The 72,089-nt window shown below is 35.0% G+C and overlaps 1 protein-coding gene and 1 long non-coding RNA gene across 4 annotated transcripts in view; both read left to right on the top strand.

Annotated features, from left to right (window-relative positions):
* The window catches only part of LOC136042189 (protein big brother-like), a 76,448-nt gene extending 73,565 nt beyond the window's left edge, over positions 1-2,883 (top strand). Inside the window, exon 6 of the mRNA XM_065727120.1 lies at positions 2,643-2,883. Coding sequence (XP_065583192.1) covers positions 2,643-2,687 — 45 coding nt within the window. The 3' untranslated portion in view covers positions 2,688-2,883. The remainder of the gene's footprint in view (positions 1-2,642) is intronic.
* A 17,517-nt stretch (positions 2,884-20,400) lies between these two features.
* On the top strand, positions 20,401-52,612 carry LOC136042182 (uncharacterized). Of its 3 annotated transcripts, XR_010621194.1 has the most exons (4): positions 27,728-27,815; positions 37,804-37,975; positions 45,329-45,549; positions 49,718-52,612. It is a non-coding gene; the product is annotated as an uncharacterized LOC136042182 (long non-coding RNA). The 3 variants fall into 3 exon arrangements; XR_010621193.1 differs by lacking the exons at positions 27,728-27,815; positions 49,718-52,612 and adding an exon at positions 20,401-20,559 and having other exon boundaries at positions 45,329-46,892; XR_010621192.1 differs by lacking the exon at positions 49,718-52,612 and having other exon boundaries at positions 45,329-46,892.
* Positions 52,613-72,089: the final 19,477 nt, after the last annotated feature.

The raw sequence follows: 72,089 nt of genomic DNA, 5'->3' as shown, positions 1-72,089 counted from the left end.
ACTTATGTTTTTATTTAATCCACAGGAAAAAGCTGATTCTTTCTACGTATTAATGTAAAAAAAAACTTTCTGAAAAAAAGTTTTTCAATGAAGCACTAGGCCTAGAATTTATGATTATAATTTATTATTAATATATAGATTTATATATAGATTATATATAGATTTATGGTGGTAGTAGCCAATTTTTTGTTTGTAGTGATTTTTTGTTTGTTTTGAGCTTGATTTGCATATTCACTTTGTTTTACTCGTTTTAAGATTTATTTATCAATTCGTGTTAGTACCTATCGTATTTTTGTTTGCTATGATAATTGTTTAATTTTTGTTCGTTCTGGGTTTCATTTATTCTTGAAAGTCATTTTGGGTTTGAATTATTACAGGAATTTACTTCTGCTGATCCTACGTTTAAAATAAGCCGGAGTGCTAGATCAGCCGAAGAAATGCTAATCTAAGTTTCAAGTTTGTTAACATACCTCATTTCAGATTTTTTTTTTTCAACATCAAAGTTTCATCAAACTTATCAAAACTAGTATTAAAGTAATAAAGTATCCAAGTAAAAAAAAAAGTATTAAATTACCAAACTAGCAATAAGCAACTGGCATAACTTACATCCCTTGCCCTATAAATTAACGTTGCCCTATAAGTCTGTAAATCAAAGTATCAAAGTAACAATAAGAATCTTGCATAAGTTGTAGCCCTTGTTGTGGGGCCTGGAGGCGTCTCAGCCCCAGAACCACAGTTATTTGGCCTTTGGACTGTTTTGAACAAAATGTTTATCTCAAAACTTTTACTGAAGAATTTGGGGGGAAAGGGAGTAAGGGGGCTGGTTACGCTCCGATCACTTTCGACTATTTAGAAGGACACTAAAACTTTAGAATTCCAATCGAATGAGCACCCTGTAAAGTTTATACGACCACCCCTTCCATAAAAAAATTATATCTTAACCATGGGCAACTATGATAACTTATAGCCTGGATCCATAGTTATTTAACATTAAGACTATTTTGAACGAAATGGCTATCTCAAAGTATAAATTAGATACATTTTGGGAAAAGAGGGCATGGGGGTATATTTGCCCTCCGGTCATCACGACCACTCTTTCAACAAGAACCATACATACACCCGTTTATAATTTACAACTCTTGTCCCTGGGCTCTGGGGGACTGGTTCAACCCCGGAGAGATTGTTTTATGCTCTTTTGACAATTTTGAACAAAATGGCTATCGCAAAATTTCGGTCAGATGCATTTGGGGGAAAAAGAGCAGAGGGGGGGCTACTTGCCCTCTAATCCCTTTTGACTCTTAAAAAGGGAACTAGAACCTTCAATTTCCAATCAAATGAGCCTTCTCCAAAGTTTACATGACTGTCCTTCCAAAAAACTTTATATGCCCTCGGGTGATAGCTTACAGTCGTAACCCCGAGGCTTTAGGGGGTAGTGTCGGCCAGGAATTCATTGTTATATGATCTTTGGACTATATAGGCAACTCTATAGAGTTGCCTATATTAAAGTCCTTAAGGCTTCAATTTCCTACTATTTTTTCCCACATACATTTCATATGGAAAGGTGGATCGTATAAACTTTGGAAGGGGTCTGTTCGATTGAAATTCAGAAGCTCTATGCCCTTTCTAAGATCAAATGTAATCAGAGGGCAACTAATCCCTTCCCCTGACCCCCATTTCTTCAAACGCATTAAATAAAAATTTTGAGATAACTATTTTGTTGAAAATGGGCCAAAGATCAGATAACAAAAAACTCCAAGGTTGACACTGCTCCGAGAGGCCAGGAACAAGTGTTGTGACTTATTCCCCGGGCACATAAGGGTCCTTAAGGAAGAGATGGTCGTATAAACTTTGGAGGAGCCTGATTTAATTGGAAATCAAATTGAAAGGGGGAATCTTTAGTGAGGATGGAATTATCCAGGGGAGGGGAGGTTTTGTGTAAGAGGAACTCCACGGAAGGTTGTTTCCGGAGTTAGAGAATTTTCCACAGAGGGGGAGCGAGATTTCAAGGCATTATTTGAAAAATAATTAGAAATTAGATGATTTTTTTAGTTTTTTTCAACCGAAAGTAAGGAGAAACATTAAATTATTCCATATATGAGGGAAGCTTCTTTTCTATAACAACTTGATCTATACGTTAAAGCATGACTTTTTTTCACCATTCTTAAGAACGGCTCCTGAAAAAGTATAGCCGTTTAAATAGAATCAATTTAAAAAAAAACTTTCCATAAAACAAATTTATCAAAGAAAAGTAAAGAGGTCCATTAAACCAAAATTAGCAGAAATAAAATCAAATAATCTTCCCAGCGTAAAACTGCCGCAAATAACCATCAATAAATAAATGAAACCAAAAACAAAACAGAAATTGAAAATTTGTTTTTGCACAGTAAGGTTTTATTTTATTAGATAAATGTCTTATGTTTGAAAAGTATACCGTTCAGAGTACATATATAAGATTTCTTTTTACATAAGCGTTCAAAAGAGCTTTTATTTCTCAAGAATATTTTGGGAAGAGTTTAGTGAATTTTGCTTTTTATCTGTGATGTCAGCCGAAATTCGCTTGCTAGGTTTGTCACTTGGTCATTTTCAGAAGTTTGGTCCTTTTTTATGCATGCCACCAAGCTCATTGTTTTTATCTCTTCCAGGCACGTAAGAAGATGCATGAAATGGCACATCATTTAGCCCACTGAACTGTTTCCTCCGCTTCCTACATACGTATGCCGTTTTGAAGCCATTATAGTTTGCAAGTGGGCGAACTAGTCAGCCGCACGATGGGAGGACAAGCACGAAGTGAATAAGTTATTGTCGTTTCTGTCGTAAAAAAGAGTGTCGTGTTTCTCTGTTTTGATTATATTGTATGTTAAAATAAACTGTTTTCTTTCATTAGACTTTTCTCCGAAAATCTTATTATTTCAAGCAGTCATCGTATAAAAATCCTTTGAAAAATTTACACTTAAAAAGAACAGAAATTACTCCCCATATGAGAGGGCTCGTCCCCTCGTCAATACCTCGCTCTTTAGGCAAAAATTTTTTAGAACTTTAAAAAAAAACTACTTTTCCTAATTAAACGGTCTTTATGTTTCAGAAATCGTTCTTAAAGAATTGGACAGAAAGTTAAACTTTAGCGTAAAGAGCGAGGTATTAAAGAAAAAGCGACCCCTCTCATATAGGAGAAAAATTTTGTTCTTTCTAAGTTTTTAAAGTTAATCGTCAGTTTCCCTTGGAAAAACTTGTCTTTCCATCTTGTTTATTCTGATTGTTTTTTAAATAATGCCGGGAGATTTGGTTCCTTTCCATGGAAAATTCCTTCCCTCCACGGAAAATTCCCCCAAGTGAAATTCTTCTTGCATAGGATACCAACCTCACCGGAAAATCCCCCCGGACAATTTCTCCCTCGGAAAAGTGCCACTCCCCCACGGAAGAATTCTTTAGACAATTCCAACACCACTGAAATTTTCTGAGAAGATCTCCGCATGTAAAATTTTGTCGGTAAAGACAAATAAAAGGAATTTCGTATAGGAATTCTGGTAAATTCCTTCAGGGTAAAATTTCAGTAAAGCTATATATTAACGAAGTATATACTTTCACCAACACCCCTAATCTGCAAGTATATGTACCCAGAATTGCATTTTATATTTTGCAAGTATACCCAGAATTTAACATTAATTTGCGTCGCAAATGAACTTTACCTCAGCCCTTAAATATATCCAAATTAGGGTATATACTTGCACATTAGGGGGGTGGGGGTGAATTTTATTTACAACACATTTGAATATTATGTTTGGATTCAGGATGGAATTCTGGGCATATATTCGCATGTTAGGGGGGATTAACTTCGTTAGCATATAGGTTAAAATCCCCCCTCCCCCCAGAAACAATGTATGTGTACTTCCCAATAACAATTACAACACGTAATTAATGGGCGAATTTACCTTTTTATCTCTTACAGACACGTAAGAAGATGCATGAAATGGCGCATGATTTAGCCCATTTAACTGTTTCCTCCGCTATCTAGTATACGTAATTCGTTACGAAGCCATTATAGTTTGCAAATTGCTTAAATAGTCAGCGGCACGATTGGAGGACAAGTGCGAGATGATTTACGTTATTGTCTTTTTTTGTCGTACATAAAGAGTTTCGTATTTCTCTGTTTTGATTATATTGTATGTTAAAATAAATGTTTTCTTTCATTATACTTTTCTCCTAAAAACTTATTATTTGAAGCAGACACTGTATAGAAATCCTTAAAAAAGTTATAAGGTTGTGATTTACATGGGGGGCAATGGTAGAGTCTCTTGTGCCCAGGGCAAAATCTTGATTAGCTATGGTTTACATGACGGGGGAGAAGCAATGGCAGTGACTGTTCTGGCCTCCTACGGGGTAAAATCTTGACTAGCACTCCCTCCCACGTTCCCTTGAAATGTCTCCCCTAAAACCAGCTCTAGACAATGGCTAGTCTATGGTTTTATGATATTTCGTTATGGCCTCTTAAAAAAAAAAATACTTGTCTTCTGTTTTCCCTCCAAAAGGGCTAAAACAGCCCATTTATCAATTGCCAAGTCCTTCCAGAAGAATGACGAGTGATGACAAGGGCGAAAGAAATTGCGTTGTTGTCATTTCTATCGTACCAAAATGTTGTATTTCTTTGTTTTAATCATCATAGGCAGCGCAATAGTGGTGCCTAACCTAAAAGGACTAGTGACTCTTTTTAATAGTCGAAAGTGGCTGAGCAGCAACCAGCTCCCCCCCCCCATACCCATCATTTCCCAGCACATCAAATCAAAATTTTGAGATAGCCGTTTTGTTCGCTATAGTTGAAAGGTCAATAAGTTATGTCTTTGAGGATGGCAACCCCCCCCCAGCCCTTAGGGTAAGGGTTGTAAGTTATGTCCTGGGGGCATATAAGGCTTTTATAGAAAGGGTGATCGTATAAACTCCGGAGGGGCTCATTAGATTGGTAATCAGAAGTTCTAGCACCCTTTTCAAGAGTCAAAGTGATCGGAGGCATCAAGACATACTTTACGCCCATCAACTCCCCAAGTCCATCCAATCAAATGTTGAGATAGCTATTTTGTTGAGCATAGTTAAAAGGTCCGTAATAATACTACTACCGTAACTACTATTACAACTATACCTAAAGGTATTAAGGTAAAATTGTCAAGGAATTTTGAGAGGGCAGGGTAAACTGAGTCACAGCACACCGTTTGTATGCAGGTTGTCAAAAGGGTGTAACAGCAATATCTTGGGAGCAGTTTGATGTGCGAAGTTGAAACTAGCTGTGCTTGTTGTGAGGGATGTTGAACTAACCAAAAGACAAAATTTGTATCCTAATGCTACTACTTCTACTAATACTACTACTATTGTTACTATTATTACTACCTCTATTACTACTACTGCCACTAAAGCTGGATATTGGGCACGTCATCCCCCTACAATTATGTAATTGGTCAATTATACTTTATTGCTTGAAAACTAAACCAAATCGCATTGTGTTTATATTGGCCAATAAGACACCACAGCAATATATCGAGAATAACTGGGGGGATTAAGTTGAAATTTTCGGGCTACTACTGTTGCTACTTCTGCTCTTACAATTTAAATAAATAAAAAGATTGTAAGTGTAACAAGGTTGTCAAAGAGCATTGATGGAATCTTTGGGAATGATATTAAGTTTTATTTTTGCAGGTCAATTTCAGGAGGTATAAAATCAAACTAAAAAACACTGTTTGGGTCAGGATAAAAAATTTTGAAAAGAGTTGCTCCAACATAAAAATAGCAAGCCAAACAATGGATTCTTATAGAAAAAAAAAGGTAAAATATTTTTTTTCATAAAAATAGACTACCAAACAGTTCGTGGTAACAAACTGTAGTAAGGAGTAACCCAGCTCAATAGTAACCGAAATTCTAAAATACAGAATTTTGATACCAATATATACACCAAAAGAATCACATTTTTATGCTGATTTTAAATATATAAGTATTATGAGGTTTAATCTCACCCATCAAAAGTTACGAGCCTGAGAAAATTTGCCTTATTTTTGAAAAAAGGAGGAAACACCTCCTAAAAGTCATAGAATCTTAATGAAAATTACATCACCATATTCAGCGTATTGAAGAACTCTACTGTAGAGGTTTCAAGCTCTTATCTGGGAAAATGTGGAATTTTGCATTTTTCACCAGAAGAAAGGTCACGGATACATGTTTATTTGTTGTTCATTTTTTTCCAGGGGTGATCGTATCGACCCAGTGGTCCTAAAATGTCACCAAAGGGCTCATTCTAACGGAAATTAAAAAAGTTCTAGGGCCCTTTTAAGTGACAAAAATATAGGAGGACAACTGGGCCCCCTCTCGCGCTCATTTTTCCCAAAGTCACCGGATCAAAACTTTAGGATAGACATTTGGTTGAACACGGTCAAAAACCAAATAAATATGTCTTTGGTGACGACTTGATCTCCCAGAGTCCCCAGGGGAAGGGCTGCAAGTTATGAACTTTGCCCATTGCTTCCATATGGTATTGGTTATTGACGAATTATATTGACGTTTTCAGGGGGTATTTATTCTGGTGCTGGGGGGGGGGGGTTACGTGAGAGGATTTTTCCACGAAGTAATTTATCATGGGGGAAGAGAATTTCCATGAAGGGGGTGCTGAATTTTCCAGCATTATTTTAAACAACAATGAGAAATTAAATTAAGAAAACTAGTTTTTTCAACTGGAAGTAAGGAGCAACATTAAAACTTAAAACGAACAGAAATTATTACCGCTCTTTACGCTAAAGTATTTTTAGTAATTTCTAAAGAGCTATTTATTCTAATTAAATGGCCTTTGTGATTAAGGGGTCATTTTTAAAGAATTGTAACAAAATTCGAACTTTAGCCTAAGGAGCGAGGTATTGACGAGGGAGCGAACCCCCTCGTATACGTAATAAAATTATACGAATATAGAAGATCATTACGTTAGTTAATTCGTAAGTTACATATATTTATTACTGCTAAAAACATTCGTAAATTGAGGAGATAGTCCCTTTCACATACGGAATAATTTCTGTTCGTTTTAATTTTCAATGTCGCTCCTTACTTTCAGTTAAAAAACTTGTTTTTTATTATTTAATGTCAATAAAAAACGAACAAAAACTTTCCATAAACCAAGTTTATCAAAGGAAAGTAAAGAGCTCAATTAAGCAAAAATTTCCCCAAAGATATCCAATCAAAATTTGGATACAGCAATTTCGTTCATTGTAGTTGAAGGGTCAATCAATTATGTCGGAGGAAGAAACTCTGCCCCCACAGCTCGGACAAGATTTGTAAGTTATGCTCCAGGGGCATATAAGGTTTTTACAGAAAGGGTGGTCGCATATACTTTGGAGGGGAATCATTGGATTGCTAATCAGAATTTCTAATGTCCTTTTTATGAGTCAAAGTGACCAAGGCGTAGCCGCCCCCCCCCCATCACACACACACATGTCGTGTTTACCCGAAATACATCCAATAGAAAATTTAAGACAGTCATTTTATTCAAAATACACCAAAAATCATATAACAAGGCTTTTGGAGTTAATACAAACCACCGAGGCAAGGATTTTAAGTTATGCCACGGGGCATTTAAGGTTTTTATGGAAGGGATGGTTTTCTAACTTTAGAAGAGGCTCATTGGGCTGAAAATCGGAAGTTCTGGTTCCTTTTTAAGTGTCAAAAGTGGTGGAGGGCATTTAGCCCCCCCCCCTTCCCCAAGGATCCTCCTTTTGCCAAACACATCTTTTTGAAATTATGAGACATCAATTTTGTTCAAAATAGTCCAAAGAACATATAAAAATGCCTCTAGGGCTACAACAGATACCAGTGCTCTGGAGATGGGGTTGTAAGTCATGCGCTGGGGGCATATAAGGTTTTTATGGAATGGGAGGTCACATAAACTTCAGGTGAAGCAAATTTGGTTTGAAATTGGAAGTTATAGTGCCCTTTTTAAGAGTCAAAGTTGACTCTTTAGAGACCTTTCTAAGAGACCTTGGAATCAATGATGACTCCACAATCGTCATTTCCCTTAACACCTCCAATCAAAAGTTGGAGATAACAATTTTGTTCATCATAGTTGAAGGGTACGGAAATTATGTCTGTGAGGAAGATACCCCCCCCCCTAATGGCTCTGAGCAAAATGGTTGCGAGTTATGCCCTGGGGATATATAAGGCTCCTATAGAAAGATTGGTCGTATATGCTTTGGAGGGGACTCAAAGGATTGGTAATAAGAAGTTCCAGTGCCCTTTATAAGAGTCAAAGTGATCAGGGCGCAGCTAACATATCCCTCCCCACACAAAAACACCGCGTTTTCCCGAGATTTATCCAATAGATATTTTGAGACAGTCCTTTTATTTAAAATAGTCCAAAAATCATATAAAAAGCCTTTTGGGGTTGGTACGATCCACCAGAGCCTAAGGGCGAGGGTCCCAAGCTATGCCTCGGGGGCATTTAAGGTTCTTATGGAAGGGATGGTTGTATAAGCCTTAGAGTTGGCTCATTGGGTTGAAATTGGAAGTTCTAATTCCCTTTTAAGAATCAATAGTGACTGAGGTCAACTAGCCCTCCCCCCAACTACCTTTCTTTTCATCAAATACATCTGATTGAAATTGTGCGATTGCAATTTTTTTTAAATAGTTTATAGAACATATAAGAATGCCACCAGGGTTGGTATAACCCTGAAGAGCCCTGGGGCAAGGGCTTCAAGCTATGCCCTTGGGGTATATAAGTTTTTTATGGAACGGGTGTTTTATTAAATTCAAATAGGTCTCATTTATTTTAAATTGGAAGTTATAGTGCCCTTTGTAATCATTAAAGCGATTTGGGAATCCCCCACCATTACGCCCGTCATTTCCCAGCACAAGCATCCAAGCAAAGTATTGATACATAAATTTTTTCAGCTTTGTTGAAAGGTTTAGTAATCATGCACTTGGGGATGTCAACCCCCCCCCCTCCTGCTGAGGCCTCAGGACAAGGGCTGTTAGTTATGCAATTTGTTCATTGATTACATGTATTATATTTCATTGAGAAAAGGTATGCAGGTTTCAATTCCATTTTTCCAAAATACGAAGGACATTAAGATGAGTCTTTCAGGGAATGTTGAGGGGGGGGGGTGTTGAACTAAATCATAATATGTTATGTGTATATGGGTTTTCAAAAGAGTGTAACTCAGAAATGACAGAGTAAATTAATTTGGGATTTTCAGGAGGAGATAAGGGAGGTGTTCAACCCACCAAAGAGGCAATATTTGCACGCTACTACTACTAAAACTACTGCTGCTTCTACTGCTACCACAAGAGTTGTTACTGCTACCACTATTATCACTACTACTCCTGTAGTGAGTACTACTAAGACTGAGAATATTAAAAAAAATATATCTGAGGAAACGTTGAGGGGAAAGTTTAACTATATCAAAACGTACTATCTGTATACAGATAACAGATAAGGGCGTATCACCAATATTTTTGGAACGCCTTATCCTATCAAGGGGAAGCTTCAGGGGCATCATGAGTGGGATGTTCAGTTGACCAAAAGGCAAAATTTACCTGCTACTAATGTTATTAATGCTGCTGCTACTACCGTTACTACTAATAATTATACACTATTACTGCTACTACTGTTCCTACTACTACCGCTACTACTATGATGCTAGTACTATTGAGGCTACACGTATGTAGGTAAAAATTTGACAGGATAGTGGGGGAGAATTTGAACTAAATCAAAACACAATACGCATTCAGATTGTCAAAAGGGCGTATCTCAAGAGTCGATTTGGGTATTAAGTTGAAACTTTTGGAATATACTTAAATGTTGTTGCCATCAACCGGTCTTTAAATACTAAAAGAGACATTGAATCTGTATGGAACTAAACTGAAACACACTATGTCCACACAGGTTTTTAAGAGGACGTATAAATTTCTTTCAGGCAAATGGCTAGAGAACATAATATTGGGACCGTTTAAGGGGAGTCTCAATTAAAAATAAATAAATATATGTATATAGGTTTTCAAAAGGGCTTACAAGCAAAATCATCGACAGTGCCGTTCTATAATAGCAATATATGTCGTTGAAACTTTGAAAGAAGCTATTTGACTCAGGATTAAAGGTTCCAGTGCCCTTTTTAAGAGTAATAAGAGACAGGAGGGCAAGCAGCCCTCTTCTCGAGCCTGTTTATTTCCCAAGCAAATGCAAAGCAAATTTTGAGACAGCCGTTTTGTTCAGCAGAATAGAACAGTCTAGCAGCTATGTCTCTAGCAATTTTGGGTTCAACCCCCCGAAAATTAAGTAATCGCCCATTATGCTTTAAAACTGAATGTCACTTTACAACTAACTCAAAAAGCACTGTGTGTACGTTTACCGATAAGAAACCTCAGCAATATCAAACAGTTCGTGTTAACGAACTGTAGTAAGGAGCTAGTACTACTGCTAATAACTCACTGCAGCACCAAGCCGCCTAAGGCCCACACAGATGCGCACACTCCTCCTCCAGCCTAATCTATTCAAGGCTTCCCTCTTTACACCCTCCCAGGAAGTTCCCATTTCCTTTAAATCTTTATTTATGACATCCTCCTAACCCAGACGAGGACGACCTGGTTTCCGTGTAGCCTCAGGTGATTGGCTAAAAAGGACAATCTTCGGCAATCTGTCAACCTTCATCCGCAGAACGTGGTCTAGTCATCTCAAACTTTTTTTCATTGTAGTCCTAGAAAGCGGGATTAAACCACATTTTTCGTAAAACCTACTGTTTGAAATACGGTCAGTCAGTCAGTTACCCAGAACAATCTGTAGGCAATTTCTCTGGAAAACATCTAGTAAATTTTCGTCCGCTTTTCGGAGCGCCCATGCTTTAGAGCCATATTTGACCACTGTCATCACCGTAGCTTCCAATATTCTAATCTTGGCTTGCAGACTTATATTCCTATTCTTCCAAACTTTTTCAATGGCGAAAAAAACACCCTGAGCCTTGGCTATTCTACTTTTAACATCTTCACTGCTCCCACCGTCTTTACTAATAATGCTACCAAGGTAAGTGAGGCTGCCCACCTGATCAATCTTTTGGTTACCCAACGTCACCTTTTCATCTTCACTTATCCCTGTTCCTTAGTGACATAGTCATCTTAACATTAATTTTCAAACCTATTCTAGCACCCTGAACTCGCAAAACCTCTAAAATTTCGACCCGGCTCAATAGTAATCGAAAGTAGAAAAAACAATAGAATCTTGATACTAATAGATATATTAAGAGAATTGGATTTATATACTGATTTGAAATATATAAGTTTCATCAAATTTAGTCTTGCCCATCAAAAGATACGAGCCTGAGAAAATTTGCCTTATTTTGAAAAATAGGGGAAACACCCCTTAAAAGTCATGCAATCTTAACGAAAATCACACCATCTCATTCAGCGTATCAGAGAACCTTTGTTTTTTTTTGTACTTTTTCCAGAGGTGATCGTATCGACCCAGTGGTCCCTTAATGTCACGGGAGGGATCATTATAACCGAGATTAACAGTTCTAGTATCCATTTTAAGTGACCAAAAAATTGGAGGGCACCTAGGCCCCATCCCAAGCTCTTTTTTTCTCAAAGTCAACGGGTCAAAATTTTGAGGTATCCATTTTCTTTAGCATAATCGAAAAAAATAATAACTCTGTCTTTGTGGATAACTCAGTCCCCCACAGTCCCTGGGGGAGGGGCTGCAAGCTACAAACTTTGACCAGTGTTTACATAAAGTAATGGTTATTGGGAAGTGTACAAATGCTTTCAGGGGAATTTTTTGGGTTGGAGGGTTGAGGGGAGGGAGTTACGTGGAAGGATCTTTCCTTTGAGGAATTTGTCATGTGAGAAGAGAAATCTCACAAAAAGGGACAGGACTTTCTAGCATTATTAAAAAAAAACAATGAAAAAATAAATAACGAAAAGTTTTTTCAACTGAAAGTAAGGAGCAGGAATAAAACTTAAAATGAACAGAAATTATTACGCATATGAGAAGTTCATCTCCTCCCAGATATCTTGCTATTTACACTAAAGTACTTTTAGTAATTTCAACTATTTATCCTACGGCCTTTGTGATTCTGGGGTTATTGTTAAAGAATTGGGAAAAAATTTAAGCTTTAGTGTAAAGAGCGAGGTATTAACAAGGGGGCAAACCCCCTCATATACGTAATAGAAATATACGAATATAGAAGTTCGTTATGTAAGTTGATTCGTAAGGTACGTGTATTTTTTATTAATAAAAACGTTCATAAGAAATTAAAAGTTCTAGTTGCCTTTTTAAGTAAACAAAAAATTGGAGGGCAACTAGGCCTCCTCCCGCACCCCTTTTTTCTCAAAATTATCTGATGAAGATTAAGAGAAATCCATTTAGCCAAAAAGCTATATGCAAACTTTGTTTTCAGACATTTCGTGGTAACGAACTGTGGTAGCCTAAGGAGTAACCCGGCTCAATAGTAACCGAAACTCTAAAAAACCGAATTTTGATACCAATTGTTACGTCAAAAAAATCTTATTTTTGTGCTCATTTTAAATATATAAGTTCCATCAAGTTTAGTCTTACACATCAGACGTTACGAGCCTGAGAAAAGTTGCCTTATTTTAGAAAATAGGGGAATATATCTCCTAAAAGTCATAGAATCTTGACAAAAACCACACTATCAGATTCAGCGTACGAGAGAGCCCTACTGTAGAAGTTTCAAGCTCTTATCTACAAAAATGTGGAATTTTGTATATTTTGCCAGAAGACAAATGCGTGTTTATTTGGTTTTTTTTTTGCTTTTTCCCGAGGGTTGATCGTATCAACCCAGTAGTCCTAGAATGTTGCGAGAGGGTTTATTCTAACGGAAATTAAAAGTTCTAGTGCCCTAAGTTCTAGTTCTAATTTTGTTTTAATTATTCGTGTGCGATGACCCAAAACCAAAGATGCATTAATTTAATTACAAAAAATAATCACAATTTGTCTTTTGATTACTTGTTAGTTTTAGTTTTACGATTATTTAATATTAGTTTCTAAATGAACTGTAGTGGTTGTTTCAATAAATTGTTTGTTTAACGAACATGGCAAAACATTCTTCCGCCATACAGTACTACCATCAAAAATAGCTTCAGGGCCCTCCTACAACATTTATAGCATTACAGCACAATCCATTTGGACATCTATTATAGACTTTTTGTCTGTACTTAAGATTTTACGCTACGTTATATAGTCTTGCGGAGCACATTTTGTCCGTAATGTAAGCAGTGCGGAGTAAACTCGAGCTCAGCATAGATTTTTACGTTCTGTCACTCTATGTTATATTATGGAAATGTCAACAGTCAGAAGTCAATAAAATGAATTTCTGCTTGAGAAACTGATGACTTTTGAAAAAAAAAATTAACAAAATTTTCTTAAAAATCCTTTTACGCTTGAAAGTAGCTTGTCCCAACTAAAACGTCAGCACTTTCCGAGAACAAAACTATTTGTATTCACCATCTTTACCGACCAAAGAAACATTTACGCTTGTACAATTTCACGTGGACTGTGGAGCTCTTCACGAACAATTTTATAATTTTACGTGTCACGAACTTTTTCATTATTATCTATATCTTTTCCTGTAGACCTAATCATGTTTTAGATAATTCTCAAAATCTTCTGCGCATCAATCTCTAACTCTCTACTTCTCCCTAAGTGTGGCTCCATTCCTATTTTTGACTGGAACAAGTCCATATTGACTATTCCCTCTCAATTAATTAACAGGCCAGTAATTAACAGGCTAAATCGTCTAGATTTTCAGCAATTGTATCCATGGCCTCCAGCTCACAACTCATTAATTCACATTTTAATGGCTTCTCAACTTTCTTTACATTCCTCTTATTTTCGTATGATTTGCCACGCAAATAATTATAGTACAGGCCCCTCCTCTTCTCTATTAAACATAAAAAAAAGTTAATCTCTTATTTAACCCAAGACACCATCATTGATTTCCCAAACCATTTTCCTAAAATTATTCTATCCATCTTCGACGTTGTCAAATTTTAAACTGTCCAGTTTAATATTCAACGGTTCCAGGAAAGTTTCTTTCAAATTCTCATCCTGGAGTCTACCAACGTCATAACTTACCGAAAGGTAGTTACTACTACTAATACAACTAACAACTCATCGCAGCACCAAGCCACCTGAGGCCAACACAGCTGCGCACATTCCTCTTCTATCCTAACCTATTCAAAGCCTCCCCCTTTACACCCTGCAAGGAAGTTCCAATTTCCCTAAAAAGTTTCTTTCAAAACCCTCCCACCTGAGACCTTATTATTATGTAATCCTTTAAGTACTGTCACTAATTTTCAAAACAAATCTTCCTTTGTATCCAAGTTATCACAAACTTTTTTATTTTCCTCTTTATCTTTTCCTGCAACTTTATCCCGGTTTAGCGTATTCTCAAAATGTTCTGCCCATCTCTCTTAGACCCTTTGCTTATCACTAATCGCGGCCCCGTTCCTATCTAACTAGGACAAGTCCAGGTTAATTACTTCTTCTCAGTTCATTAACATACCAATATAATATTTTACCATTATGCCGTCTAGTTGCATCTTCACAGATCCTCGGTAATTTTATCCATGGTGTCCGCTTCACACTTTATTCGTTAAAATTTTTAATATTTTCTCCACTTTCTTTATATTCCTTTTATTTTCATACGATCAATTACTCAGATGATCCTTCCTCAAGCCCCTTCTCCCCTTTATTAAACATAAAGCTTTTCCACCTAGCTGCGTTCTTAACTTTCTTCCTCAAGACACCATCAGGAACTTCATAAATTATTTTCCTAAAATTATTCCATCCATATTCTACATTCTTAAATTTTAAACTCTCAAGTTTAGTATTCAACTGTTCCTAGACTGTTCTTAGAACTCTACCAGCATTCAGTTTTGCTATAAAATATTAGCTATCTTACTATTTTGTGGATATCATGCTAACTTATGGGCCATTTTATAACCAAATGTTATATTGGTTAGAAGTGGATTGTTATACGTACGAAATTGCAGCAGCCTGTGGCTATTACTGTTTTCTTTTTACTACACCGAATTTACCTAGGCTGGGATACTATCTATCCCTATTTCTACTGACCTGGACATTAACATTTACTAATAAAAATACCATATTTCTACCCAAGATCCCATTTTTTGTTCCTGTAGCCTTAAGTAAAATTTGCCTGAGTCACTACTATCCCCGTCAGTACGTTCTACAGGCATCAATCAAAGTATGAATCATACTATTATGATTGATACCTTGCACTTTTTAGTAATAAAATGAGTCACTAGTATTCTATTAGTAATACCTAAATAAGACTTGGCAGCTTCCTTAATTCATTGGGAGCTCTACTGCATGCTTATGCAACCCAACCATCCTTCCTGAGTAAATAAATCCTATATCATCCAATTTCATGTTCTTACCCCTGGGATATTAGTTTCTGAAATTCTTAATAAGTCCAATTCAAAGCGTCTGAATTCGTCAGTCAATAAGTCAATACGATAGTCATTTTTTAAAGTCGTACCATTCCAAGTTGCAATTTTCATACTCTTTAAATTATTGAGGTTTTTAGGGCCTCGGGAAAAGTAATTGGCCCAGGGCCTTTGCAGGACGGGGACTAACATATTTTCACAATTCTACGCGAAGCACTTTAGCCTTCTCTGAGCTGGACAGCAAGACTTCCATACAGTGTCATCAATTAAAGGTTGCGGATGTACTTCCTCGCCCCTTAAATTTCTGGTCCCCCTCCCCTAGATTTTGATAAATATTTTCGGGGGTGTTTTCATTTAAAATACCTTTTTGGTATTTTCATTGAAAAAAAAACAAGAAACTTACCCCTCCCCCTCTAAATTATGAAAATAAATTTGCCCCCTCTCCCTTATATTATTTTGAATTGATGCAATTGCTTTCATATTGAGTGTAATAGAAACTAAAACCTCCTAGTGTCACCTACAGTGCCGTTTTGCGGTACCACTGAGTGCAGTTTTACACAGCGGAACGGGAAAAATCCAAAACAAGCTTATTTTCAGTTTACTAAAATTTAGATTTCTATCAATGGTCCAAGGCTCTAAATCGTATTTTCATTAAGCAAGCAGATTATTTTGTTTAAAAAAAAAAAAAACAACAAATGAATTACGTTATTCGTGGATTCACTATAACGCGATAGTAGTAAATCAGTGGTGTGATATTATGTAATAGTAGAATTTAGCCATAGAGATGAAAGCGTATTTCTTCCGTTCACTTTTGGTAGTTTTGGCACAAGATTCCTTTTTGGAAATTCCTTTTTGGACACTTTAATGACGAAACAATGATGCCAATTGACTCCCCATCCTATACTTTTTTCCATACATAATATCTGCTGTAGTGACAATTACAAAATTTCAAGACAGTTTCAGAAAGGGGGGGATAAAGCCATCCCCCATCAAATCCTGGGTTCCCAGGGACTTTTTATTCAACTTAACAAACATGGCCCCATCCAAGGAGGGTTACCGGGTTTGAACCCCCCCCTTCTCTAAAAAAATGGCTCGTAAAAATGTATTTTATTTTTAGCTACATTTTTTGAGGTTTGTGGAAAATGCCCCCGAAAAAAATACACTCTCCCCAACTGAAATCCTGGATACGCCCTTCTTATCAAATAATATGTTTTATATCAAATTATCAAATTTGTCGAAAAGCATTTGTCCCCTCCTTCCATCTATTTTATATACGCATTGAAATAATAATTGAGAAAATATATACCAAAAAAGTAACATTATTAATTAGCTCTTTCCAAACAACAAAAAGTCTGTTTTATATTATTTTCCGGTATTTACGTTGATTAAACAAAATAGCTGCTTAACGATCCACTAAAATATTCACCGCGAGCTCCCAAGCGTCAAAAATAGCTATAGTTTCCTACAATTATTAGATACCCAACTGAGACCTCCATTACTAACCTTCCGTTTAAATTACCTTTAATAATCGTTCATTGTCCCCGTGCAAAAGACAAAATAACGTTTTTTGAATATAAAATATCCTTTTGAATTTCTACTTTGACTCCCTGGGTCGAAAAAATTGGGGAAAATGCATAAGCCATACATCACAGTATGTGACAGGACGAGGGGCATACAGCCCGTGATTTGAAAAGACCTGTCATCAGATGCGAGAAACTTAGCAGGGGTCATTTAGATAATAATAATACAAGTCAAGGGGCTTTTTGACACCCATTTTGACATCTATTTTCTGAAACAGGACTTTTGTCAAAATTCTGTCGACCGTTGAAAATGCGATCTGAGCAATTTAAGTGCCTTGCTTTGAAAACCTGTTGATATTTGATATATTTACACTACCTTCTTCAATGGAATTCGATTGTAATTGATATGATAGAATTCCCTCTCAGTTTATGTAAGTAGTCAACTGAAAGAAATTGCCGGAAAAAAGATTAGCCTACCATCTGCATCAGTAGCTGTGAAACTATTTATTTTGGTGGCAAACCTATAGAATTAAAAAAAAATTACCTCTCCTCACAACCATGAGCAAAAACAGCAACTGAGTCATACCTTTACTATACCATATCCTAAGGGGTATAGAAGAAATGGATGATAAAATAGAAATTTCAATATGTGATATACTTACATTGCCATGCTTCAGGGATGGAACCAGGGGAGCGGGGGACCACGGGACCACAAGATTTGTTTGGCAGCCTCGTTTGTTTTCTTTTGCTCTTTTATAATAAACTTGTCAATTCGGTCAATTATTGGCACCCTTGTCACATTTCCCCCCACCCTCCAAGATTTTTCTCTAGATCTGTCTTTGCCATCCTTTAAGGGATTTAGAATTTTATCACAGTTTATGTAAGTATTCAACAGAAAGAAATTGCCCGAATAAAAAGTTTAGCCTGGTATTTGCATCAGTGGTTGTAAAGCCTTTTATTTCCGCGGCTTACCTAAAGAATTAAAAAAAATTGTGGCACACCCAGCCAAAAATTGAGCCCTGCTTGGCTTAGGGACTTCATGCTGTAAGTAGAAGAACTCAATTGCAAAATAGCAAGCTTATTTAATCATCAGTGGACCTAAAATTGAATTTCAAAGGTTAAAATTGAATTAACTACAGATAAGGGTATATGCAAATTTGCCTGGAATGGTATTTGCAAAAAAGACAAAAAATCTGAATGTCTGCATGTTTGAAAAAGTTTTAATATTGAGGGTGAAATGTAAGAACCCTGACTGCCAACTCTTACACCAGAAAGTATGAAGTAAGTTTGGACGTGGTCGTTGCTTTGATTGTGACCGGACTTATTTGAATAGTGGTTATAACGCATTCAAAGAACTTTTTAATAGTACCGAAAAGAATTTTCGTCAACCGTCAAGCTCTCTCCCATGTATTATCACTATGAACATTGATCAGCCAAAAACGAAGTTCGCCAAACCAGCCCTCAAAAGCAACAAGAATCCAAATTATCAACGGCACCGAATAAACCCATTCAGAAGACCTCCATGTTACGTTCCAGCTTCCTCTAATTTGAATTACCGAATCAGTCTATCTCCTCAATCCCGTTATTTGCGTTAAATGAACCCAAGAATCTACAACAAGTATCCAACAGCAAGTCAAGAAACCCTGGCGTGATACATCGCTCCCCCTCCTACTCATTTCCCCGAATCCTTCTTGCGATTGTATGGTCACTGGTAAATATACGGATGGTCTACAAATTAGTCAAACAGTTCGTGGTAGCGAGCTGTAGTAAGGAGCGACCCAGCTCAATAGTAATCAAAACTCTAACAAACAGAATTTTGATGCCAATAGCTACATTAAAAGAATTTCATTTCAATGCTGATTTTAAATATATAAGTTTAATCAAGTTTAGTCTTACCCATCAAAAGTTACGAGCCTGAGAAAATTTGCCTCATTTTAGAAAATAGGGGGAAACACCCCCTAAAAGTCGTCAATTCTTAACGAAAATCACAATATCAGATTCAGCGTATTATAGAACCCTACTATAGAAGTTTCAAGCTCCTATCAACAAAAAATTTGGAATTTTGTATTTTTTGCCAGAGGACAGATCACGGATGCGTGTTTCTATGTTGTTTTTTTTTTTTTTCACAGGGGTGATCTTATCCACCTAGTGGTCCTAGAATGTTGCAAGAGAGCTCATTTTAACAGAAATTAAAAGTTCTAATGCCCTTTTTAAGTGACCAAAAAATTGGAGGGCTCCTAGGCCCCCTCCCATGCTCATTTTTTCCAAAAGTCACCGAATCAAAATTCTGAGATTGCAGCGTGGTTCTCCGCTGTGCAAAGTGAATTTGCTATAGCCACGCCCCTAGGATACAGTGTTTTTTCACTGAGAACAAGCTCGATTGAATAGGATTTCAGATTTGCATTTGATGAAAGCGGGCCCTAGTAATAACTGGTTTTATTACAAAACGGGGCCCTTGCGAGTAAGTTTCACTCGATGATATTTTAGTATATTAGATAGGCAACGCGGCATTATTGTCAGAAATTAGTAATGGCAGTGACAAAAGAGCATTTTGACCGGAGGATGGACGAAATGCTACAGTTAATTTCTCAGTTACAGACTGAAAATAAACTACTCAGAGCAGAAAATAAATTGCTCAAGACTGAGCTCGTCCAAGTGAAGACTTCTACTTTACGAACAGAACTATATACAAGAAAAAATAATATCATTATACACGGAATTGAAGCGCCGCAAGGCTCAGACAATCTTCGGCAGACTGTAGCCTCATTTTTTGAGGCTAAGCTTGGAATATCCAACGCTAACCGAATACGTATGAGTGCCATTTATCGTATTTCAAAGAAATCTAGTCGACCAGAACCAGAGAGTGTTCTGAGCCTCCGAAGTGGGACACAGCGAAAAAAGGTTGTAGAGCCTATTTTTGTAAGCCTAGATGGCTTTGACCGGTCGATGATCATGAAGGAGTGTGGAAAACTTAAGAAGAAGGGGTTCAGTATATCGACGGACCTACCAGCGGAGCTTGGTAAAAGAAGAAAGGAACTTTTGTCATTAGGGTATAAGCTAAAAACATCTACTGAGAAACTTGCAGAAACTCGTCTTGTCCAACGAGGCGTCAGAATGTGGTTGGATGTTAAAAAGTCTAAAAATTCACAGTGGGCGAAATATCTAGATGAATCCTTTGACCCAGTTAAAGTGCCAACTATCCAACCCGAGGAATTAGACTCAGTCATAATTGTGTGTGTTCCTTTCATTCATAAGTTTTGTCGGTATAAGTTGATTGCCAATTGATTAGATTTTTTATGTTGATTTTCCCCCATCCTTGCCACGGTCGGATGTTGATTAAGTTCTTGAACATTCCTTAATTTGTCTATATATTTTATATTTTTTCTCCTTTATATGTAGTTGTCATTACAAGTTGATTGCCGCTTGCTTACATTTTCTGTCTAAAATGTGTATGTCAGTGCTTTTTTTTTATTAATGTTATTCCGTTTTCTTTGTTTTGTTTTTCTCTTTCAGAGTTCAAAAAAAGTTCCTACGGGTGTGTGTATTTCTCATGGCTTTTGCTTCACTTCGAGATATGGCCTTGTCCCCTGGAAACTACTAGGTAAGTAATGAGTTCCTATCCTTCATCCCGGGGGCTAATCACTTCGTCATTGCCAAAAAATTATAACCGGTTAAAAAAGTTAGAGAATTCTTTTTTGGATTAAGAGAAAATTTTTGATGAAAAAATAAGCAATGAAGATGATTTGCCGTTATTTAGTGAAAGTAATTATCCTAGAAGTAAATATGTTGATTTAATAGATTTAACCAAGGGGCACTCTGAATCTCAGTTCTCTGTGCTTTAACTTAACTGTCAAGGATTATGTTCGTCGTTTATGGAAATAACTTCAATGTGCCACCAACTGCAACCCAACATAATTGGATTATGTGAGACATTCCTTACAGGACAAACGGATAGCCTCCTAGATATCTCAGGCTATAAATCAAATTTTCTACATAGAAAAGAAGCTCGCAGAGGAGGGTTGGCTATTTATGCGAGGAATGAATATGCTGTGCATATTAACAATCAACTGAGCCGGAATGTTGAAGGCATTTTTGAATTACTTTTCCTTGAGCTATATGGGCCTTCTAAGAAAAAGATATTGATCGGAGAAATATATCGCTCACCCTCTGGTTCTGTTTCTGCTTTTATGGATATACTAACTCAGATTTTACAGCTGATAGGAAACCAGAACCAAGATGTGATCATCATGGGTGATTTTAGCATTAATCTAGCCTTTCCTCTACGAAATGGCTCAGTGGATCTTCTCAGTGGTCTAATCTTTACCCTTCAATTACAATTCCAACCAGAGTAACAGAAAGTACACACTCACTGATTGACAACATTTTTTCTACATTATGTCCGGCGAAGGTATCAGTCATCACCAGCGACACATCTGATCATTTTCCTATACACACTGTCTTCAACACGGCGAGGATGCCAACTCCACTCGTAAGAACTAACCAGGGTCTACAAGTAATTAATCTTAAAGAGGAGAATCTTAAACTGTTAAATGATGAGTTAAAAAAGTTTCTTAGGACAGTGTCCTAGCAAATGAAGATGTGAACGAAGGTTTTGAAATTTTCCACAATGCGTTTGTAGCTGCATATAAAGCATGCTGTTTTAAAGAGAAACCAAGAAACCGTGGAAGAAAAAATACCCCAATATGTCCATGGGTTACCGAAAGCTTACTCATATGCATAAATAAGAAAAATAAATTATGGGCAAATTACAGAAACCACCCAAACCGAAAAAACCTAGAGAGATATGAGACGTATAAGAAATGCCTTCATGCAGTTCTGAGGAAAGCAAAAAAAATTTATGTGAATAATAAAATATCTGAAAGTGGGAAGGATTAACGAAAAGTCTGGAAGGTCATTAATTCGGTTTTGCGACCAAATGATAAGAAAGCAGAATTGCCTTCAAGACTTTATGTCAAGGGGGAGGCTGTTACGGAACCCACTCAGGTTGCAAAAGAACTCAGTACATTTTTCGCAAGGATAGGAGGAATTACATCTAATTCTGCAAAAAGTCCCCACAAACCCTACAAGCATTACCTTGGCTCAGCATGCACCAAATCAATGGCAATAATTCCTGTGACATCAACTGAAGTAGAGCTAATTGTGAAGACCTTGAAAGGCACATCAGCATCTGGATTTGACCGGATACACACGAAAGCCCTGAAAGCAGTCCTCCCTTCTATCCTAGAGCCATTAACTTATTTGATAAACCTGTCTCTAAGAAGTGGTATTTTTCCTTCGATACTAAAAAAAGCAAGAATAATCCCTCTGCATAAAGGTGGCCCTCATGACGATCCATCAAACTTCCGACCCATATCCATATTATCTGTTTTTTCAAAAGTTTTTGAAAAACCCTTATAAAGACTACTTTACCAGTTTCTCGAAAAAAAAGGATTTATTAATAGTCGTCAGTTCGGCTTCAGACCTGGTCATTCAACAGAAGATGCTCTGGCATCCTTAAGCTTATTCATCAACAGAGCACTTGACTCAGGTCTTCTGCCAGCTGCTATATTGATTGACATCAAGAAAGCATTTGACAGCATGGATCATACAATCTTACTGGGAAAGCTGCAACATATTGGAGTGAGAGGGATAGCCCTTCAATGGTTTGAATCTTACCTTCAAAATAGGTGCATCTACATTGGTGATGACCCAAGAAACGACACTACTGTGAAATTTGGGGTGCCTCAAGGATCAATCCTCGGTCGTCTTTTGTTTTTAGTCCATGTAAATGACTTAACTCGTATCCTTAATCCGAATCATGACGACCAAAAATGCTGTAACCTATGCTTTGATCAAACATCTGAGGACATTACTAACGAGCAAGATGAACTTATAGCATTCGCTGACGACACTACAATTACCTGCTGCGGACTTGATATGCCTTCATTCCAGCGGAAGCTTGAAAACATCATAGAAGAGACCTATCTGTGGATGGATGCCAACAAACTTGTCATCAATGTAGAAAAATCTTGCATCCTGCTATTTTCTAGGGTAGGAACCCTTCACCCAGAAATAACAGGAATTGTGACGTCTCGTGGAAAGGTTCAACGACCAGTAAATGGATGTGCAAAATATTTAGGAGTAATAATAGATGAAAACCTTTCTTTCCTTCCTCACATCCATGCTGTAGAATTAAAGCTTTCAAGGAATCTGGGTATCATGAAGAAACTGAAGCAAACATTCCCACGTAAAACCCTTACCCTTCTCTACAATGCACTCATTAGACCCCACTTAGAGTATTGCGCAATAGTATGGCAATCAACATTCAAATCCCATCTGAAAAAATTGGATTCCATCCACAAGAATGCCTTGAAGATCATCAAACACACAGAAGATTATCTCTCGCTGAAATCGCTGTTTGAGCTTTCCTGCTTGGTTTTTGCTTTCAGATTCCTCTCCGGCTTGCTTCCACCGCCTTTTAGGAATATATTCAGTTTGGTATCCGAACAGCGTCTTCCAACTACAAGACTATCTGCACAGATCCATATTCGAAATACGCCAACAGTGAGGTCGGATTTTTCGCCTGACATCGTCTGTGCTAAGGCTTACAATACCCTACCGCTTGAACTGAGAGATAGGAGCTCCCTTGGTTCTTTCAAAAAGAGAATAAAAAATTATCTTGTTTTGAATTAGTTTAATTTGAATAAAGAATCTAATTAGAAAAGTGATTTTAGCTATTATTGAGTTTTTTGTGGGGGTTGGAGTGGTTTGCTCCTGGACGAAGAGGTGGGGACTTGTAAGGATGTTTTTTTGGTAGGGGCCATGGTTGTATCGAGAAGTGGAGGGAGAGCCATAGTGCGTATTTATTTTTGAGGTGATATGGGACTCATGCAGTTTTTACAGCATGCAGTTTTTGCATAGAGACGAGAGATTAAGTATGTTATGACTGTTATAATTTTTTTTTTAATAAACCCGAATGAACTGAACTGAACTGAAATTGAAAAAAACGATGAAAAAATAAATATGAAAAAGAATTTTTAACTGAAAGTAAGGAGCAGTATTAAAACTGAAAACGAACACAAATTATTACGCATATGAGGGGTTTACTTCCTCCTAATACCTAGCTCTTTACGCTAAAATAGTGACGAAGACCACACTGCCTTTCCATAACAAACTACAAGGTGCCTTTCCACAACGTAGAAACAATAGGGAAAATCTTTTCAAGACAGTGGAAATCAGTTCTGTGAATATTTCGGCCCTATGTCCAAGGGCCGTGTTCAGCACAATACGAGAACAAGAGAGAAAATATATATATATAAATAAACTTACATTAAATTTAAGAATTAAAACTAAATAATGTTATTTAAAAACTTTTAAAAAAAAAACAGCTCTAGCATCCTTACTTCAACGAAGTTCAACCAGGACTGACAAAAAGAATGAAGTGAGAATATAAACTCATTCAAACTAAAGAGAACAAATTAAAGACAAACTAAAGAGAAAGGGGCTGTTCCCTCCTCAATGCCCCGCTCTTTACGCTAAAGTCTTTTACTGTTTTAAAAAGCAGAGTTGAGAGAAAGAGTCACATTTTAGCGCAAAGAGCGGAGCGTTTTAGCTTTCATTTATTTATTGATAGAAATTTAAATTCGTTTTAATTTTGAATTAAATTGAAAAATAATTGTTTTTTCTACTGAAATTAAGGAGCAACATTAAAACTTAAAACGAACAGAAATTATTCCGTACTTGAGACGGACTGCCCCTTTCAATACCCTTCTTTACGCTAAAGTTTTCAAAGAACTTTTATAAAAGGTTCCGATTCTAACAACACTGCCCTTGGGTATCAAACAGTTCATCGTAGTCGTAACGAACTGTAGTAAGGAGCGACCCGGCTCAATACTAACCGAAACTCTAAACAATGGAATTTTGATACCAATAGTTACATCAAAAGAATCGCATTTTAATGCTGATTTTAAATATACAAGTTTCATCAAGATCAGTTATACCCATCAAAAGTTATGAGCCTGAGAAAATTTGCCTCATTTTAGAAAATAGGGGAAAACGCCCCCTAAAAGTCATACAATCTTAACGAAAATCACACCATCAGATTCACCGTATCAGAGAACCTTATTGTAGAAGTTTCAAGCTCCTATCTACAAAAATGTGGAATTTCGCATTTTTTGCCAGAAGACAGATCACGGATGCGTGTTTATGTGTTTGTTTTTTTGTTGTTTTTTTTCCCAGGGGTGATCTTCCTGCGAGAGGGATCACTCTAAGGGAAATTAAACGTTCTAGTGCCCTATTTAAGTGACCAAAAAGTTGGAGGGTACCTAGGCCCCCTCCCACGCTCATTCTTTCCCCAAAGTCACTAGATCAAAATTCTGAGATAGGCATTTTATTCATCATAGACGAAAAACCTAATAACTACGTCTTTAGGGACGACTTACTTCCCCGCAGTCCCCGTGGGAGGGGCTGCAAGTTGAAAACTTTGACCTGTGTTTACATATAGTAATGGTTACTGGGAAGTGTACAGACGTTTTCAGGGGGGGTTTGGCTTAGGGGGGAGAGTTGGGGGGTTAAGTGGAAGGATATGTCCATGGAGAGACTTCTCATGGGGGAAGAGAATTTCAATGAAGGGGGCGCAGGATTTTCTAGCTTTATTTGAAAAAACAATGAAAAAATAAATATGAAAAGTTTTTCTACTGAAAGTAAGGAGCAGCATTAAAACTTTAAACGAACAAAAATTGTTACGCATATGAGAGGTTTACCTCCTCGTTATACCTCACTCTTTACGCTAAAGTATTTTTGGTAATTTCAACTATTTATTCTATGGCCTTTGTGATTCAGAGGTCATTCTTAAGGAATTGGGACACAATCTAAGCTTTAGTGTAAAGAGTGAGGTATCGACGAGGGTTGAATCCCCTCATATACGCAATAAAAACATACGAATATAGAAGTTTGTTACGTAAGTTAATTCGTAAGTTACGTATATTTTTTTACCAATGAAAGCGTTTGTAAAAAATTAAAAGTCTTAGTTGTTTTTTTAAGTAATCAAAAACTTGGTGGGCAACTAGCCCTCCTCCTTCGCTTCTTTTTTCTCAAAATCTTCCGATTAATTGCAATTAATTAATATGCAAATTTTTGTTTCAGTTATTTATGTGCGGAGAGCCAAGATCAAAACATACATTAATTCAAAAATGTCCAGAAATTAAATAAAAAAAAACAAGTTTTTGTAACGGAAAGTAAGGAGCGACATTAAAACTTAAAACGAACAGAAATTACTCCGTATATGAAAGGGGGTTTTCCTCCTCAACGCCCCGCTCTTTACGCTAACGTTTTTAATTGTTTAAAAAAGTAGAATTGTGGCCAAGATTCAAACTTTAGCGTAAAGAGCGAGGCGTCGAGGAGGGGACAACCCATTTCATATACGGAGTAATTTCTGTTCGTTTTAAGTTTTAATGTCACTCCTTACTTTCCGTTACAAAAACTTGTTTTTTTTATTTAATCAGGAAAAGGATTGAGATAAAAGGTCGAAGTTTAGTGGAAAGAGCAAGGTATTGAGGAGGGGACAGCCCAATTCATGCACAAAATAATTCTTGTTAGTCTTAAGATTTAATTTCGCTCCTTACTTTCAGTAGGAAAAAACTCGTTTTTTAAATTTAATTTCTGATCTTTTTTCAAATAAACTCAAGAAATCGCCCTCCTCCTTGGAAAATCTTCCACCAAAAAAATCCCTCCATGGAAAGTTTCTCCCATCAAAAATCCTTCTGCCGGGAAATTACCCCCAGACAATTCCATCCTCGCTGCGAAATCCTCCGAGGGAATTTCTTGCTCACGATTCTGCCTGAAAAAATACTCAAATACTCCTTAGCACACTTTCATTTGAAGAAAGGCTTATTTCTGGTGCACCGTGCAACACGCAGCGCTTCTTTGTGCCATTATTAACACACATCTTGCCACACATGGTGGACTTTACGCAAGACCTGGCCCATTTCCGCCACGTGGGCCAGGTGCCACTGGATCTAAGAAATTTTTATTTAAAAGTAACAGCTCCTAGCGGGTCTTTTTCATTTTTCTCTTACTGTCATTACGTACTTTTAGTTTCGGATAGTCAAACAACCGACTTTCAATTTTAAATTACTCTACATCAAGCAGCCTATACCCGTGAATAATTAGATAAAAGCTCATTGAGGCGTTAAATAATTGGAGCCCAGATTATTAGTAACAAAATTAATAAAGCACCATCAAACAAACTACAAAGGGAGTACTTCCTGAATATCATGAGAACCGTACAAAAAGGTCACAAGTTCAAAATAATCTTTCATTTTTCATAACAACTACGCTGAAAGCATGAATGGTAAAAAGGCATCTTTTCAATTCTACCGAAACGGTTAGTTCCGGGTTATTATTCTCATTAGGTGTAATTACAATGGAGGGGTGAATTGGTTTCGAGACGCCCTCAATGTTTAGATGAATGAGCTAAAATGTGTTATATTTTTTAGAAAAATGTCATCCAAAAATGGTGATCTGTGTCAGTCACCTGATTGTGCTGTTTTTGTAATCTTATCTGGTGGAATAATTTGCATTATCAAACAACTGAACTTAGGGTGTTTTCTTTCGACTTGAAAGCCCCATAGAAAAGAAATAAAACACCAGCAACTGAATAGATTCTAGATAACAAAAAGGGACGTTAGTTTGGAAGGTAGCACTATTATTTAAAACCAATTTAGTTTCAAGTTGGATATTGAATGGAGTATAATATTTTTAATTATTTAGCGGTGGTTCTTGATGTTGCTGACAAAGTGCGATTTATTGCTGACTTTAGGTGATGTGAAGATCGGTTGTCTTCGTGTGAGCATTCGCGTGAGCAGTACTTCTTTTATTATTTTTGTCTAGGCCTAGTTGAGTATCCTGCAAACAGTTAACAGGCCTCTGGGCCCTTTGGGATTTTCTTTGGAATTGTAGAATTTTCTATATTTATTGAATAAAAGAACTTTAAATGCTTTTGAATTTTTAAATCTAGAAAAAACTTTGAATTTTTTTTTTCTCTCTCTCTCTTTCATATAGAGACCCAAAACGCAGCACAGGTGAAAGACTAACTTAAGAGGTTATTACTATTACTATTTACACCAGGGAACCGAGCTTTGTTTGGTGTAAAGAAAAACAGTTTTTTTAGTATCTCAATTATATTTTCAATCTGCAAAACTTTTTGGGTATTTACACCGAAAAACTATTCTATACAATACACAAGCAATTTAATCTGTAATGGGCTTTTTCAAATATATAACACAGGCACTTGTCTTCAGCAAAATTTATTATAATCAGTTCAAGTACGTATTTGTGATATTATTTATATGAAATTAGAAAAAAAAACTAGTTTCTTCAACTGAAAGTAAGGAGCAACTAATGGGCATATGAAAACATGTGGGCTATATGTATATATAGCCTGTAACAGGGATGAACCCAAGCAGAAAGCCTAAGGAAGGATACCCGTCTCCCCCATATATCCTAAATTCTCTGATTTAAGAATTGGATTCCCGATTTTTTTTTTTTTTTTTTTTTTTTTTTTTTTTTTTAGCGAGTACAGATTCGTTTGACTTTCCACTTAAGCAGGTCAAACAAATAGATTTCATTTTCAATGTCCTTGGTACTTTAAAAATTCCCTGAAGAGACAAGTAGAAAATGACTTTTTTTATGTTTATTCCTCATTTATGTCCACTATTTAGATTTAATTGTTTTCCCACATGACTGGTTTTGCATTCTTCACACAACCTCAAATAAAAGTTCATATGGCGATAAGTGTCCTTTTATTAGACAGTGAAAAACAGATACATAAAATTCCATACATTTTGACTGTATATATAAGTGGTCATCTTCAGCAGATAAACCACAATATTACAATTAAAACAAACTATATTTATACAAAACAAATAATTACTTCCCGGTCACAGATAATTTCTGGTTCATTGATTGAGAGGGGTCACTAACAAGGTTTATCCAAAGTCTTGAGTTCTTTAATATTGCCTAAATATAAGCTGAAGCTTTAATGAGGGGGGTAAAAACGTCTTCTTCTTGCAATTGCGAAAAAAATGTTCCTGAATTTACAGTTAAACATTTGCAAAAATACCTACACACATCCTCATATCCCTTTACTTTGTCCAAGGCCGTATTCAGGACATTTGCTTGGGGACAGGGGAGGGTACCAGAAGAATTTTCATTCAGACTTAATCAAAGAGTGAAGAAGAAGGGCTTTAACTCCCAAGGATTTTATTAAATGGTCATAAATAATATTTTTTCCCTACATTCTTAAGACCATTTTACGAGTCGGAAGAACATTTTTAGAAAACAATTGTTATACGCATTTCACGACCAATTTACCAGTTAATAAAACATTTGGGAGGGGGAGAAAACAGGGTATCCCCCCTAATATTTATGCGTCCGTCATCTTACCCTATTACAGATAGTAGCTTAAACAAAAAACGATGAACAGGACCAGTGGTGCAATTACAGATTTCAACTGAAGTGTATTCTATCAGGTAGAAATGTAGCTAGGGGGTAACTGACCCTCTTGGGTAGCATTTATGGTATTTACTTACTATCATAACTTAACTTTACGTTCAATTTTAAGGGGTTTTCAAGAGGGTAGTGAGTTTCCTCAAGGGCAACTATCCGCAAAATTTTTCCCCGTGAGAGGAATTACGTTCTATTAAAATTACACTAAATGCTCCAGTTTACTTTTAGACGACATTTTGCAACAAAATCAGGAATTATTTCCCTTAGAATGGGCATTTGTGAAACATTCTTGTGAGGTATTTTTTATTGACAAAATTATAAAAAAATACAAGTAAATAAAAATTTCAAAAGCAAAATTTCATATTTTTAAAACAATGTTTTTAAGTTCCCGACCAAATGTCTGCTTAAGCCTCAAAGTTAATCATCATTGAATTCCTTGGACATGGAACCCCCTTTAATTATTTCCTTTTTCGACTTCCATTCTACTCCTTTCCATCTCCCCTTCAACGATTTCCATCTCCTAAAAATTTAGGAAAATATTGCATCGTACCTCTTTTCCAGATGATGGTACTATATCAATGACAAAGTCTCTCTACTCCATATTCGTAATTAGATTGAAGGAGTCTTTTGAAAAGAATTGTTCCTACAAAACAGGAAACGTATTATTAAATAAAATTAGAAGTTCTTAGCTTTTACCTCTTAAACACGTTTTGTCCAGCCCCAATATAGGGAGTCCCATCTGTCTTAATTGCACATAATTATACACTTGTACTATCCTTGGTTTTGAAGTGGATAATTTTAGTGTCCTCAAAAAGTAAATACTGATAAGTTGATTATTCCAAAATACCACTATTACTTAGATGGTAAAGGATTTAATTATATATTATGTAATTGCAATCATGAGCAAAAAGAAGATGCTACCAGGAATGAACGCAGGAGAAAAGGGCTTTGAGGCCCCCCTCTCCGAAATACTGAACTCTCTTGAATTTCTGGACATATACTCAAATTATCAAATAAAATTGGTCTTTATCACTATTGCCACCCCCTCATGAATTTTTTACCCTTGACCACGTCCCCAAAAAAATCCCGGGTACGGGCCTAGATGCTTCGTTAAGTTAAAATAGATGCAAATTGTTTTTGAATGAAAGTAAAGAGCAATTTTGAAACTTAAAACGAACAGAAACTGTTCTTTATATAATAGAAGCTGCCAGCCCTTTAGCCCCCCCCCCATTTCTGTGTGAAAGTCTGACAAGTGCTTCGCTGAAGGCGATTTGGAACGGAATAGATTTAGCTTGATCTGTAATTGCAGGCTTATAATATTGTAAAAAAATGACTTTCAAGAACATCAAAAACAAGAATAACAATAGGGAGTTCTGTTTGTAAGACATTGAAAATCTAATTATAACGAATATTTCGGCCCTATGTCCAAGGGCTGTCCTCTGCAATACATAAATATATAAGATATAAATATAAATATATATAAATATATATATATATATATATATATATATATATATATATATATATATATATATATATATAATATATATCTATATATAAATATATAGAAGAAAAACTTACAACAACATACGACCAATAAAACAAAAATAACAATTGAAAAAGAAAGTTAAAACAGTCCCAGCATCCTTACTTCACCGGAGTTTCACCAGGACTGATAAATAAAGTGAGTTGAAACAAGGCAATCCATTGAAATGAAAGAAGAATAACTAAAAACAAGTTTTTAGTGCTAATCTTCCTTTTTATGGCAGCTAACCTCAAAGGCCTATTTGTGAATGGCTCTGTGTTAGTATCTATTGGTTGTTTTTGATGTTTGTGAGGGAAAGGCAGTGTGGTCTTCGTTGCTATTTAATTGACTTTCAAATTTGTTTGTATTAAAGCGTTTTTCTTAAAGCAACAAGAGCTCATATGGCACTTGTGACGAGGCAAGAAGAGCTAAGAGCCAAGAGATCATACGGTATGAGCTCTACCAAAATTCTATGAATCAATAGATTGTTTTAAAAGGAAATAAGAGGCTTAATGCCGGTCAGGATTTAAAATAAGAGCTCTGAGTCACGATGTCCTTCTAAATATCAAAATTCATTAAGATCCGATCACATACTAGTATGTTATAAATAACTAATTTTTTATAATTTTTCCTCTTCCTTTAGCCCCCCAGATGGTTGAATATGGGAAAACCACTTTATCAAGTCAATTTTCGCAGCTCCCTGACACGCCTACCAATTTTCATCGTCCTAGCACGTCCAGAAGCACCAAACTCGCCAAATCACTGAGCCCCCCCCAACTCCCCCAAAGAGAGCGAATCCAGCACAATTACGTCAATCACGTATCAAGGACATTTGCTTATTCTATCCACCAACCTTCATCCCGATTCCTCCACTCCAAGTGTTTTCAAAGATTTCCCCCTCCAACTCCCCCCAATGTCAAAAGATCTGGTTGGGATTTCAAATAAGAGCTCTGAGAGCTCTGAGACATGAATTCCTTCTAAATATGAAGTTTCATTAAGATCCGATCACCTATTCGTGAAATAAAAATACCCCAATTTTCACGTTTTCCAAGAATTCCGGTTTCCCCCTCCAACTCCCCCCAATGTCACAGGATCTAAAAATTAATTTAAAATTAAAATTAAGAAAAAGTGAAATTAAAATTTAGAATTAGAGCTTTAAAACGCAAGACCCTTCTAAATATCAAATTTCATTAAGATCTGGTCACCCTTTCGTAAGTTACAAATACCTCAATTTTCAAAATTATCCCCCCCCCACCCAACCCCACCGAAAAGAGCAGATCCGGTCCGGTTATGCCAGTCACGTGTCTTAGATAGGTTTTTATTCTTCCCATCCAATTTCATCCTGATCTCACCGCTTTAAGTATTTTCTAAGATTTTCGGTTCCCCTCAACTGCCCCCCCCCCCCCCAATTACGCTGGATCCGGTTCAGATTTAAAATAAGAGATCTGACTCACGAGGTCCTTCTAAATATGAAGTTTCATGAAAATTCGATCACTCCTTCGTAAGTTAAAATACGTCATTTTTTCCAATTTTTCAGAATTAACTCCCCCTCCTCCCCCCCAATCGAGCGGATCCGTTCCAATTATGTAAATCAGGTATCTAAGACTTCTCCTTATTTTTCCTACCAAGTTTCATCCCGATCCCTCCAATCTAAGCGTTTTCCATGATTTTAGGTTCCCCCACCCCAAACTCCCCCCAATGTCACAAGATCTGGTCGGGACTTGAAATGAGAGCTTTGAGACACGATATCCTTCTAAATATCAAATTTCATTGAGATCCGATCACCCGTTCGTAAGTTAAAAATAACTCATTTTTTCTAATTTTCAGAATTACCCCCCCCCCCTCCAACTAGCCCAAAGAGAGCAGCTCCGTTCCGGTTATGTCAATCATGTATCTAGGACTTGTGATTTTTTTCCCACCAAGTCTCATCCCGATCCCTCCACTGTTTTCCAAGTTTTAGGTTTCCCCTCCCAACTCTCCCCCTCCCAATGTCACCAAATCTGTTCGGGATTTAAAATAAGAGCTCTGAGACACGATATCCTTCTAAATATCAAATTTCATTGAGATCCGATCACCCGTTCGTAAATTAATAATACCTAATTCAATTTTTCAGAATTAACCTCCCCCCCCCCAACTACCCCAAAGAGAGCAGGTCCGTTCCGGTTATGTCAATAATGTATCTAGGACTTGCGCTTATTTTTTCCACCAAGTTTCGTCCCGATCCCTCCACTCTAAGTGTTTTCCAAGATTTTAGGTTTCCCCCTCCCTACTCCAACCCCCTCCCCCAATGTCACCAGATCTGTTCGGGATTTAAAATAAGAGCTCTGAGACACGATGTCCTTCTAAATATCAAATTTCATTGAGATCCGATCACCCGTTCGTAAGTTAAAAATACCCCATTTTTTCTAATTTTTCAGAATTAACCCTCAAATACTCCTTAGCACACTTTCATTTGAAGAAAGGCTTATTTCTGGTGCACCGTGCAACACGCAGCGCTTCTTTGTGCCATTATTAACACACATCTTGCCACACATGGTGGACATGGTGGACCCCCCCCCCCCCAATTACGCTGGATCCGGTTGAGATTTAAAATAAGAGATCTGAGTCACGAGGTCCTTCTAAATATGAAGTTTCATGAAAATTCGATCACTCCTTCGTAAGTTAAAATACGTCATTTTTTCTAATTTTTTAGAATTAACTCCAGCTCCCCCCCCCCAATCGAGCGGATCCGTTCCAATTATGTAAATCAGGTATCTAAGACTTCTCCTTATTTTTCCTACCAAGTTTCATCCCGATCCCTCCAATCTAAGCGTTTTCCATGATTTTAGGTTCCCCCACCCCAAACTCCCCCCAATGTCACCAGATCTGGTCGGGACTTAAAATGAGAGCTTTGAGACGCGATATCCTTCTAAATATCAAATTTCATTGAGATCCGATCACCCGTTCGTAAGTTAAAAATAACTCATTTTTTCTAATTTTTCAGAATTACCCCCCCCCCCCCTCCAACTAGCTCAAAGAGAGCAGCTCCGTTCCGGCTATGTCAATCATGTATCTAGGACTTGTGCTTATTTTTTCCACCAAGTCTCATCCCGATCCCTCCACTGTTTTCCAAGTTTTAGGTTCCCCCTCCCAACTCTCCCCCTCCCAATGTCACCAGATCTGTTCGGGATTTAAAATAAGAGCTCTGATACACGATATCCTTCTAAATATCAAATTTCATTGAGATCCGCTCACCCGTTCGTAAATTAATAATACCTCATTCAATTTTTCAGAATTAACCTCTCCCCCAACTACCCCAAAGAGAGCAGGTCCGTTCCGGTTATGTCAATCATGTATCTAGGACTTGCGCTTATTTTTTCCACCAAGTTTCGTCCCGATCCCTCCACTCTAAGTGTTTTCCAAGATTTTAGGTTTCCCACTCCCTACTCCAACCCCCTCCCCCAATGTCACCAGATCTGTTCGGGATTTAAAATAAGAGCTCTGAGACACGATGTCCTTCTAAATATCAAATTTCATTGAGATCCGATCACCTGTTCGTAAGTTAAAAATACCCAATTTTTTCTAATTTTTCAGAATTAACCCCCCCCCCAACTACCCCAAAGAGAGCTTATTTTTACACCAAGTTTCTATCCCGATCCCTCCGCTCTAAGTGTTTTCCAAGATTTTAGGTTTCCCCCCAACTCCCCCCCAATGTCACCAGGTCCGGTCGGGATTTAAAATAACAGCTCTGAGACACGATATTCTTCCAAACATCAAATTTCATTAAGATCTGATCAACCGTTCGTAAGTTAAAAATACTTCAATTTTTCTATACATTCCGAATTAACGGGCCCTCACTCCCCCCCAGATGGTCAAATTGGGAAAACGACTATTTCTAATTTAATCTGGTCCGGTCTCTGATACGCCTGCCAAATTTCATGGTCCTAGCTTACCTGGAAGTGCCTAAAATAGCAAAACCGGGACCGACAGACCGACAGAATTTGCGATTGCTATGTGTCACTTGTTTAATACCAAGTACCATAAAAACTGCTATATAAGGATATTCATTTTTTGAAAGCCCTGTGATGAAAATTTCAATCACTTTGCTCTTGTGCCTGGGATTATTTTTGTAGTATTGAGATTAAATAAAAAATAAACTTTGTCGTAAAAGGTAGAGGTTTTGGGGGGTAATGGGAACTTCCCTAATTTATAGAATATTTTATGTTTGTTTTTTAATGTTATTGTCTTGTTTAAATGTTATTTGCTTTAAATATCTTTACTTTAATTTGAAAAAAATTCTTTTTCCACTTAATTTCTGTTAAATAATAATTTTTTTTATTCAGGGCAAAAGTAAATACAATGCAAATACAAAGACTAAAAGACGGATTTACTGCATTAATGAAATATATTGAAGGCAGCAATCTGAATCAATTTAAAAAAGGTGTGAGTTTGTTACAGTTTTTTAGGATATTTTACTAGCGAGAAAGAATACTCATTCTTTGTTAGTCTGTAACCTATAGTGATAGTTTCAGGATTAAAAATGACTGGATTTGAGAAACAAAACATCAAAAGGAATCTAGTGACTTTGGAAAAATGTTTGGTTCTAGATGATGATTCTCAAGAATTATCTCTTCAAAGGAAAATATTTTCTCAAAGAATGTTTAACGTTATAATGAGAAATAATTCTCCTTCTTTCGACTATTGTACAAAACCTTTACGTCGCGGCCCAGATACATTTGCCCAATTTACTGACATATTAATCGAAACAAAACAAAAGGATATAGTGGATTTACTTTTGAGCAATAGCTAGAAAATTCGTTTAAAACGGTCATTTTGCAAAACAATAACAAATAAGCCGACATTTAAAAAAAAATCCTGTCTGAACAGGTAAGCAAGTGACGTCACTCGATTATTTCTCCTGCTAGAGGACATTCCTTTTATTGATCACAAGTTAGTTTCTTTTTGGAAGTGAGACAATGAGGCTGGTCATCGTGTGAGAATTGTACTATTCTATCTTTTTTTTATTTAGTCACCAGCTGATGACTATAGCGAAAATTGTAGATTATGCTATCTATTTAAATTGCATAGAGGATATGCAGTGCAAATGAAAGACTATAATTCCTTTCATGTGACTCTCACAATAGTGGTTTCATATGCTTCAATCGTCACTATGATAAATGTGGTCAATGGGAAAATACTTACTCTGGTATAATTACAAAACAACTCTAAATGTGATTTCAGTTTATTTTTAAAAGACTGTTATTATAGTGGTTTTAAATTGTTTTCGAAGGAAAAACCTAATCTATGGTTCAATTGCTGGAATAATAAGAGAGTATGGGTTTTACAACATTGCTGTGAAGACTCTGGCTACTATTACTATAAACCTACTGATTTTATTTGGCTGTTGCAGAAAGTAATTATTCATATGAGAATTTCGTATGTGCCATTGATTCGAAAAAACAAATTAAAACACATGAATTTTATAATATGAAGTAAAACAGTATTATTACATTTGCAAGGAGATAAAATTAAATGGAGTAACATTATATTGTAAGAAATGTGACCCTGACATTGCTTGCCAAGATAAGTACGAGTTGAATCCTGATAATCTGTCACCGCTTATTACTACCGATATTCACCTATGCGTGGAAGAAAAAATTTAAAGGACACAGACTTTTCATTCTAAATACGAGTTTTATTAATAAACAAATTCACAAACATGTTTAAAACATTTTACTCTTAGGACAGTAAAATTTTTATTATACAGGTAGGAAAGAGTATTTTCCCCTAGAAAGTCGTTCAATCCAGGATTATCTACATAAATCCTGAGAAACTCACTGTAAGTATAATCGAAACACCGAAAAATAAAATATAATAGCACATGAAAACCACAGCTTTTGGTTGATAAATCTTCTACTAGCTTACGATTTAGAATAAAAGATTTTGACTTACCTCAAAAAAGTTTTTGATTTGAGGCGTGTAGAATGCATAGGTAGGCAAAGGGGATCGAAAAATTCAATATTCTTCTCTTTTTGAAATACGCAGAGCCAATTTCCCATCTTTACAATTGATGGACTACTATTGATAATGATAAGGATATTGCAAACCCTTTGAATAAAGGTTGTGGAAATCTGAGGGTATTCAATTGGATTTGTCCTTGGACGTGTAGGGATCCAAATTTAATTAATTGATTTTTTGATTTGTGTTGATGGTACCAAGTCTAGTAGAACACTGTCATCCAATAGGATTCAAAAGATTTAGTACGATTAATGCTATACTCTCCTCGAGCAGTTCGACAAAGGTAAACACTAAACGCACTGTATCCGCTTAGACGATACTCATATCTTGATTGCCAGTCAAATGCAATACAAATATTAATCATACCATGAGTTTTAGCAAACTTTTCCTTGGCTATACCATTTACAAAAAGTTGTGAATCACGATCTTGCGATTCCATTGTCAATTCATATAGGGTCATATAAGATTTATCAAAGGATAAATTGAAGGGTGGCACTCCATTTACTTTACATACAAGAGATTAAAGTCCAAACATTTCAAATTTGTGTGGAAAATTTGCCCATGATCCTAGGGCACTCCCATCTTTTACAAAAGCCAAAGCTATTTTTGAAGGAATCTCACCATTGATAAATGACAAACCGGTGTAGGTACGTGAAGTCGTAGATGCGTATATGTCGTTGATTCGTGATTGTGCTTATGAAACGATCAATTTAATACTGTTTCCACTAGCTTTTAGTTTCTCAATTACGATAGTAATAAGTTGTTTTCTCAATAGTGTTAAATTTTTTCTTATATTTTTTTTCTTATTGTTGATAGATCAAGTCTATCCATCATCAGTCAATGCGTCATTCCTCTGGCAGAACTAAGTTGGATAATCATAGAACTAAGGAAAGAAAGACTGGATTGATTTTTGATTGACGAGTGACGGACAATGTCCACTGGACTTGTATGCAAAATCTTGGACTGAACACATGACAAATCGGTGTAGGTACGTGAACCCGTAAAAATATGTTGTTGAATCGTGATTGTGTTCGGAACGAGTAGTTTGCTATTGTTTCCACTAGCTTTTAATTTCTCAGTTACCATAGTAATAAGTTTTTTCTTAATAGTATCAAGTTTCTCTCTAAATAATAATTTTTTCTTACTACAAATAATTTTTTTTTATAGTAGTAGTAATTTTTTAGTTAAAAATAAAATTTTTTCATAATAGAAACAAGTAGATTCTTAACACTAACAAGTTTTTCTCAATACTATCAAGTTTCCTGCTAATAGAAACCAGTTTCTCCTTTATAGTAAGATGTTTCTTCTTAGTATCAACGCTTTTTCTTGATATTAATAAGTCTTTTCTCAATAGTAATAATTTTTTTCCTAACAGCGACAAACTTTTTCTCAATACTAAATTTTTTTTAATAGCGACAAGCTTTTCTTAATACTAACAATTTTTCTAATATTAATAAATTTTTCTTAAAAGTAACGGTTTTATTAATACGAACAAATATTTTTCATAACTCTAACTGTTTTTTTCCTAAATAGCAACAAGTTTTTGCTTAATAGTAAGAAGTTTTTTTGTTAACGGAGGCAAGTTGTTCTTTATAGTAACATGTTTTTTCTAAATAGTACCACGAGTTTTGCAACACTTAGAATACTTTTCTTAATAGTAAAAATTGGTTTCTAAATAGTAACCAGTTTTTCTTAAAAGTAACAGGTTTTTTCTTAATAGTAACAAGTTTTATTCTTAGTAGCAACAAGCTGTTTTAAGATTAGCAAGTTTTTTTATAATAGTAAAAGTTTTTTCTTAATGGTGTTCTAAAAGTTTTTCTTAATTGTTTCTAAAGAAGCGAGTAATAATAAAATTTTGCTCTTGATAAAAAAATCCTCAATAGTGACGTTTTTTCTTAACAGCAACAAATGCTTTCTTAATAGTAATATTTTTTGTTCTCAATGTTTTTTCACAATAATAGCATTTTTCTTAATGCTAACAAGTTTTTTATGACAGTAGTAAGTTTTTTCATAATAGTAGCAAGTTTTACTTAATAGAAACATTTTTTTTATCAATACTAATAAGTTGTTCATAAAAGTAAAAATAAATTTCTAATAGTAACGAGTAATTATAACATGTTTCTTCTTAACAGCAACAAGTTCTCTCTTAAAATTAACAATTTTTCTATAAATTAACAACGTTTTCTTAATAGTAACATTTTTCCTTAATAGTAAAAATTTTTCGTAATAGAAACAAGTTTCTTCTCAACACTAGCAGATTTTTTCATAATATTAACACGTTTTTTCTTATGAGTAGTAACAAGCTGTTTTTAATACTAGTGAAAGTTTTTTCTTAATGGTAACATTTTTTTGTTAATACTAAAAAAAAATTTCTAATATTAATGAGCAGAAACAACATTTTTTTTGATAAAAACATTTTTTTAATAGCAACAAGTTTTTGTTAATAATAATAAGTTTTTTTAATAATAACAAGTTTGTTTCTTATATTTTACTTTTTTAACGTTTTTTTCCTTATTGATAAAATGTTTTTACAATAGTAGCAAGCTTTTTTTAATAGTAGCAAGTTTTTTCTTAATATTGAAATTTTTTGTTAATACTAATAAGTTTCTTCGTTACTAATATTAACGAGTTATTATAACATGTTTCTTCTTAATAGCATAAAATTTTTTCTTAAAACTAACATTTTTTTACAAGTAACCACATTTTGTTAATAGTGACAAATTTTTCTTAATACTATTTTCATAATAATAACATTTTTTCTTAAAACTAGCAAGTTTTCTGTTATCCAAAACAAGTTTTGTATTAATAGTGACTTTTTTTAATAGAATTTTTCTTAATACTAATATGTTTTTTCATAATACTAACAAGTTTCTTCGTAATACTGACAAACGTTTTCTGAATAGTAGAAAGATCATTTTCCTAATAGTATCACGTTTCTTCTTAATAATATAGTATTTTGTTCATAGTAACCCTTTTGTTCTTAGAAGTATCAAGTTTTATCGTAATGTTAAGACGATTCTTAATGACAAAAAGTCCTTTGTTAATACTAGTAATTTGTTGTTGTTTTATTGGGGGGGGGAGAACTTAGACTTCCCACTTCACTAATATCTTCATTTGCAGTTTCAAAACTTGAACCTAACTTTAATCTTGAACCTAAACACAGTTGGAAATGCCCACTACCCTTTTGCGTACTAATAGGTGATGCACTGATATTAATACGCCTTCGTTTGATCAGCCCCAGTTGGTGCGCAAGTATTTTCCGAAAAAAAACATCTTTTGACATATTACCATATTCTCTAAGTCGATCTAAAATATTTTTATTCCCAATAAGACTTTTTGGAAAATTTGATGACTTTCAAAATTTAAACGAATGACTATCAAACAATTCAATTCTTTTGTGATTGGTAATCATATCATATACCAAATCAATTAAATTGTAATTCTTACCATGGATTAGAACTTCATTATTTTGTCCTCAATTCACACTTTTTCATTTTCAGTGATATGGGTCAATAGTCTTTACTTAGCTCACTATACAAATGGGGCATTAGGTCTACAACACTTGTTGTAACTTTAGATAAATCTTCTTCTTGTTTTGGAGGTCGTGGGACTGGCGGTGATGTTCAAATTTCAGAGCTTTGAGGTTGTATTTGATCAATAACTCTTACTTTGAGCGGTCTTTCACATTAAGGCTTATGCTGATCGACATGTCGGCGAGTATTTGGAAGCGAAATTTATTTTTTTATCTTCGGCAATTGTCTCATTGATAATAAATTTATCAAGATTATCTTCATAGCGCCCTTTTCGTAAAAGAACGAGTTCTATTTCTATTGTCGTCAACTTTTAAGGTTCGGCCATTTTATCTCGATAATAATGATTATTAGCCCCGCAATAATTCGCAGTAACAATGAAAAGAAACTCCCACCCGCTGGAACAATCCATTTTATTTTAAAATATTTTCCCCCATTTTCGCAAGATAGGGGACGTACATGCGAACTATGTAAAAAAAAGGGCAAAGGATACGGCATTAGACTTTACCTTTCGTTCCGGCGGTGCTGATCTCCGTTTCCCGGCCCTTCAGCCAGGAAGTGCCATTGTACTTCTCTTGGGTGCGAACTATGTTCTGTCGCTTAACTGCTTTTGGCTGTTGAACATTGCCTTCTCTTAAATTTAAAAAGTTCAGATGTGAGATTGATGAATTCATTATCAATGGCATGTTTGAGTATACCCTTCCTAAGCCGCGGTTTTGAATTACCTAGGATGGAAAATAATTGTATGTTTTCATTTAGTTTCTTCAGTGTCATGATGACAACTAATAACCTTTTTTACTATTCATGGGTAGATATATTGTAATTTCATTGTGAAAAATATCCATGACCACAATTAAATCCTCTGGTATGTTTTGATTGAGATCCAATAGAATGTAACTCGGTTGTATACCGAGAGTAGAAACTTCGGTTCACCGTAATATATTTGTTTGTTTAAAGTAACGAGAGAAATTGGATCCCGAACAACCCTATAGATGATATAGTAAGTACATTTCAAAGCAAGTGGTCTCGTATATTTTCTCTGATGAAAGAAATTGTAAAAAACAATGGTTCAGGAATTTTTTTTTATAATGAGACCGGTCCGTGAATAATTGTAACATTTCCTGAATCTATTCTTCAAAGAATTCAGGTAAATCATCAATAATGAACCACGAGTTCGGTTCAATATTATTAAACGAGTCAAGTCCTCGTTTGAATTAATATCTGAGGCAACAGTCTTTATTTTATCATAGGAATCTTGCCACACACTGTAGCAATAATATATGTTTTTTGGATTTTCTAAAAACATTTTATCACGATTTCGAATTATTTTTCGTGAAAAAATGTTGTTTTGACGGACTGCAAAGAAATGATGTGAATTGAGTTTTAAATTAATTCATATTGCTCTTCCCACTGTCAAAATACAACTAACCTAACCTGAATCTGTTGAATAAAGACCAAAAGGAAAAGAACAAAATACATGTTTTCTTTTACACAAATAACTGCACTACACTTTTAAAAATCAACATATGCATAAAACTAAAAAATATTAATTATCAGTTGAACATATTTGCATGGGTAGAAATCAAAAATACTAAAAAACCTTGAATACTAAAAAATCAATTGAGGTTGCCACCCCCGGAACACGTGGGGGCTACTGTGATGGTCGGAAGGCGTGCCGCCCGCTGTGGTGGTTGAGGGCCAGTCACGGGATGCTTGTGAATTCATAGTATAATGCTAAGAACTTTTTCAAACAACAAAGATTCCACCTTGCGCAAAAAATAAACAAACACAGAAAAACACTAGAAAAACACACTGCTGATCTGGTGACTGTTGGGGTAGAGACTGAGAAAAAAACTGTTAGGATAGAAAAAAGGGCCCCTGCTCTCAATAACTATTTAACTTCCTCCAAACTAATACCCTTTCGTACTTTACACATACGTCTTAATTAGAAGTAGGGTAGTGGTCGTATGGTAGTGCTACCACACTGTCCTTGCGCACATAAATTTTGTCTGACATGGCTGACATGGCATTTTTTCAACTCTAACTGTGTACTTCTGTATTTTAAATAGGCAATCACCATGACCTTTGCACTTGCAATTAAAATTGTTTCTACACAGTTTCTATAAACACTTGTGTCAAAATTTTCCTTTACTTAGTTGGAAGGCACCTCTTTGCAGACTTTTTTGTTATCCTCAAGGTGCGTCTGCACACACTGCACCTTCGGACCTGCAAGTACACCATTGGATATAAAGTCGCTTCCCGTTTCGGATTTCAAAAATAATAACTTATTTGGGGCCTGGCGCTTCATTAGCACCAGTAACCAGAGTCCTCCTTGTTGGTTTAGTCCATTTGAAAGCTAGTGTGTACACCATTTTCCAAATCGTCCAACAGATTGTCTGTTTTAACTTTTAATAATAGTGAATCAGTGTCTCCAAAGTACACCTGAATTTGCCCCTCCTCCGAATATTGGAGCTAATACACATTGTAATAAAATTCCAACACGAGTTTCTTGGAAATTTCTAAAGTGGCACTTCCAGCGGCAATATTTTTTTCAAACTACATTTCTTTTTTCCTATAAAAGACCATATTTGAGTCTAAGATTGTGAACGATGTGAAATTTGGATCGGCGATGATTTGGGCACATTCTTTTGGGCCGGTTACAACGTCACAATGACTCTTATTGCACACAATCTCGCACATCTTACCAAAGGCTTAATTCAAAATAAGCTTAAAGATTTCTTTTTCAACCCTTGTTTTTGCCTCAGAGCGTTCTTATGACCTTAAAACCGTTGGCGTGCCTCCGCCGCAAAAGAACATGATTCACAGTAATATTCCATTCCGGATGGAGCTTTGAAATAAGCTTTTGTTTTGAAGATTTCCAGTGCATACCCCCATCCTCTACCAAGGAAATGTCATAGGGCCTCAATGAATCAATAAGGACTGGTCTGTTTAAGCATGGGAAAACAAAATTCTTTACCGAGTCACGAAGTTCCTCTGGTATTTCACCATCAGTTTTGAAAAACCATCCTTGAGGTCGGTTCTATTCAATAGTGACAATGCCAAGGAAACCTGGATAGCAAGGATTGCCCGGCGATTTGTAACTCCCACTCGAAAACGAGTAGTGAGACATTGCCAAAAGTAAAGGGAACTCACATCCAGAAAAACTGCATTTGAATTTTCACCGGTGCTTTGTCAAGTCGGGTCAGTTTCCAAGATATGATCCTCGCTCCCAGCATTGATCTCTCTACTAATAAGTGCCGATCCACGTAAGTGATCAGACCTATTTCTTCTTTACTGATTTCAAGAATTAATTCCATCACAAAATAAGCAGCTGAAAAATTATAACCCATATCCAACCCAAATTCCTCATAAATTTTGTCCATGTTCCAACAACGTCAATACATCACTTGACAGGTACATTTTACAAATAATCCTTCCCATTTTTAAGAGCAGCAACTTCTCAGATAATTTTGGCATGATGATATGAGAAAAAGACCCGACTACCCATGCGCCATTTACAACTTCACCTTTCTGAAAACGTGCCAACGCTGGTAATATGAATTTCAAATAATAGTTGGAATTGTGTATGGAAACCAGTAAAAAGATATTGATTTTTAACATTTAGATTACTTAATTTCTTTGCCAGTCCACAAACGTTACTTTCCCAATAAAATTGGATTACTTAAATGATTATTGTCACGGACTGACGCTTCCCAACTACCCTCGACAAATTTCTTCTTGCATACCCAAGACATTTATTTATGTTTAATTGCCAACTCGTCCTCTGGTGATAGAGTCATCGGATAGTTTATGTTGCGCTGCCGTGGAATTTACTTATTAGGTGTTATAATAAGCGCAACCAGAGCTGCGCCTACACAGTATTCCCCACCTAATGTCTCAAATATCACTGCCAATTGCATGGTTTTACTGGAGTTTCATTGTGCATGGGCATAAAAGACCACAGTGGCTTCATCTTCTTTGACACGTTTCAAGTTTGATGGGTTGTACACGTCCGTGAGTTTAACTTTGACGCCTGAAGGCAACTCGTCACTGTGTAGGAGTGAATTTTGAAAATTCTCGAAAAGCAAAATGGCATTGTCACCTGAACATGTCTCATTGGATTGGCACCCATGATGCTTACAGTGCTTCAAGTAGTGGTTTAACTTCAACTCTGTTTGGAAGACTGAAAAACACATTGGACAATAATGACGTGAACTTTGCTTTTTCCCTTGACTTAGAACCTAACTAATTTTTGGAATCGGAAAAAATGCCATAATGCATCAGATTCACTGGAAGGCTCGTAGAGAATCCATAACCAGTGTTCCACCAATTCAATGGACATAGCCCTCACTGAATATATTGACTCCTTCTTATATTTAAGTTCCCCCTCTTCATACTTTGTTTCGTACTTTAAAACTATAACACCAAATTTTAAATGTTCATTAACCCTCTCAAAAATGTCTATTCCCTTAATTATTAGAGAATATTGTCCCTTTAAACAGTTGAAATCTACTTTAGGAAATCCTGCAACATCCAGACCCCTATTAACTGCCAAATCATGCAAACGTGTCTTAGTGGTATCACTGAAACGGGTTTTATGGCCTTCCGTGAAGACCACATGCTCAAAGCACTTAAGCCCTGTGTCGAAAGGAAGGTATTACACACCTGCGAAAACCCCTCAAATCTGTATTATATTTTTCACCCTCCTGCCCCCTCCTGCCTCTAATAAAAATTCTTTTATAAATTTCATATTATTAAAATCTAAATTTTCTCTAAAAAGAACCATCGAACTGCTCCCATTTTCATTATAGTCCTGTTCAATCCTCTCGTAAATGCCTGTAAGACAACCAAGCCTGAAGTGACAACAGAAACAACGGTAAAATATGAGAAGAAACATGAAATTGAAGAGCACAGAATATGGAGAAAAAAGAAGAGAAGAAGAAAAGGCAACAAAAAGTGAAAACAAAAGAAACAATCACTGTCTCTAAAAGAAGATGAAGAAAGAAGAAGAAAAAGTTGAAAGATTGAAATGGTAAGAAAAAATGAAGGAAAGCAATGATGTTAATTAGAGAATGTAATTTTGTCATATTAAATGACATCACATTCATATGGGCTATATGCATTCACAGAGCATATGCATCATTTTTCCCAGGGGTGGCCCTATCGCTTTTGTTGTCTATGGCTCATGCAAAATTATAAATGTTGATAAACATGTTCTGCCCATCTCACTTCAACTCTTTAATTATCACTAATTGTGACCCTTTTCCTATCTGTAACTAGACAAACCCAGATTGACTATTCCCTCTTAATTTAATAAGATGCTGTCTGGCTGTATCTTCCAAGTTTTCTGCAGTTTTTCCCTCTTTTTTAACAACAACAACAGCACTCTTACACATCTTACTATCTTGTATAGATCCTGCCCGTCTCCAGTTTACACATTAAGACTAGCCTTATATAAAGGCTAATCATATATAAGGTAAAATCGTTGAACTACAAGTGTTCTATTGTTTTGAAAGTTTTTTTTACACGATTAATATAAAGGGGGGAGGTAAATCTCCCCACATAAAATTTACCCTGGAAAGCTTACCCTTTGAAAATTTTCTCCAAATTACTTCCCCCAATCTTAAAAACGTCTATTTACTTCCCAATAACAAATAATATATTTTCTATAAGTTCTCTGATATGCTGAACCTGATGGTGTGAATTCCGTTAATATTTCTTGAATTTTGGGGGGCTTTTGTGGTAGTTTTTTTTAAGCATCTATATTATCGAATTCTGGTTTTTAGAGGTACGGTTAACATTTGGCTAAGTCACTCCTTACTTCGAGTTCGTTACCACGAAGTCCCGAAAGTGTTTTTGATTAATAAATTTTTGATGTGCTCACCAATTTTTATGGCATAGGAGAGTGGAACTAGCGGACCTTATAAGCACCACCCCTCTGTAAGACTAAAGAATCATAATTTTAATGGGGGAACTTCGTAATAGCTGAAGCGTAACGGGGGCAACCTACCCTGATTCGTGGGAGTAATTTCTGGCTATTAATATTATTAGCTGGTAGAATGGGGTTTCTAGATCCAAACGATCACTTTGGCTCCATGTATGGTATACTTTCTGGTCATTACACTTTTAGTTGGTAGAAGACCCTCAACGAATCCAAAGGGTATCTTTACCCCTCAAGAAATGTAAGACTAATATTGTATTCTCTTTCAGCTTAATATAAATTCTTTTTATCAGGATGAAGACAAAAGTGTTTCAATGGGATTATCAGCTCTTTTCATTTATTAATTTTTATATCAACGCTAACATCATCTCAAGGGGCCTACAACCACTATTAGCATATTAAAACGTTAATGGTGAGAGAACAGGCCACGGAGAAAAGTGAACGCCAGAGGGATTTAGTATACCTTCATTCAACTTTAATTTACAATTAAATGTAAATTAAATGTAAATGTAAATGTAAATGTAATTTACAATTCATTCAACTTTAATTTACAAGTGTTTTTGAGAGATCTCAGCCTCGATGTACACTCTTAAACCCTTTCTCAGTGCAATTACCATCTATTGAGGTCAATAGGGTACTGGAAGAACAGGTACCTACCCCTCACAGTGACAGAGATGTGGGGGAAGCAAGAAAAGTGGTGTTGGATCCCCCTATATTATCAGGATTTTATTAAGCTGATTCTGTCTTTCCCACTATTTATGTCTTTGGGGCTGTGTTCCAAAACCCCTTTAATACTCTCGTAACGGTTTATTCACATAGATCCAGTAGGCGTGGTACAGTCCTATCTAGGTAAGATTTGGGCCCTTCTAGAACGACAACTTCAGGAGGCGGGCGGGCGGGATAGCGTAAACGCAGCCATATCTCAATTTTTTTTAAGGAAGAGTCAGGTAAGGTGTGCTTGAATTACCTAAAAACTGAAATGTAGATCCTTAATCCGGACTTAAACAACTTTGAGAGTGTTTTCTCGGACTGGGTGGATAGCATTTTCAGTAGGGTGTATCGACTCAGTGGTCCTAGAATGTCGCGAAAGGGCCCCTTCTAACGGAAATTAAAAGTTCTAGTGGTCTTTTTAAGTGACGAAAAAATGGAGGGCACCTAGGCCCCCTGCCACGCTCATTTTCCCCCCAAAGTCACCGGATCAAAATTCTGAGATAGCCATTTTATTCACCATAGTCGAAAAACCTAATAACTATGTCTTTAAGGACGATTTACTCCCTCACAGTCCCCGTGGGAGGGGCTGCAAGTTCCAAACTTTGATCTGTGTTTATACACAGTAATGGTTATTGGAAAGTGTTCAGGGAGATTTTTTGTTTTTTGGGGGTGGGGGGATTACGTGGGAGGATCTTTCTATGGAGGAATTTGTCATTGGGGAAGAGAATTTCAATGAAGGGGGTGCAGGATTTTATAGCTTTATTTAAGAATACAAGGAAAAAATAAATATGAAAAGTTTTTTTCAAATGAAAGTAAGGATCAGCATTAAAACTTAAAACGAACAGAAAGTATTACGCATGTGAGCCTTATTACGCATATAACCCCTATTACGTATAAGGGTTAAACTCCTCGTAGCACCTCGCTCTTTACGCTAAAGCATTTTTAGTAATTTCAACTATTTATTCTGTGGCATTTGTGATTCAGGGGTCATTCTTGAGGAATTGGGACAAAATTTAAGCTTTAGTGAAAATAGTGAGGTATTGACGAGAGGTTGAACCCCCTCATATACGCAATAAAACGTACGAATATAGAAGTTTGTTACGTCAGTTTATTCGTAAGTTACGTATATTTTTTACTAATGAAAACGTTCCTAAGAAATTAAAAGTTCTAGTTGCCTTTTTAAGTAATCAAAAAATTGGACAGCAACTAGGCCTCCTCTCTCGCTTTTTTTTTCTCCAAAACTTCCGATTAAACCAATGACAAAGCCATTTAGCCAAAAAAAATTAATGTGCAAATTTCGTTTTAATAATTTATTAAATAAAAAAACAAGTTTTTTTAACGGAAAGTAAGGAGCGACGTTAAAACTTAAAACGAACAGAAATTACTTCGTATATGAAAGGAGATGCTTCCTCATCAACGCCCCGCTCTTCACGCTAAAGTTTGACTCTTTCTCTTAACTCTACTTTTTAAAACAGTAAAAAAATTTAGCGTAAAGAGCGGGGCGTTGATGATCTATGACTTTTTGGAGTTGTTGCCCCTATTTTCTAAAATAAGGCAAATTTTCCCAGGCTCATAACTTTTGATGGGTAAGACTAAACTTGATTAAACTTATATATTTAAAATCAACATTAAAATGCGATTCTTTTGATGTAGCTATTGATATCAAAATCCCATTTTTTAGAGTTTTGGTTACTATTGAGCCGGTTCGCTCCTTACTACGTTACCACGAACTGTTTGATATGCAAAGAGCCAAGATCAAAACATACATTAACTCAAAAACGTCCAGAAATTAAATAAAAAACAAGTTTTTTCAACTGAAAGTAAGGAGCGACATTAAAACTTAAAACGAACAGAAATTACTTCGTATATGAAGGGGCTTTTCCTCCTCAATGCCCCACTCTTTACGCTAAAGTTTTTTTTAAATTTTAAAATTAGAGTTAAGAGAAAGAATCAAACTTTAGCGTAAAGAGCGGGACGTTGAAGAGGAAAAGCCCCATTCATATACGAAGTAATTTCTGTTATTTTTAAGATTTAATGTCGCTCCTTACTTTCAGTTAAAAAAATTTATTTTTTATATAATTAATTCCAAGGAGAGAAAAAGGAATTTCGAGTATTTGCCGGTGAATGTCGACATTAACCAGATTTTGGACATTCACGGTAACATATATATGCTTTGCTGTAAATGTAGAGATATATATGCTTATATCTTTTGGATATGGATCAAAATATTCAGTTAAAGTTTGAACAAATTAGTACTGTATTAGATAAATTCCCTATTATTTTTCCTGCTTTTGTTTTCTACAGCTCAAGAAACAGTTCAGGGATTCAGAATAGCCAACCCCGAGGAAGCTACAACTTCATTAAATCCAATACATAATATAAAAATAGTTTATGATCTTTGGTGCCCCTGCTAGTGTATTGTGTGTAATTGAGAATTTGTATACAATGTACAATGTAAATATTACTTGCATTTAGTTTAGTGTATTTTCTATTTATTGTCACGAAGTCAATTTCTTTTTTCTTTTCTCTTTTTTTCTATTTTTTCCAGTTGTATGCAGTATTTACTACAGAACGGGTTCTTCAGTGATTAATAATAACCGTAATAATAACAATACTGATAAAAGTAATAATTATAAGCGATATCCTGTGAAAGCCTAACTGAATAACAAGAGATTACTGTGATTACATCACAAGAGAGATATACATTTATAAAAAAAAAAACTCTATTCGCCTTTTGCCTGCCAAGAAAGGCAATAAGCTTCGAAGGGAACCACACAAGACACAAGCACAAGACTCACCACACAAGAAACTCAACTGATGAAGGAATAAAGGAAAAAAGAGGAAGAGGAAAAGACAAGAAGAAGATGGAAACAAAAAGGAAATGCCAAAACAAAAGGAAAATCAAGGAAATTCCTTGAATAGACTGACAACCTGGAGTGGGCTTCACATCAAAATCACTCAAGAAATGAATGGTTTTTCCACGACAGGTTTTATTCAATTAAAAACCCCAACTACTTCATTGTTACTGCTCTTGTCATCACGTTTCCTCGAACCGTGATTCCATCATTTCCAGCACTTGACGAAAGTCTAGAATATATCATGAAAGAAGTTAAAGAAAAAAGTTTTAATAAAAGCTAAGACTACCGTCCAATAAATTTGAGCCCCCTCTCCCTTTCATTATCAATTAATGCTGTTGTCCATTAATTATTTTATCTATCACAAAAAGACAACGAAAAACAAAAACGAAGTCGGTTAATCCCAAGGTAGGAGAAGTATAAGCCTAGGTAGAATTATATTTCGGAGAATCTTTTAGTGGAGTTTTTCTATTTAGAAATTTTCTACCAGTTTCAATTAGTAAAACTAGCTTTTTCTAGTATTTTTAACAACCCAAAAGTTTGCCATAGTGAACTTAATGAAATTAAACTGCTAAGAAAATCGCACCTGAATTTGGCTTATCTTTTCTGAAAATAAAAAATCCCTCAAAAGCAAATCTTAGTTTGCTATCAACAGACGAGAAAACTGAAATTTTAAAATGTTGCTTAATTTTTAGGTTCCTATGAGTGATATGACGAATCTTGACTGCTATCGAAGCGGCTAGTGTTGTAACTGATAGATCTAATAGTAGTAAATTAAATTATTATAAACTTAGTCTAAAATGATCAAATAAAATCATGAAAATATTCAAACATATTCAAATAGTGTTACATAAATATAGAGTGGCTTAGATCCTGAGGTGAAGATTTTTATTGCGCTCGTATTCCCAGGAGTAGGGTATGCCCCCTTGACAGCGTTCATGATGCTGCACTTAAGGTCTTGATTCAAAGGGGACGCTCCAGGCAACTTCAAGCGCAAATGCAGTGTATGACAATGTTTTTCAAGGAGTTAGTGGAGAGTGTCATCTGTTACATATAGTCCGAGAATTTTTCAATTCTGCGGTCATATACGATTGTTGCCGAGCAAACCCTTACAGTCCTACTTTGGATCCTCTGTAGCTATAACCCCAGAGTTTTAGCAGCTACTATGAAAAGTGGAATTTTAATTCACCAAGAGGCAATAATATTTCAAATAAGTCACTTCTTCTTGATGCTGACAGACCTTACTCACATACCTGTATGCTTTAAAATACGCATGTAAAACGGACGTTTCAAAAGTTAGCAAAATGCTGTCAAATAATGGCGCGTTCACAACAAGTTTAGTCATTTACAAAGTGATGGCACAAACCATGCCAAATATATCGACAGAAATATATCTTCAGAGGCTATACAACAAAAATGCTCTTATCATTAACAAAAAATAAGTTTTAGTTATTCGAATTTTAATAATGAAAATAATGGTATAAAATAGCCCAAAACCAGTGCTGATTAAAACAAAACTTCAGGTTAATCCCCCCCCCCCCAAATTTCAAGGCTTTTACTATTACATCAATATTGTCGCTGGATTCGGGATCCTTTGTCTGAGAGGACGCGGGTTCGAATCCCAGTGTACCCAATTCTTCAGTTGGGACGGGGGTCAGTGGCGTGACTCTGTAAGCTTAGCCAGAGTCGACCCAGCTCTAAATGGGTACCTGGAGAAATCTGGGGAAGGTAAACAGGAAGGGTGTGCGAAAGCACAGGATGGCTGGCCCCCAACCCCCCATTGCACTTCCTGGCTGAAGGGCCAAGAAACGGAGATCAGCACCGCCGGTAGGGACTGTAAAGTCTAATGCCGTATCCTTTACCTTTACCTTTACCTTTTTCATGTGTCTATTTTCATGGTTTTAGTTTCAAATCTGGCCCCCTTTCTAAATGTTCACCCTCATCAAAGTAAATTCTGTTTGTATGACGAAACAAAAAATTATGTAACACATTTTATCATACCATATATAAGATCATAGACTTTTTGTCAGTGATTTGTATATTCTTGCCCAGAATGATTTTTCAAACAGTGTCGGCCTATCACCTGTTAGTTTTATGTTCTAGCTTAGGGGTAGATAGGATTTTTTGTGTTGAATAAGAAAGACGTCTATAGCTTGAACGTTGATATAATATCCGTTTGTATCCAGAAAATACAGTATACTTTAGCTTAGAAAATCGTAAGTCTATTTTTATGCTGAAGATGAATGCTAAAAATATTATTGCACTATCTGTTCTAAATTTATAATAGATGTCGTTGAAACAGTATAGCCTTCAAATAAAAGTTACTAGAACAGGTAATGAAGATGATCCTGTGGGGGGCGCATTAGGTTTTATCTAAGAATGTATGGGACCCAAAAGTTAAACCCAGCTGTAACAACACACTGCAGTGTCGATGGTAGGATCTTGGTAGTCATGAAATATCGCTTGGTAATTAGCTTGGTAATTAAATCAAAAATACCCTTTTACAAATAAAGTAGTGAAGTAAAATTAAAACTTAAAACGAATAAAAAAATGCTTAAAACACAAAGAGGATCTGCCTCTTCCTCAACCCTCGCTCTTTAAACTGAAGTTTTAAAGTTCTTTAAAAATACTTCCCATTTAAATTCAACGGGCCATCTGTTTGAACCGTCTTCTTAAAGAATTGTGAAAAAGAAGTCACACTTTAGCGTAAAGAGTGATGATTATGGTTGTCTTGACTACAGGGAAACACAGTAGTTCAGGGTCCAAACACCCTCTTATTGTTATAAAAATTAAATTAAAAAAAAAATTTTTTAGACGGAAAGTAAGGAGCGAAATTAAAACCTAAAACGAACAGAAATTACTTCGTATATGAAAGGAGCTGCTTCCTTATCAATACCCCACTCTTTACGCTAAAGTTTGACTCTTTCTCTTAGCTCTACTTTTTAAAACAATAAAAAACTTTAGCGTAAAGAGCGGGGCGTTGATGAAAAAGCAGCCCCTTTCGTATACGAAGTAATTTCTGTTCGTTTTAAGTTTTAATGTCGCTCCTTACTTTCCGTTTAAAAAAACAGTTTTTTTTATTTAATTTCTGAACATTTTTGAATCAATGCATGTTTTGATTTTGGCTCTCCGCAGATGAATAATTAAAACAAAATTTGCATATTTATTTTTTTGGCTAAATGGCTTTTTCCTCCAATGAAAGTTCACCCAATATATCACCCTCTTCTCAACCCCTCCCCCCAACCAAAAAATCCCCCTGAAAACGTCTCTACACTTCAAAATAACCATTACTATATGTAAGCACTGGTCAAAGTTTGTAACTTTTAGCCCCTCCCATGGGGACTGTGGGGAAGTAAGTCGTCCCCAAAGACATAGTTATAAGATTTTTCGACTACGTTGAATAAAATGGCTATCTCAGAATTTTAATCCGGTGACTTTAGGAACATAATTTGCGTGGGAGGGGGCCTAGGTGCCCTCCAACTTTTTTGGTCACTTAAAAAGGGGACTAGAACTTTTCATTTCCGTTAGACTGAGCCATCTCGCAAAATTCTAGGGCCTCTGGGTCGATACGATCACCCCTGGAAAAAAAAATAGAAAATAAAAAAACACCAATCGGTGATCTGCTTTCTGGCAAAAAATACAAAATTCCACATTTTTGTAGATAGGAACTTGAAACTTCTACATTATGGTTCTCTGATACGCTGAATCTGATGGTGTGATTTTCGTCAAGATTCAATGACTTCTAGGAGTTGCTTCCCCCTATTTTCTAAAATAAGGCAAATTTTCTCAGACTCGTAACTTTTGATTGGTAAGACTAAACTTGATGAAATTTATATATTTAAAATCAGCATTAAAATGTAATTCTTTTGGCATAGCTATTGGTATCAAAATTCCATTTTTTAGAGTTTTGGTTACTATTGAGCCGGGTCGCTCCTTACTACAGTTCGTTACCACGAACAGTTTGATAAAATTTAATTTGCCCATTTATAGTACATATATATATTTTCATATATATATATATATATATATATATATATATATATATATATATATATATATATATATATATATATATATATATATATATATATATATATATACTAGCTGTTGGGGTGGCGCTTCGCGCCCCCCCCAAGCCCCCCCGCGCGCGTAAGTCGTTACGCGCCATAATAGTTACGCGCCATTGTAGTTGTGTCCCTATGTCCCACCTGTGAATATAGATATATATATATATATATGGTTTTAACTACGTAAAACTTGCGAATATACAACATTCTTTGCTGTCCCATTGTCTTTGCATATAAATAGATTGTCAGGTTATCCCCCTGTTTCCCCCGGTGTCCCCGTTGTAGTTGTGTCCCTGTGTCCCGGTCGTCATTTATATTCCCTGTGTCCCGGGTCCCGGTCATCATTTGTATCCCGGTGTCCCGGTCTGTATATACATTCGTTTTTTAGTTTTGTTTTTCTCCTTTATTTTTTTCCTTTTTTTTTCTTTTTTAGCTTATTTAGATTTTTAGATTTTTTAGTTTTTTTTATTAGTTTTTAGTTTTTATTTCTTTTTAGTTTTTTTGTCCCGGTCGTCATTTATATCCCCCTGTTTCCCCCGGTGTCCCCGTTGTAGTTGTGTCCCTGTGTCCCGGTCGTTATTTATATTCCCTGTGTCCCGGTCGTCATTTGTATCCCGGTGTACCGGTCTGTATATACATTCGTTTTTTAGTTTTGTTTTTCTCCTTTATTTTTTTCCTTTTTTTTTCTTTTTTAGTTTACTTAGATTTTTAGATTTTTTAGTTTTTTTATTAGTTTTTAGTTTTTTTTTCTTTTTAGTTTTTTTGTAGTTTTTACCTTCTTTTTAGTTTTGTTAATTTTTTTTTTTACTTGTGTCCTGGTCGTCATTTATACTCCCTGTGTCCCGGTGCTTTGTTGATTGCTAATCGAACATTCCTTTTGTCCTGGTCGCTTTCTCTTTGAGTGTCGTCATTTATTTTTTTCTTTTTTAGTTCTTTTAGTTTTTACCTTTTTTAGTTTTTTTTTAGTTCTTAGTTTTTTTAGTTTTTTACCTTTTTTTAGTTTTTTTAGTTTTTTAGCTTTTTTATTTTTTTTATTAGTTTTTAGTTTTTTTGTAGTTTTTGCCTTTTTTTTTAGTTTTTTGTCCTGGTCGCTTTCTCTTTGAGTGTCGTCATTTATTAGTTTTTTCCTTTTTTTTTTTAGTTTTTTATTGGTTTTTACCTTTATTTTAGCTTATTTTTCAGTTTTTTCCTTTTTTTTAGTTTTTTTTTATTTTTATTTTTTTTAGTTTTTTACCTTTTTTTAGTTTTTTTAGTTTTTTTAGTTTTTTAGCTTTTTTACTTTTTTTATTAGTTTTTAGTTTTTTTTTGTAGTTTTTGCCTTTTTTTAGTTTTTTCAGTTTTTTTTTTAGTTTTTTATTGGTTTTTACCTTTATAGTTTTTTTAGTTTTTTAGCTTTTTTATTTTTTTTATTAGTTTTTAGTTTTTTTTGTAGTTTTTGCCTTTTTTTAGTTTTTTCAGTTTTGACGTCACCTAATCCAGTTTTTTCAGGTGACGTCACCTGACACATCCATCCACACATCCATCCACACATCCACAGACAGACAACTTATTTTTATATATATAGATATATATATATATATATATCTATATATATAAAAATAAGTTGTCTGTGGATGGATGGATGGATGGATGGATGGATGGATGTGTCAGGTGACGTCACCTGAAAAAACTGGATTAGGTGACGTCAAAACTGAAAAAACTAAAAAAAGGCAAAAACTACAAAAAAAACTAAAAACTAATAAAAAAAATAAAAAAGCTAAAAAACTAAAAAAACTATAAAGGTAAAAACCAATAAAAAACTAAAAAAAAAACTGAAAAAACTAAAAAAAGGCAAAAACTACAAAAAAAAACTAAAAACTAATAAAAAAAGTAAAAAAGCTAAAAAACTAAAAAAACTATAAAAACTAAAAAAAGGTAAAAAACTAAAAAAAATAAAAAATAAAAAAAAACTAAAAAAAAGGAAAAAACTGAAAAATAAGCTAAAATAAAGGTAAAAACCAATAAAAAACTAAAAAAAAAAGGAAAAAACTAATAAATGACGACACTCAAAGAGAAAGCGACCAGGACAAAAGGAATGTTCGATTAGCAATCAACAAAGCACCGGGACACAGGGAGTATAAATGACGACCAGGACACAAGTAAAAAAAAAAATTAACAAAACTAAAAAGAAGGTAAAAACTACAAAAAAACTAAAAAGAAAAAAAAACTAAAAACTAATAAAAAAACTAAAAAATCTAAAAATCTAAATAAACTAAAAAAGAAAAAAAAAGGAAAAAAATAAAGGAGAAAAACAAAACTAAAAAACGAATGTATATACAGACCGGTACACCGGGATACAAATGACGACCGGGACACAGGGAATATAAATAACGACCGGGACACAGGGACACAACTACAACGGGGACACCGGGGGAAACAGGGGGATATAAATGACGACCGGGACAAAAAAACTAAAAAGAAATAAAAACTAAAAACTAATAAAAAAAACTAAAAAATCTAAAAATCTAAATAAGCTAAAAAAGAAAAAAAAAGGAAAAAAATAAAGGAGAAAAACAAAACTAAAAAACGAATGTATATACAGACCGGGACACCGGGATACAAATGATGACCGGGACCCGGGACACAGGGAATATAAATGACGACCGGGACACAGGGACACAACTACAACGGGGACACCGGGGGAAACAGGGGGATGTAAATGACGACCGGGACACCGGGACAGGGAATGGTCGATTAGCAATCACCATCAACAAAGCTCAAGGGCAATCATTAGAATCATGAGGTATAGATCTGAATACAGATTGTTTTCCCATGGACCATTATATGTTGCATGTTCAAGAGTCGGTAAACCTGACAATCTATTTATATGCAAAGACAATGGGACAGCAAAGAATGTTGTATATTCGCAAGTTTTACGTAGTTAAAACCATATATATATATATATATCTATATTCACAGGTGGGACATAGGGACACAACTACAATGGCGCGTAACTATTATGGCGCGTAACGACTTACGCGCGCGGGGGGGCTTGGGGGGGGCGCGAAGCGCCCCCACCAACTAGGTGTTGGGGTGGCGCGAAGCGCCACCCCAACAGCTAGTATATATATATATATCTATATTCACAGGTGGGACATAGGGACACAACTACAATGGCGCGTAACTATTATGGCGCGTAACGACTTACGCGCGCGGGGGGGCTTGGGGGGGGCGCGAAGCGCCCCCACCAACTAGGTGTTGGGGTGGCGCGAAGCGCCACCCCAACAGCTAGTATCTATATATATAAAAATAAGTTGTCTGTCTGTGGATGTGTGGATGTGTCAGGTGACGTCACCTGAAAAAACTGGATCAGGTGACGTCAAAACTGAAAAAACTAAAAAAAGGCAAAAACTACAAAAAAAACTAAAAACTAATAAAAAAAATAAAAAAGCTAAAAAACTAAAAAAACTATAAAGGTAAAAACCAATAAAAAACTAAAAAAAAAACTGAAAAAACTAAAAAAAGGCAAAAACTACAAAAAAAAACTAAAAACTAATAAAAAAAGTAAAAAAGCTAAAAAACTAAAAAAACTAAAAAAACTAAAAAAAGGTAAAAAACTAAAAAAAATAAAAAATAAAAAAAAACTAAAAAAAAGGAAAAAACTGAAAAATAAGCTAAAATAAAGGTAAAAACCAATAAAAAACTAAAAAGAAAAAAAGGAAAAAACTAATAAATGACGACACTCAAAGAGAAAGCGACCAGGACAAAAGGAATGTTCGATTAGCAATCAACAAAGCACCGGGACACAGGGAGTATAAATGACGACCAGGACATAAGTAAAAAAAAGAAACTATCTATATATATAAAAATAAGTTGTCAAACTAAAAAAAGGCAAAAACTACAAAAAAAACTAAAAACTAATAAAAAAGCTAAAAAACTAAAAAAACTAAAAAAAAGGCAAAAACTACAAAAAAAACTAAAAACTAATAAAAAAAATAAAAAAGCTAAAAAACTAAAAAAACTAAAAAAACTAAAAAAAGGTAAAAAACTAAAAAAACTAAAAACTAAAAAAAAACTAAAAAAAAGGAAAAAACTGAAAAATAAGCTAAAATAAAGGTAAAAACCTATAAAAAACTAAAAAAAAACTGAAAAAACTAAAAAAAGGCAAAAACTACAAAAAAACTAAAAACTAATAAAAAAAGGAAAAAACTGAAAAATAAGCTAACATAAAGGTAAAAACCAATAAAAAACTAAAAAGAAAAAAAGGAAAAAACTAAAAAAAATTTTCATCTAAAAAACTAAAAAAAACTAAAAAAGGTAAAAACTAAAAGAACTAAAAAAGAAAAAAATAAATGACGACACTCAAAGAGAAAGCGACCAGGACAAAAGGAATGTTCGATTAGCAATCAACAAAGCACCGGGACATAGGGAGTATAAATGACGACCAGGACATAAGTAAAAAAAAAAATTAACAAAACTAAAAAGAAGGTAAAAACTACAAAAAAACTAAAAAGAAAAAAAAACTAAAAACTAATAAAAAAACTAAAAAATCTAAAAATCTAAATAAACTAAAAAAGAAAAAAAAGGAAAAAAATAAAGGAGAAAAACAAAACTAAAAAACGAATGTATATACAGACCGGTACACCGGGATACAAATGACGACCGGGACAGAGGGAATATAAATGACGACCGGGACACAGGGACACAACTACAACGGGGACACCGGGGGAAACAGGGGGATATAAATGACGACCGGGACAAAAAAACTAAAAAGAAAAAAAAACTAAAAACTAATAAAAAAACTAAAAAATCTAAAAATCTAAATAAGCTAAAAAAGAAAAAAAAAGGAAAAAAATAAAGGAGAAAAACAAAACTAAAAAACGAATGTATATACAGACCGGGACACCGGGATACAAATGACGACCGGGACACAGGGAATATAAATGACGACCGGGACACAGGGACACAACTACAACGGGGACACCAGAGGAAACAGGGGGATGTAAATGACGACCGGGACACCGGGACAGGGAATGGTCGATTAGCAATCACCATCAACAAAGCTCAAGGGCAATCATTAGAATCATGAGGTATAGATCTGAATACAGATTGTTTTCCCATGGACCATTATATGTTGCATGTTCAAGAGTCGGTAAACCTGACAATCTATTTATATGCAAAGACAATGGGACAGCAAAGAATGTTGTATATTCGCAAGTTTTACGTAGTTAAAACCATATATATATATATCTATCTATATTCACAGGTGGGACATAGGGACACAACTACAATGGCGCGTAACTATTATGGCGCGTAACGACTTACGCGCGCGGGGGGGCTTGGGGGGGGCGCGAAGCGCCCCCACCAACTAGGTGTTGGGGTGGCGCGAAGCGCCACCCCAACAGCTAGTATATATATATATATATATATATATATATATATATATATATATATATATATGTATATATATATATATATATATATATATATATATATATATATATATATATATATATATATATATATATATATATATATATATATATATATATATATATATATATATCATGAAAAGAGAAATCACCAATGCAACAGCACAAAAAAAAAGAAAAAAAAAAAAAAAGAGAGAGAGACAGAAGGAGCAAAGGAAGACTGTTTTCCTAAATTAGTGATTAATATAGACCAGCACTTGAATGAGGCCTTAACCCTACTCATCCATACAATCACATAGGTCAAACAGCATAGCCACACACAATCGACCATAAAGAATAATCCATGGACAGGCAGTCATGTCGTCAATAAGTATAAGTCGTCATTTACCAAACAATAGAAAAAATAATAAAGACAAATAATTCAGAGGCAACAACCCAACACAAGGGCTCATCAGGAGAATACACTGGCCTATATAGGGTTTCGCCACTTTAAATTCTCTACCCAGCCAAGTGTTGTGGCTACCGCAGAATATCCATGGCATCCCCGTCTCAGGTATCACCCCCAAAATACATGCCTATGAAAGAAAAAAAACAGCAAATGTAAAACAACCAAGTAACACCAAAACAAGCTTATCCTGTTAATATATCCCTCTGTTTAGTAACAATAGGTAAACTAAATATAATAAATTTTACCAAATCACAAATATTAACACATTGCAAAAAACCAGAATGGACTAAACAATTATAGAATTCATCTTTACCATGTGGCTAATTTTTAAAAACATCCGCTCAATTAGAAACACAATTCAAAATAAATGGCGCTGCAACAAAACATCTCGAACCTCCGAAATTAGTTGAAAATTTCTTTAAGTATTTCTAGATAATGTAAAACCTACAATGGCAACAGCCGAGGAAGCTGCTCAAAGAGTCTATGCCAAAAAACTTGCTGCTGATAGAGAAAGTAAGAAAAGAAAGCGTGCCGAGGAATCACAATAACAGCAAGAAAACAGGCTTGCGGCTGATAGAGAAAGTAAGAAAAGAAAGCGTGCCGAGGAATCACAAGAACAGCAAGAAAACAGGCTTGCGGCTAAAGAACGCAAAACCGCGCAGTTAGATGAAAATCCACCTGGTCAGCGAGAGTCAAAACATATCAAAACTGAAAATGATAGCGATGATGATTGGGTTTGGGATTTTGACTTGGATAAGGTCATCAATTCCTACCAGATTTAAGTTAAAAAAACAAAGGTTCGGCGATATGTACTTCATAGTGACGCTGAAAAATAAAGAAGAAAAAGAAAACTGAAAAAAGAAAAAAGGTAAAAAACTAAAAAAAAATAAAAAGAAAAAACACTCAAAGAGAAATTACAGACCGGGACACAAATGACGACCGAGACAGAGGGAATATAAATGACGACCGGGAACCTCAAAGAGAAAGTACAGACTGGGACACCCGGAGACACATCACGACCGGGACACAGGGAATATAAATGACGACCGGGACACAGGGACACAACTACAACGGGGACGCCGGGGGCACAGGCGGGATATATAAATGACGACCGGGACACAGGGATCGTTCGAATAGAAATTACAGACCGGGACACCGGGACACAAATGACGACCGAGACACCAGGACACAGGGAATATAAATGACGACCGGGACACTCAAAGAGAAATTACAAACTGGGACACCGGGACACAAATGACGACAGGGACACAGGGAATATAAATTACGACCGGGACACAGGGACACATCATTAGAATAATGAGGTATAGATCTGAATACGGATTGTTTTTCCCATGGAGAATTATATGTTGCATGTTCAAGAGTCAGTAAACCTGACAATCTATTTATATGCACAGACAATGGGACAGCGAAGAATGTTGTATATTCGCATAGCGTGCCGAGGAATCACAAGAGCAGCAAGAAAACAGGCTTGCGACTGATAGAGAAAGTAAGAAAAGAAAGCGTGCCGAGGAATCACAAGAACAGCAAGAAAACAGGCTTGCGGCTAAAGAACGCAAAACCGCGCAGTTAGATGAAAATCCACCTGGACAGCGAGAGTCAAAACATATCAAAACTGAAAATGATAGCGGTGATGTTTGGATAAGGTCATCAATGCCTACCAGATTTAAGTTAAAAAAAAACAAAGGTTCGGCGATATGTACTTCATAGGTACATATGTACATAGGGCGATATGTACATATATACTTCCTTCCAGTTTTTTCAGGGCAATTGTAAAAAAATTTGGACCGTAGAGAGCTGTAGAACAGTTTTTTTTCCTCTATTAAGGGATCTCATACCTTTTTACTAGTCAAAACACATCCAATTCCACGAAGAGGTCATTGGGAGCATAATAGTTCAAATTAAAGATTTTAACGCTTAAGGCTATATTCAGTAAGATTTTATAAGTTTGCTGTGAATTTGGGATCACAAAAAGTTCAACCAATGCCAAAGTGGTGCATGGAATCTGTTCATCTGGTAAGTTTTATTGTTTGTTAATGGACCTTGATAGAAAATTAGAAATTGTTCAAGATAGCTGTAAGGTAAAGGTTGAAAAATCTAACAACTCATCGCACCACCAAACCCCCTGACACTAGCACAGCTACCCACGCTCCTCCTTCCTTTACTTTACTGATGAAGAGGAGGTTAAAGGTATTTCTTACTAGTCTAGGATCTTGTGGCTAATAAGTATAATCATGGACATAGAATATTCCCTATTTTTGTTGAATTAAAACAAAAACCAGTATTTTACTGAAAACACAAGATCGGCGCAAAAACAGAATGTTTTCTTATGAGCAGCAAAGTCCTTTAGTAGTCTCTAGAAAATGAAGGGCTAATTTTTAAGGCTCTAAATATTCTTTCACAGGCCATGATGCTAACGAGTTTTATAGTAGAATTCAAATTCTGTAGAAAACACAAGCAAGCTCATTTTCCAATAAAGCGCTAGTTTTCAAAATTCTATAAATATAAGGAAATACCGAGAGTTGTTTTTATTTTACTAATTTCAGAGGCAGGTGTTGCATAAACTAAAAAGTGCTATTTTTGCTCATTTTCAGTCTCAATTATGCTCTTTGCCTCCATCAGAAAAACTTTGTTTCCTTTAAATAAATATCTATATCTTTTTGCTTTTTTTAAATATACTGAATAAATGTTAAAAAAAAGAATTTTTGTGACCTAGGAGATGAAATAAAGAAATTAACATAATATTTGACTAAAATGGAACATTAAAATAGTTTTCACGTCTTACCCCTCTTAAAATTTTTCCACAAATGCTTAAAAGAATTTCTCTTATAGGCTCCAAGGGGTGTATTAGCATCTGTACTTTTGAAAATGTTCAGGAAAACATTCAATTGTCGATGAGATATAGTCTAAGATAAAGTTTTAGAGGTATAGTCAATATAATTTGACAAAAAAATAGTATTTTTGTTATTGAATTTTTCTTCTGCAATGCTTCAAAGAATTTTGAACTTCTCAGAACTTCACACAATATTTTTGGCGATATTGACCTGCTTGGCATATTTGAATGTCTTGATGGTTGAAAAAACTATCAGGTTGATTTGAAGACCAGTACAAGAACATTTTGAATTTCCCACGTAATCATCTACCATATAAATCACAGATAGTTCTCAGTGTTTTATCAGTCATTTAAGTTCTCAAGTTTTATGGGTGTTTCTTTTGTCAGCTGTGGAAGTCAATTTGTCATACAATTAGTAATTTTTCGTGTTTATTCTTCTTTTTTCTCTTTTTTCACTTCTTTAGTGAATTACTATTATATAATAGAGTAGGGTTAAAAATAATAGTGTGATTTTTGGTTGTGAATAATGGTTGTGAGGGTATAGATAAGTTAATTAAGATTCTCATTATGACTTTTGAAAAAGGGTAAGTACCTAGCAATTCTAAGATAATTATAATTAAACACCTCTATAAGAAAGGTGATAAGAGTGAGTGTGGTAAGTTTTAACAGAAGAACAGTGTGGTTTTAGGAAGTGTAGAGGATGCGTCGCCTAGGTGCCCTCTCTTGGATTAATAATTGTCAAGCACCTAAGTCATCAAACGCCTTTAGTCCCACTCTGTATTCGAAGGTCCGACCTTTTTCGTCAATGCTTTTAAGAATTAATGTTTTTCTAATAGAAGAATAGTTTGATAAAAAAATATATATTATACTTTTCGTTATTTTAGCTTCTTGGACTTCAATATTTTAGCAGATTGTATTTTTACGGTAACGTTATTATGATTAAAGAAAAAGAAAGGAAAAATTCAGTGGAAGCCAGTGCCCTACCCCAACTCCAAATAATAGACTTGCGTCCAACGTCAAAATCAGCTACCAATTTCTTGTCACCTTGACAGGATAGAAGAAATAAAATCCTAATTCAGAAAACTGTGTTTGATTACCAATGCCAATACTCCTATTCAGAGGCCCCAATTGAGGTGGTGGGGAATGTTAGTGTGACAAGAGGGACAAAGAGGTATTTATGCACGGTTTATAGATTGAAGATTACATTCTTTTGGTATTTTCATTGAAAAGAAATAAGAAACAACAAAATTACCCTATGCGCATTTTTAAAAACACGAAGTACGTAGATATGAGCATTAGCTATGAAACAAACACTTAAATAGCTCTCTACGACGTTTTAGTGCTCCACTAGTGCCGGAGAAAAATAACAATTGCTATTCCTATGTTAGACTTAAATAATTCATTCATTGGGCATTTTTTTAAACATGATTTTCATTTTCCACCTATTATCGGGGGTTGAGGTAAGAGTCTGCAAGAAGAAAATTGTAAACCTTCAACTAAGGGTTTTGACCATGGAGACTATAAAGGTATTCTTTGTGTGCTCACCAACTTTCCCTGTTGAATTATGGACATTAAAGGGCCATTTTTAGTGAAATGTGGGCCTTTGCAATGGCTTTCTGACAAAAATTATAAAAGGCACATATATATCAGCAAAATATTTGAAGTCAGACATCAAACATTTCTCTGCAGTGTTGAAGTGGGGTGCTAACCCTAACAGCAAAACAAAACAAAAATAACAACTAGGAGATACATTGCTGCAATTATGCAAAAAAAGTGATTTAATTGTTTCCCGAAATGGGAGGGCTCAAAATCTTCGATTTTAAATTTTCGACGATTATGCACTTGTAACTCGACCAGCTGCCACTTTTTGAAAAGCTTCAAACTTGTTTTTCGAAATTCATGAGAATTTGTTTTCGGCATAGACTTATAAACATTAAGACACAATCAACAATGTTAAAATTTTTCATTCCTGAGCCACCTTTGAATGGAAAATGTTTCTCACTGTCATTTTTTTCCAAAGCGTGTTTTCTTTATCCGATTACCATAAAATATGGCTCTCTCTTTACTAAATTGCAACCGTGATGCTAGGAGGAATATAACTTGGCTGCCAATTTGATTCAATTATTATCTAACGGTGAAGAACATGTTTTGCTGAACAAACTTACGTACGCTTATGGAGGATGATGCACTAATTTAATTAGATCTACAAGCAGAATACTTAAGTGCAGGCAATAAGCAGTTTCCTACAACTGAAAACTCCTAATTTTTCTGCTTAAACTTTATAGTGACAGTTGATTATCTTGAAGTGCTATAAGGCCAATACACAATTTTTTATCCTCAAGAAAAATTAATCTATAGCCGTAAAAGGTGAAGATCAAATATTTTCATTTTTATGCTGTGCTATTCCAAAATTTACAATTGTTTACTGAAAAATACATCCGGTGATCCTCACAACTTTTGGTTCAAATATATATATATATATATATACTAGCTGTTGGGGTGGCGCTTCGCGCCACCCCAACACCTAGTTGGTGGGGGCGCTTCGCGCCCCCCCCCAAGCCCCCCCGCGCGCGTAAGTCGTTACGCGCCATATTAGTTACGCGCCATTGTAGTTGTGTCCCTATGTCCCACCTGTGAATATATATATATATATATATATATATATATATATATATATATATATATATATATATATATATATATATATATATATATATATATATGTTTTTAACTACGTAAAACTTGCGAATATACAACATTCTTTGCTGTCCCATTGTCTGTGCATATAAATAGATTGTCAGGTTTACCGACTCTTGAACATGCAACATATAATGGTCCATGGGAAAACAATCCGTATTCAGATCTATACCTCATGATTCTAATGATTGCCCTTGAGCTTTGTTGATGGTGATTGCTAATCGACCATTCCCTGAGTCGCCATCGTCATTTATATATCCCCTTGTGCACCCCGGCGTCCCCTTTGTAGTTATGTCCCTGTGTCCCGGTCGTCATTTATATTCCCTGTGTCCCGGTCGTCATTTGTATCCCGGTGTCCCGGTCTGTATATACATTCGTTTTTTAGTTTTGTTTTTCTCCTTTATTTTTTTCCTTTTTTCTTTTTTTTCTTTTTTAGTTTATTTAGATTTTTAGATTTTTTAGTTTTTTTATTAGTTTTTAGTTTTTTTGTAGTTTTTACCATTTTTTTAGTTTTTTTAGTTTTTTTTTTTACTTATGTCCTGGTCGTCATTTATACTCCCTGTGTCCCGGTCGTCATTTGTGTCTCGGTGCTTTGTTGATTGCTAATTTATATTATATTTCTATTTATATTTTTTATATTTATTAATATTTTTTTAGTTTTCTTTTTCTCTTATTTTTCAGTTTTTTCCTTTTTTTTAGTTTTTTCTTTTTTAGTTTTTAGTTTTTTTTTTGTTTTTTACCTTTTTTTAGTTTTTTTAGTTTTTTTAGTTTTTTAGCTTTTTTAGTTTTTTTATTAGTTTTTAGTTTTTTTTTAGTTTTTGCCTTTTTTTAGTTTTTTCATTTTTTTTTAGTTTTTTACCTTTTTTTAGTTTTTTTTAGTTTTTTAGCTTTTTTAATTTTTTTTCTTTTTAGTTTTTTTGTAGTTTTTACCTTTTTTAGTTTTTTTTCTTCTTTTGTATTAGTGTGAAATAATTCAGATGTCATATGCGGACAAACACGACGTCACTCGACAGACAGACAGACAGACATAACCCACAAACAACTTATTTTTATATATATTTATTCATATTTTTTTAGTTTTCTTTTTCTCTTTTATTTTTCAGTTTTTTCCTTTTTTTTAGTTTTTTTCTTTTTTAGTTTTTAGTTTTTTTTAGTTTTTTACCTTTTTTTAGTTTTTTTTAGTTTTTTTAGTTTTTAAGCTTTTTTAGTTTTTTTATTAGTTTTTATTTTTTTTTGTAGTTTTTGCATTTTTTTTATTTTTTTCAGTTTTTTTTAGTTATTAGATTTTTACCCTTTTTTAGTTTTTTTTTAGTTTTTTAGCTTTTTTAGTTTTTTTTTCTTTTTAGTTTTTTTTTGTAGTTTTTACCTTTTTTAGTTTTTTTCTTCTTTTGTATTAGTGTGAAATAATTCAGACGTCATATGCGAACAAACATGACGTCACCTGATCCACAGATCCACACACAGACAACTTATTTTTATATATATAGATATAGATATATGTATATTTTTGACTATGTAAAACATGCGAATATACAGCATTCTTGGCTGTTCCATTGTCTGTGCATATAAATAGATTGTCAGGTTTACCGACTCTTGAACATGCAACATGTAATTGTCCATGGGAAAAACAATCTGTATTCAGATCTATGCCTCATTATTCTAATGATTGCCCTTGAGCTTTGTAGATGGTGATTGCTAATCAAACATTCCCTGTGTCCCCGTCGTCATTTATATATCCCCCTGTGCCCCCGGTGTCCCTGTTGTAGTTGTTTCCCTGTGTCCCGGTCGTCATTTGTATCCCGGTGTCCCAGTCTGTAATTTCTCTTTGAGTGTCGCGGTCGTCATTTTTATTCCCTGTGTCCCGGTGTCCCAGTCGTCATTTTTGTCCAGGTCGTCATTTGTGTTCCGATGTCTCGGTCTGTAATTTCTCTTTGAGTGTCCTGGTCGTCATTTATATTCCCTGTGTCCCGGTCGTCATTTGTGTCCCGGTGCTCTGTTGATGGTGATTGCTAATCGAACATTCCTTGTGTCCCGGTCGTCATTTATATTCCCTATGTCCCGGTGTCCCGGTCGTCATTTGTGTCCCGATGTCCCGGTCTGTAATTTCGTCAGTTGACAAACATGACGTCAGTCGACACACAAACATGACGTCACTCGACACACAGACCCACAGACAAACTGTTGAACATGCACCATAATAATTGTCCATGGGAAAACAATCCGTATTCAGATCTAAACCGCATTTTTCTAACGATTGCCCTTGAGCTTTGTTGATGGTGATTGTTAATCGAACATTCCCTTCGTCCCTGTCGTCATTTATATATCCCCCTGTGCCCCCGGCGTCCCCGTTATAGTTGTGTCCCTGTGTCCTGGTCGTCATTTGTGTCCCGGTATCCCAGTCTGTAATCTCTCTTTGAGTTTCCCGGTCGTCATTTATATTCCCGGTGTCCCGGTCGTCATTTGTGTCCCGGTGTCCCGGTCTGTAATTTCTCTTTGAGTGTCCTGGTCGTCCTTTATATTCCCTGTGTCCCGGTTGTCATTTGTGTCCCAGTGTCCCGGTTCTAACATTGACACTTGGAAAAATCTTTACGTGCCAAGCATGCTAAAGCCCCAACAATTTATAATAAATCTCAGAATTTGGGTATCTGTTTTAAGGTTTTCGAATATCTTTAATCTATTGTCAAAATATATTGAAATATTTATGTAATTCCCGATTTTTTTTTAGTTTTTTCTTTTTTTTTTGTTTTTTTAGTTTTTTACCTTTTTTATTTTTTGTATTTTTTTACGTTTTTTCTTTTTAGGTTTTTTCTTTTTTTAATTTTTTTATTTTTTAGTTGTTTTTTTTATTTTTAAGTTGTTTTTTTAGTTTTTTCTTTTTAGTTTTTTTTTTTTTTAGTTTTTTACCATTTTTCTTTTTTCAGTTTTCTTTTTATTCTTTATTTTTCAGACGTAAATATATATCGCCGAACCTTTGTTTTTTTTTTTACTAAAACCTGGTAGGCATTGATGACCTTATCCAAGTCAAAATCCCAAACCCAATCATCATCTCTATCATTTTCAGTTTTGATACGTTTTGACTCTCGCTGTCCAGGTGGATTTTCATCTAACTGCGCGGTTTTGCGTTCTTTAGCCGCAAGCCTTTTGGCATAAACCCTTTGAGCAGATTCCTTGGCTGTTTCTTCTGCCATTGTAGGATTTATACTAAAATGTCTCTTTGAATTAACTATTTGAGCAGCTTCCTCGGCTGTTTCTTCTGTCATTTGAAGATCTATACTAAAAATTCCTCTTGTGCCAAGCTTGCTAAAGCTCAACAATTTATAATAAACCTCAAATTTTAAGTATCTGTTTTAAGGTTTCCGAATTATTTTAATCTATTGTTAAAATATTTCGAAATATTTATGCAATTCCCAGTTTTTACATTTTAGTTTGTTTTCGTTTATATATATAGAAGATATAATCTGGCGTAACGGACAGACAACTTATTTTTATATAGATAGATATATATATATATATATATATATATATATATATATCTATATATATAAAAATAAGTTGTCTGTGGATGGATGGATGGATGGATGTGTGGATGGATGTGTCAGGTGACGTCACCTGAAAAAACTGGATCAGGTGACGTCAAAACTGAAAAAACTAAAAAAGGCAAAAACTACAAAAAAAACTAAAAACTAATAAAAAAAATAAAAAAGCTAAAAAACTAAAAAAACTAAAAAAAGGCAAAAACTACAAAAAAAAACTAAAAAACTAAAAAAAAAAACTGAAAAAACTAAAAAAAGGCAAAAACTACAAAAAAAAACTAAAAACTAATAAAAAAAGTAAAAAAGCTAAAAAACTAAAAAAACTAAAAAAACTAAAAAAAGGTAAAAAACTAAAAAAAATAAAAAATAAAAAAAAACTAAAAAAAAGGAAAAAACTGAAAAATAAGCTAAAATAAAGGTAAAAACCAATAAAAAACTAAAAAGAAAAAAAGGAAAAAACTAAAAAAAATTTTCATCTAAAAAACTAAAAAAAACTAAAAAAGGTAAAAACTAAAAGAACTAAAAAAGAAAAAAATAAATGACGAAACTCAAAGAGAAAGCGACCAGGACAAAAGGAATGTTCGATTAGCAATCAACAAAGCACCGGGAAGCACCGGGACACAGGGAGTATGAATGACGACCAGGACATAAGTAAAAAAAAAAATTAACAAAACTAAAAAGAAGTTAAAAACTACAAAAAAACTAAAAAGAAAAAAAAACTAAAAACTAATAAAAAAACTAAAAAATCTAAAAATCTAAATAAACTAAAAAAGAAAAAAAAAGGAAAAAAATAAAGGAGAAAAACAAAACTAAAAAAGGAATGTATATACAGACCGGTACACCGGGATACAAATGACGACCGGGACACAGGGAATATAAATGACGACCGGGACACAGGGACACAACTACAACGGGGACACCGGGGGAAACAGGGGGATATAAATGACGACCGGGACAAAAAAACTAAAAAGAAAAAAAAACTAAAAACTAATAAAAAAACTAAAAAATCTAAAAATCTAAATAAGCTAAAAAAGAAAAAAAAAGGAAAAAAATAAAGGAGAAAAACAAAACTAAAAAACGAATGTATATACAGACCGGGACACCGGGATACAAATGACGACCGGGACACAGGGAATATAAATGACGACCGGGACACAGGGACACAACTACAACGGGGACACCGGGGGAAACAGGGGGATGTAAATGACGACCGGGACACCGGGACAGGGAATGGTCGATTAGCAATCACCATCAACAAAGCTCAAGGGCAATCATTAGAATCATGAGGTATAGATCTGAATACAGATTGTTTTCCCATGGACCATTATATGTTGCATGTTCAAGAGTCGGTAAACCTGACAATCTATTTATATGCAAAGACAATGGGACAGCAAAGAATGTTGTATATTCGCAAGTTTTACGTAGTTAAAACCATATATATATATATATATATATATATATATATATATATATATATATATATATATATATATATATATATATATATATATCTATCTATATTCACAGGTGGGACATAGGGACACAACTACAATGGCGCGTAACTATTATGGCGCGTAACGACTTACGCGCGCGGGGGGGCTTGGGGGGGGCGCGAAGCGCCCCCACCAACTAGGTGTTGGGGTGGCGCGAAGCGCCACCCCAACAGCTAGTATATCTATATATATAAAAATAAGTTGTCTGTGGATGGATGTGTGGATGGATGTGTGGATGGATGTGTCAGGTGACGTCACCTGAAAAAACTGGATTAGGTGACGTCAAAACTGAAAAAACTAAAAAAAGGCAAAAACTACAAAAAAAACTAAAAACTAATAAAAAAAATAAAAAAGCTAAAAAACTAAAAAAACTATAAAGGTAAAAACCAATAAAAAACTAAAAAAAAAACTGAAAAAACTAAAAAAAGGCAAAAAACTACAAAAAAAAAACTAAAAACTAATAAAAAAAGTAAAAAAGCTAAAAAACTAAAAAAACTAAAAAAACTAAAAAAAGGTAAAAAACTAAAAAAAATAAAAAATAAAAAAAAACTAAAAAAAAGGAAAAAACTGAAAAATAAGCTAAAATAAAGGTAAAAACCAATAAAAAACTAAAAAAAAAAAGGAAAAAACTAATAAATGACGACACTCAAAGAGAAAGCGACCAGGACAAAAAACTAAAAAAAAAGGCAAAAACTACAAAAAAACTAAAAACTAATAAAAAAAATAAAAAAGCTAAAAAACTAAAAAAACTAAAAAAAGGTAAAAAACTAAAAAAACTAAAAACTAAAAAAAAACTAAAAAAGGTAAAAACTAAAAGAACTAAAAAAGAAAAAAATAAATGACGACACTCAAAGAGAAAGCGACCAGGACAAAAGGAATGTTCGATTAGCAATCAACAAAGCACCGGGACACAGGGAGTATAAATGACGACCAGGACACAAGTAAAAAAAAAAATTAACAAAACTAAAAAGAAGGTAAAAACTACAAAAAAACTAAAAAGAAAAAAAAAACTAAAAACTAATAAAAAAACTAAAAAATCTAAAAATCTAAATAAACTAAAAAAGAAAAAAAAAGGAAAAAAATAAAGGAGAAAAACAAAACTAAAAAACGAATGTATATACAGACCGGTACACCGGGATACAAATGACGACCGGGACACAGGGAATATAAATAACGACCGGGACACAGGGACACAACTACAACGGGGACACCGGGGGAAACAGGGGGATATAAATGACGACCGGGACAAAAAAACTAAAAAGAAATAAAAACTAAAAACTAATAAAAAAAACTAAAAAATCTAAAAATCTAAATAAGCTAAAAAAGAAAAAAAAAGGAAAAAAATAAAGGAGAAAAACAAAACTAAAAAACGAATGTATATACAGACCGGGACACCGGGATACAAATGATGACCGGGACGCGGGACACAGGGAATATAAATGACGACCGGGACACAGGGACACAACTACAACGGGGACACCGGGGGAAACAGGGGGATAACCTGACAATCTATTTATATGCAAAGACAATGGGACAGCAAAGAATGTTGTATATTCGCAAGTTTT

The sequence above is a fragment of the Artemia franciscana genome, unplaced genomic scaffold, assembly GCF_032884065.1.
Source record: "Artemia franciscana unplaced genomic scaffold, ASM3288406v1 PGA_scaffold_74, whole genome shotgun sequence".
NCBI classification, from domain to species: Eukaryota; Metazoa; Arthropoda; class Branchiopoda; order Anostraca; family Artemiidae; genus Artemia; species Artemia franciscana.
Note: the sequence above shows the minus strand (reverse complement) of the source record. Positions and strands in the feature narration are given on the sequence as shown.